Below are 60,948 nucleotides of genomic sequence, written 5' to 3' on the forward strand. Positions count from 1 at the left end.
TAGTCCTCCATGACCTTCTCCTACGGGAGAGAGAGGGGATAGATCTTTCCTTTGGGCACTGGTTCACTGGGCAGCAGATCGATGGCACAGTCCCATGGCCGATGGGGAGGCAGCTTGGAAGCCCTTTGGGGACAGAAGACGTCGCTGAAGGGGGCGTAGCAGGAGGGAACATCCATCGAACGTCTCTCTACTGGACTCTCGATGGACGTGGTGTAGATTGGGAGATCTTGGGGACGAGGAGAGGGACGTACCGGTGGAGATGGGAAGCAGTCCAGGAAGCAGCTGTCGCCCCACTTCAGGACCTCTCCTGTCTTCTAGGAGATGACTGGGTTATGCTGCTCTAACCATGGGCGCCCTAAGATGATGTCAGCGGTGGATTCCTCCAGAACCAGCAGATGTAGACACTCCATATGGAGGATTCCCACTTGAACTCCGATTGGGCCCACGGAGCGACTAACCTGTCTCCGACTGAGGGGTTGTGTCTGGGAGAGGGTGGAGCCTGGCGTGCTTCTGACATTAACAGTATCAATTCACAATAGCACACAACAAACTGCATAAATATATTCTACACCTTAACCGATCGTCATTGTGAATTGTTTTTTTCTTATATAGCTGTCCCGTTTGCTATCTTCCCTCAATGCACAAGCAGTGTTTAAGATAATGACAAATGTTTCAGCTGAGAGAGATCACTGAACTTGCATTGCTCTATAATTTGTTTATAAAACAGGATACTGCTGTCTGAGAGCAGCTATTAATGCTCAGAGTTCTTGAAGGTAACTTGTAAGAAATCAATCAAATGGTAAGGTGAGCATGCTAGTAAAATATCTGAACCCCCTAATGTAACCAACAGGGTACTATAGTTCATAAGAGCAATATAGTAATGGCAGACAGTAATCAAAGGTTACAATCAGGGGATAAAGATAATATGCACTTTCATTAGGCTCAGATGTTTCCAATAAAGTCTAAATCATTTTGGACTATTTTTCATTTATCCAAACTCTGAATGCCCAAGGGGCCCCTAGCTGTTTTTCATGTTGTACAATTTGAAATTAATGTTTGATGATAATGATAATTATTATTTTGAAATTTGTTAATTTGTTTATTTAAAATTCATTTTCCCAGACTGTTCTAAACTCTTTTCTTTTTGAGGCTGGCAGAGAGTCAAAATCACAGTGGGCTTGGGAATCTAGATAACAGTAATTTTGTTTATTCAATTTGAGGGAAGTAAACATTAGCTTTTCTATTTCTTATTTATTTGAACCATTTGCCAAGTGTTATTTTATTAAACGTGATATCAGATGCTGGAGAAAAAAAAACATAGGCCTGTTAGCAGAGGCGTAGGTATGATTTTGCTCTAGACAAACGGGTGGACCAGGCAAATATAAAATTAAAACCACAAATAGCAATTTTATTTGCATGAATGTAGAAAGCAGAGTCTGATGCACCATCTAAAAAATAAAATGGCCCATTTATTCTCTCATCTGTGTATATTTGTATCGATTTGATACTCTTTATCAAATCAAGGCTCTGATTGACTTAATTGATTGAGCTCATTCTGGGGGTCCCATTCATTGAGAACTCGCAATGCTCTAATTCGTTTATAAAGCAGAGCCAAGGAGTGTGTAACTTATGAAAGAAATCGATGAAATATTGTAGCAAGGTGGGCATGCTTTGTAAAATATCTCAGCCTGTAATGTAAACCAAGTACGATATTTCTTTATTCTGAGGGCTCATATGTTTTCAATTATTTGGCAGTCAATTACTTTTTATTGTTTTTCTAAGTATTAATCAGTGTAAATAATTCCCTTTGTTAATGTTTCATATTGCCCATATCCTACAAAATAAATTAGATCTATGAGGTCTTGTGTGCTATCAGTTTCTTTCAAGACAAGAAAAGATATCAGTGGTTAGCAGTGTCCTTTTTAGATTAATTATATCCTAATCTTCTTTGCTTGTCTCTCTCTTTGAGAGAATGTTGCAGAGAATGATTTTAAATTTGGCTTTGGTGGAGGCTTATCACTTGGATAAGATTGAGGTGTAAGTAGATAAACACAGACCTACCTAACTTCAATTCCATGTCATTTGTGGTGTCATAATTGAACAAATTTAAAGGCTGTTTACATACTTTCCCACTTTAGATTTGTAGTAATATTTACAACATTGTGTGGTGGGATGGTTGGGCTTGCTATATGTGCCTGCTGTTAGTATTTTGGGGTAAGATTTGCTTAGGGGGGAAACTATAAAACTGAAGGCTTTTAATACAGTCAAGGGTGGGACGGCCTAGAAGAGGTCACTTGGGTATAAATCTGTTTAGCTGCGGATGCTCGGAGAGAAAGGTTCTTTAAGGTTAAACAGCGGGGTGGGGTCTCATTCTTAATTTGATTTGTTCTCTCTAAACTCTTGGAGGAGATTCTTTTATTTAAGCTCAATTGTAGCCTTTAGTTAAATCAGTTTAAAACTCCCAAAAATGTTTGTCAAAATAGCCTGCTTGAAATCAATTTCACCTTCTAAAATTGGTCCAGTGTCAGTTCATGTCTTGGTTTATACAGCACAAATGTAATGTTTACAATCACTTTAAATCTCAAATTCAGGTGAAAATAATGTTAACATTGGAACTACATACGCACTGGCATATGGTCAATTTAGATAAACAACCTAAAACTGAAAGAATCTGGAAATTCCTTACTTTCTTCACCTCCAGACCACAACACAGATCTGCCAAAGTCTTGTCAGTTGAGCAAAAAGTGGTGAGATCATTTGAAATAAGTTGGAGCAGGACAGCAGGTGCAGTGGTTTTGGTGGGCAGATGCCTATTTTTTTCATATAAAAGAAAACAGAAAAAGGCACCCAGTTCATATTTGAAACAAGCTTTCACAAGATGTAATTTAAAGCACTTGTGTATAGCCTACATATGAATAATGCTGTCACTGTAGACCAGGGGTCGGCAACCTTTTTGTCATGAAGTGCAATTAAGTTAATTAAGTTTTACTTTGAGGAATGATTACCTCAAAATGTAGATCTGTATGCAGGTATGAATGAAATATACCTCTCTCGCTTTTGCTCACATACCAGCGATTACTGCTGTAGACATTATATGCTTGTATAAATAAAATCAGTCATATATAAACAGTTGTTCCACTGATCTTATCAACAGTTTTATTTGAATGTAAAATTATATCATGTAGGAATTGTGAAAATATTTAAGATCCAGTATTGTTCTGTGTTTGATGTTGTTATTGTATTATCTTCGGACTGGTTTATGTTTGTTTTGTGAATTAATAATATTTTAAAAATATACAAATGTATAAATTAAATTTTAGGAATGATAAATTTGACTTTTTAGACAAAAATTTGGCTGTATGTATGATTTTACAAAACAATTCATAAACTGAAATGGAATGGTAGATTATATATATATATCATTTGTATTTTTTTAATTTTATTTCTGTGTTTAGCACTGGACTGAAACCTGCCTAAAGCTTTTCTTAAATAATGCTGTTAAAATTAGAAGTATGAAAAGAGTATAGCAATTCATATGTTTGAAAGTGACATATTTACACAAAGAGCTAAAATGAGTAGTTGTTACGTAAACTTTTCCAGAAATAGACACTGTCTAAAACATGGCCTAAAACTTGGTTAAGACTCAATTGTGTTCTCTAACAGTGTGCTAATCTAGTCCTTTTGTCATGGTCTTGGACTCAACATTATTCTAATGTTAGTTTCCTTTAGTTCATGTTTTCCTGCTCTATTTAGTTTCGGTTTCTGATCATGTCCCTGTTAGTTTCTATGGTTTCTTATAATCATCAGCTGTGTCTTAGTTCATTGTTATCTTCTGCATATATACTCCCTGTTCAGTTCAGTCCTTTTGTAATATGTTTATCTCCTGCGTTCATTATTAGTCAATTTTGAAGATATTCTTATTTCGTGCCTGTTCTACGACACCAAACTGTTACACCTTTACTGTTTGAACTGAATTTTAATTTTGGCTGCATTAGCTGAGATTTTTTGAGTCAGTCTTATTCTTCAATAAGAAAATGTAATGTATCTTGTGTGATGAGGCATGAGTTAATTAATGTTGTTTGCATTTGCTTTTTGGGTGATCTTGAGTAAGCCACACCATTCTCTCCAAGTGTAGTCAAGTGACTTATTTGAATGTATGTCTGGAACAAATAAACTTTTGTGCCAAGAAACTGTGTGTAAATACTGATGAGGCCCATGGAGTTCATTGACTGAGACCTCCCTGATCGTCTGTGTCAGCATCCCTGCACTTAATTAATGGCTGTACATATCCTGCTCCTCTCTTTTATTTCATCCCAAAATGGGGGATTCCCTGATGGTTTATGGCTTTTAACTTTCATAAACAAAACTCTGAAATGAAAAATGAAATTCATCCTTATTCTAACAAGACTTATTGAAATTAGACTTTTACCCCTTTACGTTTATTAAACCAGATGTATTAGGTCATTTGTTTAGAGTCAGTGCAGTTGAGGCATAAAATCTCTTCTTTTTTTTGGATCATGGATTTGTTACTGGAACTTGTTTCTTTAACCCCCTTTTAGAAGAATATCTACCATTAAACAGCATGAGCAAATAAATGTAAGCTGATGTGTCTTGTATAACCCTGAATGGGTTTATTTTGCAAATACGACTGTACATTGTCCAACTTATTACCCACTAATTGAATAAATTAAATACATGGATATGAAACATTAATTTGAACTGAAATTATTTTGCAAGTTTACCTCTATTTTCTTAGATCTTCCTCTAAGAAAAAAAATCCACTACATGGTTATAGAGAAATTAACAGCCAGCCAAATGTGCTATAAAAACAACTCTCTAAGAATGCTCAATACAATGATTCAAACTTGCAGAAGACACTGAAATAATATTACATATATTCACTCTACTTTTGTTTGTAAGAGAGCGCAAATGTGCGAGATATGAAAGTAGCACCGGTTTTCCAAATGAGCCGACTTATTTACAGTGGCCAACTGCAAATATAAGACAATTGCTGAATTTGCTGACTGACCAATCAGAATTGAGCATTTCTAAAGAGTTGTCGGATGACTGTTACTTTCTCAATAAACATGTAAGTGCTTATCCTCTATTTTCTTTTAATTATTTTTCTGTAGGGTTTGTACCTTTCATTTAATATGTCATTCTTTATAGTCTGTGTTTTAGCATCTAATTATGTTAAATTTCTGGAGCTTTTGGACCTTTATCAGTCAACATCCAATCAGTGTAAAAATCATTAACTTTATTAGTGTAGCCCCCAGGTCCAGGTTTATTAAGTCTAGCTGGTTGTTGTTTGTTCACCATAAAAGTGCATGACTCAGATGCTCAAAATGAAAACTGCATGTTTGTGTTTCGAGTTCAGATTTCCATCTGAGAGAAATTGAGAAAGCAGGAATCCCCTAACTGTGTCAGGTTGTAATGAACCTCACTCCTGCAGAGAGCTCTACTTGTAGGGATTTATAGCACATATGACTTCATCCACCCAAACCCCCTCTTTATTTTGTGGTACGCTTCTCTTATGATGTCCTGCATTGCGAGCCATCAAGCCAGTCTTCAAGGTCTGGCAGGCAAATTGACATGGCCAGAACCCAACTGCTCTCAAACCGCAAGCTAAAGAAAGCCAAGCTATGAGGTGAAACCTCAAGCACAAATGAACGTTTGGATGACAGTATAGTACAAGTCCACATTTCTTTCAGAGTCAGTAAACAAATGGAAGTACTTCAAACAGCAGTACGTTATGGATATGTATTGGATGATTTCAGCATATTTTTGTTATGATCTTAAGTCAGATCTCTCTGCATTCAGTGAGATTAAACAAAGTGATTTTTATTATAAGGACTTACTGCCTTCTCAAATTACTTCCGTCTCCATCTGATAACATAAAAGTATTTCTCTCTCGTTGTTAAAAATCACTTCATACATTTTGAAAGCTCTCACACCCTTTGGAGATGTTTCAGCAACATTTTAAAGGACCAATAAACATGATACAAGACATTTGGCTGATTCTGAGAAGTCAATTTGCATAGTGCTTTTCACAATACGTTTTGTTTCAAAGCAGTTCCAAGGTTCTCTTCTACCTCAAGGAAGGAAAACCAAAGCATGGAAAAATAATGAGAAGTCAAACTTTCATGTGAAGTGGAGTTAGGAAGGAACTTTTTTGGCGTCACAGTCTTTTTTCATTTGTATTTTATTGATGTGGCCTTAAGACTGTTTCACAACAGATGCAAGGGCAGCACATTTATTTTGACAGCCATATTAAATATTTACACTGCAAGCATTAGTGGCACAGTGCTGTGTAATACTGACTATATTTGCCATTCATATGTGTCTTAACACATTTTTTGGCTTGATACAGTTCCACGTGCAGTTTCAGGAACACAGAGCCCTTTCTAATCAGTAAATCTGACTAAATCCTGAGAATATGCAATTTATAGCTACAGTTTAGTGTTTGCTTCAGTGTAGATTCATTGTCATTTAAACAATGTAACTGTACATTGTAACGACACACTAACACAGAAGATGGAGAAGAACCCGTCTTTTTATTGCAAAACAAGGTGATAAAGGTGAGTAGTGTGCGGTAAGTATGCAGGCAAGTTTAACAAGTCTTTTAAACAGTCCTTCGAGGAACACAGGAAAGTATTCACAGGCAAATCTTTGTGAAAACAGGTCAACAAAACTTAATCCACAGGAAATGGGCCTATAACTTAAGTGTAGATGAACAAACTCAGGGTTAGAGGATTAGTTTCAAGTTGACAAAACCAAACCAATTCAATAGGCTTTGTTGATACCATGACGCTTGATAATCATCAACTTTTTCTGTCAACTCAGGCTCAGTTCATGGAGCGAGTGCACATGAAAGTGTGACATCAGTAGAGAACAGCCATTTGCATGCCTTGAAAAAAAGAGAAACTATTGGGGGGAGCAATTGGGGGTTTGGTGCCTTGCTCAAGGGTCTCACCTCAGAAGAAATCAGTGCAAGTAAAATTTGAGATATACTCACGGAACACTATAGATATTCACAATCAAGAAAGTTCATTATTTGCATGCGTTTTAAAGCCTTGCCGGCTCATTCGCATGCATGGTTTTAACATGCGCTTTTCCAAGCGCGCGCACTAAACGCCTGTCAAACACGTGATTACTGAACTAAGTAGTCGTCTTACTGCGCTAAATACACACGTTAACATAAACACAGTCGGTTAAGTCTAAAGTGAAAGTAAAATCGGTGTGTGTGTCTGTATATTAGATGCACGGAGGTCTTAAATTGACAGCAGTGCAGCAGTGAACACGCTGTCCTTAAAGGGACAGTTCACCTTTAAAATTATGTCATTATTTACTCACTCTAATATTGTTCCAAACCTGTATTCATTTCTCGATGACAGAATTTTCATTTTTGAGTGAACAATCCCTTCAATGTTAATACAACAACAAAAGACAAAGAGAAAATCACTCATTGCTCTTGACTGAAAAACTAATACAGTATAGCTTTAATAAGAATCAATGTTTAATTTATAGTGAAGTCTATGTAGTGTTTTATTTTTACATTTATTCATTCAATTTCATACTTAAATGCTGCTGTACAGCTCTGAGCTGCCAGTGTAAATCTTTATATAGGCCTATATTTATTTTATATTTTACAATGCACTAAGAATGTGTACAAGGTTTTTTTTTTTTTAAGTAAAGTTTTAAGTTTAAGTAAGGGTTTTCAATTCTTTTAAGTAAAATAAAGAAAGAGTATTGAAATAAAAAAAATTCTTTTTCCTCCTTAACCTCTTGCTGTTCCTGTCGCCTAAGAATAGAATAACAAAAAAACGAACCGAAAACCGTGGTTAAAAACCGAGGTTTGTATTGAACCGTGGACTAACTGTATTGTTGCATCCCTAGTTTATATAAATGACAATATAGGTAGGTATACAGAGAGCTCACATGTAGTCATATTTAAAGCCTTATACCGATTGCAAATCTTATTTATATTACACATTATCTGTATATATTTATGTTCATTTAAAATTGTTTAATTTTGTTAAAAATGTTAAAAATTGCTCATGTGTAATGGAATAGGGGTGTGTATATGTATGTATGTATGTATGTATGTATGCATGTATGTATGCATGTATGCATGTATAAAATAATTATAAATAATCATTGCTAAAAGCCAGACAATTTTGTTTATTTTTTTACCACGTGCTAACCTTTAATTTGGAGTAAGATAAACTGGGGTAGTTACTTTATTGCGTCAGAGATGTCACTTTGCTCACAGCTGATTGGTCCAATATAGGTTTGAGATCTTTACCCAGAACATAACCTGCCACAGAGCAGATTAGCCGTGGAGTGCAAGTGATGAACACCGCTAAAAGCCAAACCACTTTCATGGTGCCTAAAACACAGGATTAGTAAAAAAAAAACTGAAACATATACCTGGCTATCCACCTAAAAAGGTCTTCAAAATTAAAAAAACAAAGCACAGGTAAGCGATTCGGTTAAGTATCCAAAACCGTTTAAAGAGTTACTTATCTCAAACACAGGGAAGACAGTCCATAGACCAGTAACAAAACACTCAGGTAAGTCTTTTCCAACAAACAACAGCAAAAAGGTGAGTCCAAGTAACAAACAACAAGGTTAGACAATGAGTGCGTTTACATTACATGCAGGTTCTTAAGCTGCTTATGCTTAATAAGCCGACAATGCAAGTGGTCATGTAAACACGGTAACCCGTTTTCTTTTAACGGAGAAAGGTCATAAACCGTTTAAGCATAAACCGGTCAACACAGGTAGTTTTTTGCCTCTTACCCCGATTTTGTACAGCATGTAAACGCATTAACCGGCTTTCTGTGGGCTTATTGAAGTGTGCATGTGTTTTATGTGACAGGAACACCTTATTGCAGATTTAAGGGCATCCAGACAGGAACACCTTATTGCAGATTTAAGGGCATCCAGACAGAGCGAGTGTTTTGCAGGAAAGAAAGAAGGAAATATCACAAACGCATAATCTTTCATGACCCAGAAAATGTTTTCTCATCTTATGCAGCAGAAGTAGAAGTGGTTCAGTCAAAACGCTGCACCTGTAACTGCATGAGAGGTGTGATGGCTACGGCCACACAGGGTAACATCACCTCAGTTCTAAACATTTGATTACCATTTTATTATTTCACCTCTTTAGTTTATTGTACTGATTATTATTTACAGTCATCTAAACTAGGATATCTAAATAACGAACACAATACAGTCTTTTGATTTTGTTTATTTGGTATTACATTTTACATTGATTTACAGGGAGTGCACTAATTACATGTTTCTTTGTGTTGAGTTACCTGGACTGTTGGGGGGGGGGTCCCTTCCTAGTTGGGCGAAAGGAGTGGCTAAGGGCTGAGGAGACCTATATCCGGGAGCCAGCTCATTAGGCCATACCATGTCTCACCATGTGCCAGGGGGGATTTTGTCCTTAGTTAGTTCTTGAGTTCTCAAGTGTTAGTTTGTTTACCCCTTCAATGTTATTTGGTTTTGTCAAGCCATTAAATAAGCTCCCTTCTGTTTTTGTGGAGAGGTCAGTTTTGTTTAGTTAACCTTGTGTTATGAGTTTATTTATTTGAGTTCATATTCAGTTACTTTTGTTGACCTTTTTTGTTAAGGCCTAGTTATTAATTTTGGTCCTTATGTAACTTCTTCATATTTTTGGGTAATAAAACCCCACTTTTGAAAAACTGTTTCCTGTGTCCTCCTGCCTCACTGCCTTGGTCCCTAACAGAGGATAACATATGAGCTGGAAGTTCCCGCTGACATGTTGCAAGCTTTTTTTAACATTACAAATGACATAACATATGGAATCCTCAGAGTCAGATACGCAAATGATCATGTTTTGACATCACTACAGGCAAATAACCAGATTTATTAATAAAGTCATGTAAACGCAGTTCCCTTTCGAGAGTACTCTCGTATTGCGTTTTGCTTAACGCTATGGGAATTTCCTTTCCTCGAGATTTTGAAGCAAATTTTTATCCTAAAAATAACATGTAAAACGTAGTGCAGCGGCACTGCAGGAACCTATGCCGAGACCGCTGGGCGGGACGGACCAATCAGGTCCCTCTAATATTCCCGCCACAAGGGGCCGCAGAATTTGCATAGCCAAGGGTATGAAAGACCCTGTCTCGCCAGGTTTGTCAGATTATTTCTGCCAGAAAGACTCGGGAGATTAAATACTGTGACAATAATCCATTTATTAACAACCCAGCAAGCAATAAAGTATATTGGCAAAGGCCCCGTCCGTAGCTAGCAATCTGAGGGTCCGGACTCTGCATATCCTGCCTGAAGACGAAGGCAGAGGCGCAGTCGACCCCCCCGTGAGGTATGGAAGGGACCATCCTGGTGGTGGGGTGGATGTAGGGAAGGATTTAACTTGGAGGTGGTGGGGAGGATGGCGGTGAATTGGAGCGTCAGCATCTGCGAACTCAAACATGCGTAAGTACCGATCTTTTATACCCAGGTATTTAGCATGTGATTGGATAGATAAAATTAAAGTGACATGACAATTAAGTCTTCCCGGCAGAACTTATGCTAAAGCTTCCATTTCTGCCAGAAAGACTCGGGAGATTAAATACTGTGACAATAATCCATTTATTAACAACCCAGCAAGCAATAAAGTATATTGGCATAGGCCCCGTCCGTAGCTAGCAATCTGAGGGTCCGGACTCTGCATATCCTGCCTGAAGACGAAGGCAGAGGCGCAGCCGACCCCCAAAAATAAGTGGAAGAATGCTTCCACCTGGACGGAGCCCATCCTATCCCCCAAAAATGGTAAATAAAATAGACCCACCGGTCTTGTATCCTGAAGTTCCTACAAAGGAGAAAAACAAGAGTTAACATGTTAAGCGTGAACATGGGACACCGCCTGCTGATGGTTTTTTTTTTTTTTTTTTTTTAAGAAACACGTATAAACCACAGAGACAAGGCCGCAGGGCCGCGCGGTCTGCTAGACCACAGAAACAAGGCCGCGCGGTCTGTTAGATCACAGAGACAAGGCCGCAGGGCCACAAAGACAAGGCCGCAGGGCCAGACCACAGGGCTAGACCACAGAAACAAGGCCGCGCGGTCTGTTAGACCACAGAGACAAGGCCGCCGGGCCACACGGTCTGGTAGACCACAGAGACAAGGCCGCAGGGCCGCGCGGTCTGCTAGACCACAGAGACAAGGCCGCAGGGCCGCGCGGTCTGTTAGACCACAGAGACAAGGCCGCAGGGCCACAAGGACAAGGCCGCAGGGCCACAGAGACAAGGCCGCCGGGCCACACGGTCTGCTAGACCACGAGACAAGGCCGCAGGGCCACAGAGACAAGGCCGCCGGGCCACACGGCCTGATAGACCACAGAGACAAGGCCGCAGGGCCACACGGTCTGCTAGACCACAGAGACAAGGCCGCAGGGCCACACGGTCTGCTAGACCACAGAGACAAGGCCGCAGGGCCACACGGTCTGCTAGACCACAGAGACAAGGCCGCAGGGCCACACGGTCTGCTAGACCACAGAGACAAGGCCGCAGGGCCACACGAAAAAAGGCAAATAAAATAGACCCACCGGTCTTGTGTCCTGGAGTTCCTACAAAGAAGAATAAGAGTTAACATGTTAAGCGTGAACATGGAACGCCGCCTGCTGATGGCTAAAAAGGTCAATTCATGATAAAACAGAACTTGAAGTTATAATTTGTAGAGGAGTACTACACATGAGCAATTCATATCTGTTGCTGCATAAATGTAACAGGTTTTTACATATATTTTTTATTTTTATTTATTTAAACATGTATAAACCACAGAGACAAGGCCGCAGGGCCACACAGTCTGCTAGACCACAGAGACAAGGCCGCAGGGCCATACGCCATCTTTGATATAGTAGAAAGACCATGCTATCATAACGTACCGAGCCGAATTGGCCGGAACACCACCACCAGTAGTTGCATAAGGATTTACCAGAACCATTACTGGAGAGCTTGCTGAGCTTCAAGGATGATTTTAGAATCTGTCTTATATAAGACTTGAATGCAGAAGAACATCATCTTCCCGGTAGCTTAAATGCTGGCCTAGAATTTCCGCTGTCGTAGCTGTAGAAAGTCTGATATGAAGAGAAGGAGGTAAACTGCAGCTTTTAAGTCAGTATAAAAGTGGGTCTGAACCAGGCCTTAGAGAGAGGTGCTCCATTAGATAAAAATAGGGGGGAGTGGTCAGAAGTCTTAGGATGAACGTGAAGATTTTTAACCTTAGAAGTGAAGGGACAGTAATTATTCTTCATCTTAGAAATTGTTCATGTGATACCAGAACCTTTAAAGTCATTCTAGAATGCTTAAGTAAAAGAGTAAAGAAATTGGGTGAGAAGTGACGATCAGAACAGGAAAGACCGAGAGTAGAATCAAACTGATTCGTTTCTAAAGTGAATTTCCCTGGACACATGAAGCCGAAAGGCTTATAAAACATGGCTTCTATCGGAATATCGGTGTAAATGGAAGATCAACCTTAAAAGCTTTGAACGTACCTGATGTTTGTTAAGACAAGTAGGTAATCTTAGTTTTACCTTTGGAATTATGGGAGAGTTTAATGAACATGCCTGATGGTTTAAGCATTGCTGAAGAAACCATCTTGACCATCATGGAATCCTGCATTCAAATGCTTCTTGATAGGAGAGACCTTAGTAGAGGATGCCAACTCTGCGCGTTGAGCTATGTTCGTAGCAACACCAATCTGAAAGAATGGCCCATGCACAGGCGAGTTAGAGATCACACATCTTTCCATCTGCAGTTAGGAGGATTCTAAACCCCTGGGCGTAGCTCCCGCTCACATCTTGATAGAACACCATCTAACCGTCAACCTGCTGAGAGAACCCCCAAAAGAAAATAAACCAGAACAGCATGACAAATACATAACATGCGCATGTGATTGAGAACACCGGACGATGCCCTTGCAAAAGGAAAAATTATGTTTTATATGTTTAAGCTTTACTAGCTAATAAAACCATAACTAGCTATATAGGAACCGACACCGCTACCGAACCTATGAAAGAGATCGAAGCGAAATCTTCATTTGATACCTAAGCCAGGATAATACTGTGTGATTTTAGCCACGTTTGGCAGTATGAGACAATATCGCAATCCTAAAAATTCCTAGAATAAAATCTGATGTCTTTAATAATTAGTTTGACATGTTCCCCAACGCCATGATAATTTAGTGAATTAGTTGATGTAAAACTCCAGACACTTCTTCGTGCGTCTGATTAACATACAGCCTGCTGTAAATGCACTGAGATCCCCCAGGGTGGCATCAGGATCGCAGTCTGAAAAGCAACATATCACAATGTCTATAAGCGCACCGTGTGTGCCAGCTTTAGTGAAGAGAAAAACTTACTGCGAGAGAACTCGCTGTTTGCGGCGCAGCCAGAAATCAATACGCATATGCAGACTGTGCAACAGTCAATGCTATATTTACTCCCCTGTATATTGTTTTAGTCACGATAGAATTCAGTGCGAGTGTAACTGATCACAGGCATGTCTTTTCTGTAGCTCAAACAGTAGAGCATGGCACCAGCAACGCAGAGCCGCGGGCCCGATTCCCAGGAAAAGCAAGACCCGAAAACGCCAAATGTGCACCCTGAATGCAACTCAAGGTGCCCGGACAAAAGCGTCCGCCAAATGCATAAATGTAATGTCTGTTACACAAAACAGAAAACACACAATCAGGATTGAATGGTTCAGAGCTTGTTCACCGCTAATTCTGCCTTCCAGTGCATACGTTTGACCAACGAATAGTAGAACATCCAATAGATCATGATTCGGTGTAGTCAGATTGACCACAGCAGTTTCCACTGAGTTTATCTGAACTGAAGCATTTGGCAGTTTCATGCGTTTATAAAGGAGTGCACTCTGCTCACTATATTCATAAAAGATTTGAATAATTGTATTCCCGTGCTGCCATTTAGATGCAGTGCGATGCAATCTTATGTTAACAGGTCGGATTGAGTAAGGAATTAAATAAGTACTGCTATCGAATATCAAGTCAACCTTGTTTTGTAAGCAAACCTTACCCAACATATGATGCTGAGAGTACAAGCGAGATACACATTTGTTTTATTCATGAATGTAGCCATGGCGTCCTAGCACGGAAGACCAAGGGAGACATAACACCAAATTTTAAGTTTCTAGAAATATAAGGGTGATTCTTCAATTGGGGGCTATTTTGCCATCTTACATTTTGATGAATGAAATTTGGTTGAATTTTGTTAAAATTATGTCAAGACAATGTTTACATGCTTTGATGTAAAGATATAATAATGGCCACGACTGAGCTTAAATGTAATTTGAGTATTTGATATCTATTTGCCAACTGGCACTGCAAAACGTCATTACCATCACAACATCAAAAAGTATCATAATGCAAAGAATGTATCAAGGAGATAATTTAAACTCATTTATCTTGCAAACATTGTTAACCTTCAACAATACATATAAAAAACAAAATGTTTCCATTCAGCGAATTACATATATTTTCTTGTTCTCACCATCAAAATGTGTTTTTCTGTGTTCATCAAAGCACACTTTTGTTTAATTTCTGGAAAATTAATTTTAGATGTTTTTTCTTTGAATAGGTGGATGAGTATTTCATTAGGCTTTCCATGTAGCACCTGAAGATTGAACATAAAACAGCACCTTTATATGAGCACAGAACGCTACAGATCTTCCTCATAGGGAAGGAAGCCATATCGAATCACGAAAGGAAGCCAGTCCAACGCTTGGTGCCCCGTATGTTTGAGCAAAATATGTACTCTGCTGGATGACAGCCAACACTTCAAGCTTGAAACTTTGTTGTGACAGTTAAATTGCATATGTGACGAACTCACAACACTTGGAAGATGAATCTAACGCCATTGAATCAGACCGGATCAAAGCACTGATGTCGGTGCTGTACCTAAATATGCTTATTTGCTCAGCATAGTTTTTAAATTCAATTTTAGTGATCTGATAACACTGAACCCAATCGCGATTTCAGCTTAACTTCAGTTCAACATGAAGCCCCGATTAAATGGGTGCATGTTGCTTTAAAACCCGTGTTAATTTTCCTTGCATTCGTAGGGAGAATGATAGAGTCAAAATATGCTGTGCATATCTGTTCTGTTTCAGTTTTATAACAAAATACTATCTATAGCGGTAACCGGCGTCATGCGAATCATTTACGAGCACTATGGGCACAAACGAGTCACAACGAGAGATCACGTTGCACGAGCAGACCGGCAAACACCTGTGCGCGTCTCACACGATGCATGTGTGTGCTCTATGCAGACATACTTGCGACAAAGTTGAAAAAGAGTAATATACTACACCCAATCGGCATCGGAATGCATAACCATATGCATATCACTGTGATAAATGCTGATGTAGTGATGTCGTCAGAATGGTGATGAAAACCACAGCCGTGTCTTTGATAACTTGCCCAGATAGTCCTCATGAAGCGATTGATCTGAGTCTGACGTGAGACTTGCTCTTGTTAGTGAAGCACTCGCGTCTGTTACTGCGGTAACTCATTGAACAGAATGAAAGGCTGACATGGACTTAGAACGCCACTGTAAACACATTATTAGTTATCGTAGGACCAGCGATCGACCACTACGGAACGCCCGGATCGTCAAGTGAATTGGAGCGTCAGCATCTGCGAACTCAAACATGCGTAAGTACCGATCTTTTATACCCAGGTATTTAGCATGTGATTGGATAGATAAAATTAAAGTGACATGACAATTAAGTCTTCCCGGCAGAACTTATGCTAAAGCTTCCATTTCTTCTTCAGCGATTCACCTCGCTGAGCTCTGGATTGAAGCCCGCCGTCGAAACGCTACCAGCGGAACTCCCTGCAGCCCTGAGGACGGCGGATTCCCGCCTGGTCTCCACCTTCAGCCGCCTGCTGTTCCAGCTGCACCATCCGGCGTTAAAATATCTTTTATACTGTGTCTATGTGTGTGTGTGTGTGTGTGTGTGTGTTGCCGATGCAACGGCACTTCTAAGAGCTTACTAGCTCTCCCCTCTCTTCTCTCGCTTCCGTCGCGCTGATAAGCGTCGCTGACAGAGAATGCTATACTCCCGCCACGCTAATGGCGCTGTGGACATACGGAGCTCTCCTCTTCTCTCGCTTCCGTCGCGCTAATGGCGCCGCGGACAGAGAATGTTATACCCCCGCCGCGCTAATGGCACCGCGGACACACGGAGCTCTCCTCTTCTCTCGCTTCCGCCGCGCTGATAAGCACCGCGGACAGAAGACGAGTGAACTCAATCCTAAACTCTCCTCACTCTGCCTCCTTTCTACTCTTCTTCTTCTCTCGCTCCTGCCGCTCTGATAATGGCCGCGGACAGAGAATGCTAGAGTAGACAAGCGAACTCAGGCTGCTGGATATATCGAGAACGTGCTTACGTCACAGCCGTTCTCGCTGCAGCGCTGCGCTTGCTGCCAAGGGAGTTATGGCCTTATGGCAGCGCGCGCTCTCTCCACAGCGCACGTTCGCTGACTAGAGCGTGTCCTACGTCATAACACGCGCTCTCCATCTAGAGCATAACGGTGTCTTAAAATGGCGGCCAAGCCTGCGCCCTTTTTTCACTATATCACTTCTCCCAGTCCCCTCTATTCAGGCGACTGGAGTGGTTCAACACTGTAGGTAATGTGTCCACTACATAGTGTGCACTCCTGCATAAGCACTGTTAATTCAGCGCCACAAAATCACTCAATAAATCTGATATTCTCCCATTTCCCTTGGTTCAGGTGACTGGAGATGTAAATATTGCAATTAACTAGCCTGTGGTCAAACATGCTCGGTTGCACACTAACGCTGTTATGCGTTTACCTCTGTGAACTCGTTAGCCGGCGTACGCAGTGAGTACTGTAATGTAAGTGGCGCCCACTACACAGTGCGCACCTACACACATTATTTACAATGAATCAGAGCTTTTTCTAGTGGCCAGGCAGACCCGCGCCTGCAGAGCACGCGCTATCCATGACTGCCAGAGTGTGCACGTGGACTAATCTTGCAAGAATGCGTCCACTTTACAGTAACACTATCCTACACAGTGTTACGAGTTCATCTGTAGGCAGTGTGCCAACATCAAAGTTGTACCCCTACACTTAAGCACTTCCCTATGTTCCCCAGCTCCCTGCACCCAGGCGGCTGGAAACATTATTCCCACAGTTGACGAGCCTGTAAACAAACGCGCTCGCCTGTACACAAGCGCCATTTCCCCGGCGACCCAAATAAAGCATTCGCCCGCTATTCTGCGTTCCCCGGCCCCCTGCATTAGGCAGCTGGAAACATCATTCCCACAGTCTACGAAGCCGTGAGCAAACGTGCTCTCCTGTACACAAACACAATCTCCTTGGTAAGCGCCACTTCCACGGCGACCCAAATGAAGCGTGCGCCGCCATTCAGTGCACGCCGCCTCTCACAGTGCCACTAGCACAATGCAACCGGGCTAACAGGTCCCTGTTACTCAGTGACCCGCCCCACAAATTAATTCAACCCCTGGCTTCGCTGGCTGAGGCCTGGCAGGCTATTTCCAGCATTTCGACATGGGTGTTGAACATAATAAAACAAGGTTACTCGCTACAGTTCGCTCGCAGACCACCGTGCTTTCGCACCATGGTAGAGACAACGGTGAGAAGCGACATGAGTCACGTGCTTCGAAACGAAATATCAAAACTGTTAATAAAGGGAGCGGTGGAAACCGTGCACCCCTCACAGAGCGAGTCAGGCTTTTAAAGTCGTTACTTCCTTGTACCAAAAAAGGACGGTGGTCTCAGGCCATTCTAGATCTCAGACATCTGAACAAGGCCCTTATGAAGCGCCCGTTCAAAATGTTGAAAATGAAACAAATCCTCGCGCACATTCGCCCGGGAGATTGGTTCTTCACTGTAGATCTAGAGGATGCCTATTTCCACATCCAAATAGCCCATCACAGGCCATTCTTGAGATTCGCCTTCGAGGGGAAAGTTTACCAATACAGGGTGCTACCCTTTGGTCTATCTCTGGCTCCCCGCACGTTTACGAAGTGCATAGAAGCGGCGTTAACCCCGCTGAGGCTTCGGGGAATGAGAATTCTCGACTATCTCGATGACTGGCTCATAATAGCTCAGTCAGAGATACAGTTATTAAACCACAGATTAACCATTTGAAATGCTTGGGCCTCAGAATCAATGTGGCAAAGAGCTCATTGTCTCCCACACAGAACGTTTCGTTTCTGGGAACAGTGTTAGACTCACTACAGATGAACGCGCGACTGACGTCACAGCGTGCGCTCTCTGTTCGAAACTGAGCGGTTTCCCTCAGGTCCGGTGTATACACTCCTCTCAAACACCGTCAGAGGATGATGGGTCTCCTGGCCTCGGTGGCGCCAGTCCTCAGACTAGGTCTGTTACACATGCGCCCTCTCCAGCGCTGGCTGAATTGCCAGGTTCCAGCTCACGCAATAGCTGCGTATTGGCTCTGGTTCCTTGGAAAAATCCCGTCTGGTATCAGACGGGCGTGAGTTTGTGGGTGCGTGGTTACAAAGCAGACCTTGTCACGATGGATAGTGGATGCTATCTCGCTGGCTTATGAGTCTAAAGATCTCAGCTGCCCAATAGGCATCAAAGCCCATTCTACCAGAGGCATGGCCTCGTCATGGGTTTGGTCTACTGGCATTTCACTGGATGATATCTGTGCGGCGGCAGGCTGGGCCTCCCCGTCCACTTTTATCAGATTTTATAATTTGGATGTCCCTGCCTTACAGGCTGGGCTTCTCGCCGTATAATACAAATTAACTCCTTATGACCCGGTCTGGGTTAAGTATTTGTATAAGTCATAAGCACATTCCTTATATGACTCGACTTGTCTGGTCGTTCAATATTCCTATTGTCCCGACTCTGTCTGGTCTATATATACACTCACCTAAAGGATTATTAGGAACACATACTAATACTGTGTTTGACCCCCTTTCGCCTTCAGAACTGCCTTAATTCTACGTGGCATTGATTCAACAAGGTGCTGAAAGCATTTAGAAATGTTGGCCCATATTGATAGGATAGCATCTTGCATTTGATGGAGATTTGTGGGATGCACATCCAGGGCACGATGCTCTATTGGGTTGAGATCTGGTGACTGTGGGTGTCATTTTAGTACAGTGAACTCATTGTCATGTTCAAGAAACCAATTTGGAATGATTGGAGCTTTGTGACGGTGCATTATCCTGCTAGAAGTAGCCATCAGAGGATGGGGACATGGTGGTCATAAAGGGATGGACATGGTCAGAAACACTGCTCAGGTATTAAGGGGCCTAAAGTGTGCCAAGAAAACATCCCCCACACCATTACACCACCACCACCAGCCTGCACAGTGGTAACAAGGCATGATGGATCCATGTTCTCATTCTGTTTACGCCAAATTCTGACTCTACCATCTGAATGTCTCAACAGAAATCCAGACTCATTAGACCAGGCAACATTTTTCCAGTCTTCAACTGTCCAATTTTGGTGAGCTCGTGCAAATTGTAGCCTCTTTTTCCTATTTGTAGTGGAGATGAGTGGTACCCGGTGGGGTCTTCTGCTGTTGTAGCCCATCCGCCTCAAGGTTGTGTGTGTTGTGGCTTCACAAATGCTTTGCTGCATACCTCGGTTGTAACGAGTGTTTATTTCAGTCAAAGTTGCTTTTCTATCAGCTTGAATCAGTCGGCCCATTCTCCTCTGACCTCTAGCATCAACAAGGCATTTTCTCCCAAAATGCCGCATACTGGATGTTTTTCCCTTTTCACACCATTCTTTGTAAACCCTAGAAATGGTTGTGCGTGAAAATCCCAGTAACTGAGCATATTGTGAAATACTCAGACCGGCCCGTCTGGCACCAACAACCATGCCACGCTCAAAATTGCTTAAATCACCTTTCTTTCCCATTCTGACATTCAGTTTGGAGTTCAGGAGATTGTCTTGACCAGGACCACACCCCTAAATGCATTGAAGCAACTGCCATGTGATTGGTGGATTAGATAATTGCATTAATGAGAAATTGAACAGGTGTTCCTAATAATCCTTTAGGTGAGTGTATATATTATATATACATATATCTTGTGTGATATTCTCATTGAAATAGCCCGACTCAGGTCTGGCTCATATTGGGGACTTCTATGAATATCATATTTACGGGCCCACTTAGGTCGGCCTGGGTATGGTGTCTCCAGGCTGTCAGAGCCATTAAGCGAGCACGTTGTTTTGCATTGGTCCCCCATAGCGTTTAGCAAAACGCAATACGAGAGTACTCTCGAAAGGGAACGCTTCGGTTACTTACGTAACCTTGGTTCCCTGAGAAGAGGGAACGAGTATTGCGTTTGCTTCGCTTGCTCAGGGAGTCGCTTCAGTCGATTAACCTGACAAACCTGGTGAGACAGGGTCTTTTATACCCTTGGCTATGCAAATTCTGCTGCCCCTTGTGGCGGGAATATTCGAGGGACCTGATCCGTCCCGCCCAGCGGTCTAGCCATAGGTTCCTGCAGTTGCAGCGGCACAGCCAATCAGCACGCAGCTGCTTCCTGCTGAGAGCTGTGCAGCTGCACTGCATTTTACATGGTATTTTTAGGATAAAAATTTGCTTCAAAATCTCGAGGAAAGGAAATTCCCATAGCGTTTAGCAAAACGCAATACTCGTTCCCTCTTCTCAGGAAGCCGAGGTTACGTTAGAAACCGGCGCGTTTACTTGCGTTGTCAGGTTACTTGTGTGCATGTAAACGGGGAAAACTGGTTATTTCAATAAGCTGATATTTGTGAGTTATCAGCTTACTGGTGTGCATGTAAACGAGTGCAAGTGAACAGTTTAAATGCAAATCCAAACGAAAAGGTGATTAGTTGCAGGTGTGTGTGATCAGAGTGAGAGCGAGTAAGTGAGTGCGCAGACCGATCTGTGTATGACATCAAAGTACCACGAGAACGATTAAAAAGCATACTGGGTCATCGGCTCTCTAATCGCTCTTGCTGTCCTCAGATGTAATACAGATAATAATAAATAATAATAATTGGTCTGCACAGCGCTGCTTCAAGACAAACACACCTTGTGAGTGCAAGCGGGGTAGAGTCCAGAATGGGCATGTGGCATACATATGCCATAAAATATTTATTTTTTTGGTCAAATGACCAGTATGGGGTCATTGTGTCACTGGGGGACTCATATTTTGAAGTGTTATCTTGTTTCTTCTGCCCAATCTTCCTGTTTCTTGTGTATCCTTTTTCCGATTGTAATTATTAGCACCTGTGTCTTGTTTAACCTGATTAGCATGTTATATATAGCCATGTGTTTGTTCCAATCCTTTGTCCAATATAAACTTGTTAGATGGTTTCCATATTGAGGTCTGTTTTTGGGTCTTCCCTTTTTCCCCCCTTGATGTCTGGATATATTTGTAATTTTGTCACTTTTAATAAAGAGCTGCAATTGAGTTCAGAAACTTTTCTCTGTAATCCATCTGTTTGTTATATGACTAAAGTTGATTGACAATGAAGGGATGATAGTGATGAAATGCACTACTACACCACATACCAAAACACTCTTTCTGACATTCCACTTTGTAACATGATGCAAGAGATTTTTTACTTCTCTCAACTTTTGACCAAAGTATCTCACACAACTAAAACATCCGCATTATAGTACCAAAGTATGACATCATCATTCATCACTTCATAGTGACCGAAATTACCCGGAACTATTTGTACCAGGAACTTTTTTTACAGGAACACCCCCCCCCCCCCCCCCCAGACCTGCTACTGTCTTCTTTCCACTGCGGTCTAAAGAACCGTGAAGATTAGGCAAATTAGTCCAGAGACGTGGGACTGCGCGGGACTGTTCCACCCAGTCACCGACGGACAGTAGCCTAATAATTTTTGTGCGATACTGTCTGCAACAATAACAAGTATGGAGGAGATGCAAGCAGCGCTGCTTTTGCTAGTAATGTATTGGTTTACTAAAGAGGTAATTAACAAAACGGCGGAAAAGATAGGAGCACTGATACTAAAGCGTATTCTGAAAGCTCGTAAAGCTAGATTTAAAATAAGGCAACATATGTTATTATCAGCTATTACAGATATTGACCGTGCGATTGCTGAGACAACGCGCGCCATCGGACAGAAAGAGCAAGACTGATATTTACTGAACGCAGAACGAACCTCGCAAAATACTTTTAAGAATGCAGATTGAAATAAAATGCTGCGTGAACTCAACCAATCAGCATGTTCAGCGCCCAAGTCCCACCCTCGATAGTTCCTGAACTTTGAAAAAGTACTACCTCGCGAGCAGGGCCGTTTGGAGCTTCATTTAGACCCTGGTTCCTGAGGTTGAAACCGAGTACCACCCCAAAGTTCCTAGTTCCTGGGGAAAGTTCCTGTGGTGGAAACAGCAGTTCTGCAACATCATGAGATGAATTGTCCATCTTAATGCGCTCAAAATTTTGCTACCAAATTAAACAGAGCTTATACAGAGATTGATGACTATAAAGGTTTTTTTAAGCTGGAATACACTACATGACTTTTTGAGTCTGAACAAATTTTAAAACAATATTGTCATCATAGACAACATTTACCTCAGAATGTTGTTTGCTAACTATCTCAAGACGAAGTTAACAGTAGAGTACTTACGTGGTTCGTTTATCTCTGATTCAATTGTAAAAGCTTTTCTCTTTAATTGTCTTTTCGGTTGTGGTAACTGTTGTCATCCACATTGCAAAGACAGTCATGTTCGTGCCGCAGCTGATTTTTTTCTTCATGGCGGACCTCCACTTTGTATTCTTGTACATTCCCTTTCGAGCTTTGTGACTTTGTGCCCTTGGTTTCTATTACACTAAATTTCTATTCTATTACACTCCTTGGTTACACTAAATTTTCAAAAAAAAAATATCAACTAAATTACTGATCTGCCTGCATTGTCACTATATGGCGATTGAAATGAGCTGGATGACATCACCGTTTTCTCCAGAGCGGCTGTATGGCTGAATCAAATTCTGTTGCATTATTTTCCTGTTTAACACTGTGAAGCTGCTTTGAAACAATCGTCATTGTAAAAAGCGCTGTATAATTAAAGATGACTTGACTTGAGTATTAGCTGATCGGTGTATTATGACTGTATTATGTACTGTATTCAGTAGCGACGCATCATACACTACGATATGTTTTAAAATCGGCTCAAATATCAAACATGTTTTGATATCCTCTGACTAGATGGAATCATAGTCTGCAGTTAAAAATCTGGGTCTGTGCCCATCATACACTACACAATTTGCTGCGAAATCTGTCAACTGCCCAGGCTCGCGCAGACATTCCACAACCATTGTCGACTTGTCCAGACTGCAAAACCAGGGACAAATCAAAGCAAAAGTCATGTATAGTGTATGTAGCAACTGAGACAATTCAGACACAATTATTTGTCCAATTTAACAAGTAATCCGTAGAGCTCACTCTGAAAGTCCTTCCCCCGAAAAGGCCCATGAGAGCAAGGAAGTACTCTCTGGTTACAGGACACCTAGAAACTGATAAGGTTTACGACTCAAAGGAATGTGCAGAGAGCTGAAACTGTCTTTCTGAAAAAGACAAATAAACCATCTTAAATCCATATAAGCTATATATATAACCACTTGAGAAATATATAAACATATATCCATCTCATGACTTGTTTTTATAGGGTTTGCACTGTAAAAAATGTATTATCTTCCCAACTCAAAATTTTCTAGTGACTGGTCACATCTAAAATTTTCAATTGGCCAAATTGAATTTCTGTTAATTGAATTTTATCCATTGTGGCAACAGTCTGTTAACATGGGCTCAATTAGAAATAATATGTTGAGCCAATGGAAAAATGTAATTTACCAACACTGTAAAAAATGTCAGGCCTCTCCAATTTAAAATTTTCTAATTTTTAAATTTTTTTTAATTTTCTATCTAAATTTTTCAATTTGGCCAACTAAAAAATTTAAATGTGATCAGTCACTAGAAAATTTTGAATTGGAGAAATGTTTTACAGTGAAACTGTGTTGTTGGTCCAATTAAATATTTTAAATTGTAGTAACAATTGTTTATTTCTCACTGTCCCAAAAGACAAAAATGACTAAAAACATAAATATATTAAGCAAAATACAGAAACAGACAACAGGGTTGACATTTTATCACATTACTTTATTAACAAGTAAATTCCAACACAGGATATTTGGGTGAAAATACCTTATTTTCAATCAGGAAAAACACTGCAGGCTAAAAACCTGCAAATAAAAATAAAAACTAACTTTAATGACAAAGCTCCCCTGCATCACATCTGGCAAGAGACAGAACAGAAGTTTCTTCATTATATAATGAGGATGAGACGAATTAATGGAAATAAGAAAATCACGAGCTTGACGTGTTTGATATTAAAAGGCAATAACTTAAGCCCTGAAAGAGGCCGACGCCAAACGCACCGTGTTCAACAGTCGCATGCCGCACATATCACACAAATTACTTAATTTCCTTATTACCTATTGTTTTAGACATATAAGACATGAGGAAAATAAAACTATTGGCTACAGGCTACCATTAGAATTATGTGGTAAACGAGAACACACTCATGAAACCAATGAATGCATGAACTCGTGATTCTACAAAATGTCTTTTAAACTTCATACCCGGTCATAGAGCAAAACTCTGGAGAATAATTTCAGTGCTAAATACTCACCAACGTCTTTGTGAGATGAAAATCTCTCTATTCTCTTGGGAATGTCTGTTTCAGTCTTCAGCAACTGCTGGTTCGGCTCCGCTTGCGCTGCCGCTCCCGCGCTCCGCAATTGAAATCTCCACACGAACGGTTTTCTTCAAGTGCATTTTGCGCATGCGTATACCGTTTTTTGGAAGTAGGACTTGTTCAGCCAACATGGATTTTTCACTTCAACTTCATAGATTGACTGAGCATAATTAAATATGTTCGGTTTATATACAATTTTAATTTTGAGTGAAGACCTTAAGCTATGATTAGTACAATGCATCTTTTTGCATGGCGATAATTATTTGGAAGTCATTTATTGGGCCAATATGTAATGATCAATTTGCACAATTTTTCCCCCCAATTTTTTTTTACAGTGTATGTATTAATTATATCTATGTTGGATTTATGTTTCTGAATTGCATACTATGGTTAACGAAAATCATGGGTATGGCATGTTTGGTGTCTACGAAGTTGTAATCTAAAGATCTGAATGATCGTGTATAGGATATGTCGATACCTGTGCAACATATTAGTTTTACAAGAACCTTTAACAGTTCCTTCAGCAGCAACCAATTGACAAAGGATCTGCTTGAGACAAAGGATCGTAAAACAATCCCTCCGAAAGCCTGAATACGATTGGCTCTGTGACTGAAGAGGCGGTGACCTCTTGCAGACCTTTTTAAGGAGCGAGGCAATCTCTCCTCTCTCTCTTCTTCTGCTTCACGGACACCACACGCTGTGTCTGTGGGCTCTCACCCAGCAGGGTGCCCACATGGCAGGCCTCAACACACACCGAGCCAAAGGCCTCACAAGGCCATGGAGCAGAAGGCCCAAACTCTGCATGCCATGTGCAACTTCCTCCACGGATTCGAAGCAACCACGCAAGCTCATCATTTCTTCTTCATCCAATACAGAAGAACTTGATCGCCATGTCAAAGCCATTGGACGGAACCAACAAACTTTCTCCTGCGATTTCACCTCGGACGGTCTTCTACAGCTCAGGCTAAATGCAAGTAAAGTACGAAACAGAAATCGCTGTGTAGTTAGTAAAACTGTAAACTCTTTGTTCAGACAAAGAAGTTTATTAATGATGGTTCTTCACAAAGGTTCTAGACTTTCTGCATAACTCCATCAATCTGTTCTGACCCTTTTCCCTCCAACCACTTTAACCTTTCCTCTTATCATGTATGTATCGTGTTATGTATGTATTATGTCCCTAGGTTTAATGTTAGTTTTAGTCTTGTTCCGTGATTTAGTTATTAAAGTTTGTGCACAATATATGTTTGGTCCTGACTTCCTGCCTGCAAACAAATTGTCCCTTAAATGATCGATCTTGCTAATGCGTTCTAAGCGCTTAGGTAAATTCAAAGAAATAATTATTTTTCTGTGGCCATGCAAAATATCCTTTTCTAAGAATTAAATTAATAATCAATACTGAACGTCCTTAGGACGAACTGATTGAATGATTGTAATGTAAATGTAGCTACATCAAGTTAATCTAGTTAACTGATTCAAATATTAATGATTAATCATAATGAATAAGCATAATGAGTTATGAATAATCATTAATATTTCCCCTCAGAGCTAATTCGCTACACGTATCCCAGACTTTAGTTGACAGGTATGTTCTGTTCTTGCTTTAAGAAGGACGATGATAAGACTCTACTGGGCTGATAATAGCTATTATTCAGTCAAGTTTTATTGTTGTTTCTCTCCTACAGAAAGAAAGAAGGAACAAAGTTTAGTTTGTACCGTGAATTTGGTGCAAACATTTAGCAAGCAGCTGTAGTGGCTGCACATGACAGTGAAAAAGACTCCTACAGTTCAATACTCTCATAGAGCAGTATGACTCACCATATGGAAGCTGGCTGAGAACACATTTGGCATTTAGCTTGTTGTAATGGCAAAATTTGATTTTGGAGCTTTATAAACAAAATGTTTTTGGACACATTAACAGAATACTTTTTTTTACTGTTTTCCTCAAAAAAAGAAAGTATCTGCTTTGCTGATCTTCTCAGGCCATCACAACCTTTAAAAATTAGCTGAGGAACACAATACTTCCATAAACAAAAAACAAGAGCACTGCCTATAAATTACACTCCCCATAGCACCTCCTTTCTCTCTTTTCTCTGCTCAAACTTCTTCATGGTTTACTGCTCAATGGAAACTTGGTATTGTGGTACTACTAATACTATTAGTAAATTGCTGGTTTTAAATTCTTCTAATTTTTACGTCAATTTCGATAAAAGCATCTGTTAAATGATTAAATTGTTAATTTCATCAGACAGTTTTGTTGAGGTGTTTGTGGTGGTTCTAGCTCAGAAATTCCTGAGTACATTTGTCCTTTTCAAATAATTTTGGTTGTGGTTTTTATCATGGCCGTTACTAGGAAAACATCAGTTCTTCCATTTGAAAAATTAATTTCTTTTGAGGGAATATTGACAAACTTATAATAATAAAAACATTACACATCATATCCTCCATCCTTCCCCAAAAGTTGTAAAGAACTGCAAAACATGTTATGAGCATAGATGAGCAAAGCATTCAAAGAGCTTTTGATACCAGCATACTTCTTTAACACTGTAAAAAATGTATAATCTTCCCAACTCAAAATTTTCTAGTGACTGGTCACATCTAAAATTTTCAATTAGCCAAATTGAATTTCTGTGAATTGAATTTTATCCATTGTGGCAACAGCCTGTTAACATGGGCTCAATTAGAAATAATATGTTGAGCCAATGGAAAAATGTAATTTACCAACACTGTAAAAAATGTCAGACCTCTCCAATTAAAAATTTTCTAGTGACCGATCACATCTAAATTTTTTAGTTGGCCAAATTGAAAAATTTAGATGTGATCAGTCACTGGAAATTTTTGAATTGGAGAAATGTTTTACAGCGAAACTGTGTGGTTGGTCCAATTAAATATTTTAAATTGTAGTAACAATTGTTTATTTCTCACTGTCCCAAAAGACAAAAATGACTAAAAACATAAATTTATTAAGCAAAATACAGAAACAGACAACAGGGTTGACATTTTATCACATTACTTTATTAACAAGTAAATTCCAACACAGGATATTTGGGTGAAAATACCTTATTTTCAATAAGGAAAAACTCTGAATACATTCAAGAAGTATTCTGCATAACAGGATGTCTTGTTGTGGTGAAGAAAACACGGCACGGCAAGCTAAAAACCTGCAAATAAAAATAAAAACTAACATTAATGACAAAGCTCCCCTGCATCACATCTGGCAAGAGACAGAACAGAAGTTTCTTCATTATATAATGAGGATGAGACGAATGAATGGACATCAGAAAATCACGAGCTTGACGTGTTTGATATTAAAAGGCAATAACTCAAGCCCTGAAAGAGGCCGACGCCAAACGCACTGTTCAACAGTCGCATGCCGCACATATCACACAAATGACTTAATTTCCTTATTACCTATTGTTTTAGACATATCCATCCATCCATCCATCTTCTTCCGCTTATCCGGGGCCGGGTCGCGGGGGCAGCAGTCTAAGCAGAGATGCCCAGACTTCCCTCTCCCTAGACACTTCCTCTAGCTCTTCCGGGGGGACACCGAGGCGTTCCAAGGCCAGCCGGGAGACATAGTCCCTCCAGCGTGTCCTTGGTCTTCCCCGGGGCCTCCTCCCGGTTGGACATGCCCGAAACACCTTCCCGGGAAGGCGTTCAGGAGGCATCCGGAACAGATGCCCGAGCCACCTCAGCTGTCCCCTCTCGATGTGGAGGAGCAGCGGCTCTACTCCGAGTTCCTCCCGAGTGACTGAGCTTCTCACCCTATCTCTAAGGGAGCGCCCAGCCACCCTGCGGAGAAAGCTCATTTCGGCCGCCTGTATCCGGGATCTTGTCCTTTCGGTCATGACCCAAAGCTCATGACCATAGGTGAGAGTAGGAACGTAGATTGACCGGTAAATCGAGAGCTTCGCCTTACGGCTTAGCTCTTTCTTCACCACGACAGACCGGTACATCGACCGCATTACTGCAGAAGCTGCACCGATCCGTCTGTCAATCTCCCGTTCCATCCTCCCCTCACTCGTGAACAAGACCCCTAGATACTTGAACTCCTCCACTTGAGGCAGGAACTCTCCACCAACCTGAAGTGGGCAAGCCACCCTTTTCCGACTGAGGACCATGGCCTCGGATTTGGAGGTGCTGATCCCCATCCCAGCCGCTTCACACTCGGCTGCAAACCGTCCCAGTGCATGCTGAAGGTCCTGGTTAGAAGGGGCCAACACGACAACGTCATCCGCAAAGAGCAGAGACGAAACCGTGTGGTCCCCAAACCTGACACCCTCCGGCCCTTGGCTGCGCCTAGAAATTCTGTCCGTAAAAATTATGAACAGAACCGGCGACAAAGGGCAGCCCTGCCGGAGTCCAAAATGCACCGGGAACAAGTCTGACTTACTGCCGGCAATGCGGACCAAACTCCTGCTTCGGTCATACAGGGACCGGACAGCCCTCAGCAAAGGACCCCGGACCCCATATTCCCCCAGCACCCTCCACAGGACGCCGCGAGGGACACAGTCGAATGCCTTCTCCAAATCCACAAAACAAATGTGGACTGGTTGGGCAAACTCCCATGAACCCTCCAGCACCCTGTAGAGGGTATAGAGCTGGTCCAGTGTTCCACGACCAGAACGAAAACCACACTGTTCCTCCTGAATCCGAGGTTCAACTATCGGCCGAATTCTCCTCTCCAGTACCCTGGCAAAGACTTTCCCGGGGAGGCTGAGAAGTGTGATTCCCCTATAGTTGGAACACACCCTCCGGTCCCCCTTTTTAAAAAGAGGAACCACCACCCCGGTCTGCCATCCCAGAGGCACTGTCCCCGACCGCCACGCGATGCTGCAGAGGCGTGTCAGCCAAGACAGCCCCACAACATCCAGAGACTTGAGGTACTCAGGGCGGATCTCATCCACCCCCGGTGCCTTGCCACCGAGGAGTTTCTTGACCACCTCGGTGACTTCAGCTTGGGTGATGGACGAGTCCTCCTCTGAGCCCCCAGCCTCTGCTTCCTCAATGGAAGACGTGACGGCGGGATTGAGGAGATCCTCGAAGTATTCCTTCCACCGTCCGACAACATCCCCAGTTGAGGTCAACAGCCGCCCATCGCCACTGTAAACAGCGTTGGTAGGGCACTGCTTCCCCCTCCTGAGGCGCCGGACGGTTTGCCAGAATCTCTTCGAGGCCAGCCGATAGTCCTTTTCCATGGCCTCACCGAACTCCTCCCAGGCCCGAGTTTTTGCCTCCACAACCACCCGGGCTGCAGTCCGTTTAGCCTGCCGGTACCTGTCAGCTGCCTCAGGAGTCCCACAAGCCAGCCAGGCCCGATAGGACTCCTTCTTCAGCTTGACGGCATCCCTTACTTCCGGTGTCCACCACCGGGTTCGGGGATTGCCGCCTCGACAGGCACCGGAGACCTTGCGTCCACAGCTCCGAGCAGCCGCTTTGACAATGGAGGTGGAGAACATGGTCCACTCGGACTCAATATCTCCAGCCTCCCTCGGGATCCGGTCGAAGCTCTGCCGGAGGCAGGAGTTGAAGATCTCTCTGACAGGAGACTCGGCCAAACGTTCCCAGCAGACCCTCACAGTACGTTTGGGTCTACCGAGTCTATCCAGCTTCCTCCCCCGCCATCGGATCCAACTCACCACCAGGTGGTGATCAGTTGACAGCTCCGCCCCTCTCTTCACCCGAGTGTCCAAGACATACGGCCGCAGGTCAGATGAAACGACCACGAAGTCGATCATTGACCTACGACCTAGGGTGTCCTGGTGCCATGTGCACTCAATTTCCTTGTTAATTTCCTTATTACCTATTGTTTTAGACATATAAGACATGAGGAAAATAAAACTATTGGCTACAGGCTACCATTAGATAATTATGTGGTAAACGAGAACACACTCATGAAAACAATGAATGCATGAACTCGTGATTCTACAAAATGTCTTTTAAACTTCATACCCGGTCATAAAGCAAAACTCTGGAGAATAATTTCAGTGCTAAATACTCACCAAAGTCTTTGTGAGATGAATATCTATATTCTCTCGGGAATGTGTCTCGGTCTTCAGCACCTGCAGGTTCGGCTCCGCTCGCGCTGCCGCTCCCGCGTCTCCGCGTTTGAAATCTCCACACAAACTGTTTTTTTCAAGCGCATTTTGCGCATGCGTATACCGTTTTTCGGACGGAGGACTTGTTCAGCCAACATGGATTTTTCACTTCGACTTCATAGATTGACTGAGCACAATTAAATATGTTCGGTGAATATACAATTTTAATTTTTAGTGAAGACCTTAAGCTATGATTAGTACAATGCATCTTTGTGCATAATTATAATTGATAATTTGATAATTATTTGGAAGTCATTTATTGGGCCAATATGTAATGATCAATTTACACAATTTTCCCCCCCAATTTTTTTTTACAGTGAAGGCTCAAGAGAGGACTTGTGTTTCATATCAGGATTCAAAAAAGGTAAAAGTAGGAAAGACTTGGAGCAAGGAAGAAGAGGGTAAATCATCTTTCATTGTTGTTCAATCTTGTTTTATAGTCCATGCTGGTCTTTATGTAGGTCAGTTGAAATCAGAATGTTTTGGCCACTGACAGAACAATGCTTTCTGCTTGATGTAATAGCACTAGTCTGTCTCTCTACCCACAATGCATAGCCCTGATACCGCTTTCCAAGTTATATACTCATCCGATCGAGGTCAGACTGCCTTAAAAGGCCAGAAATGGCGAGCATGCAGCTGTTACATTCAACAGCTTGAAATATTACCTCTTTTTTCCATCTTTCTCTCCTTTCATTGTCTCAGGAGTTTAAAAATATAATTTTTTTTTAATTCCTGCGTGTAGACATTTATATTGTCAAACTAAGGTAGTAGTTGGGTCAAACAAGACTTTTAAGACAATTATTAAAGGTACAAAATGTAAGATTTTTGCATTAAAATATCCAAAATCCACTAGCTCAGTGTTACTGTATGTATTTTGTTCAATTGTGTACTGGGATGTGCATTATCCCAAATGTTTCCAACAATGTTTAAATCCAGAGAAATGTGCAATTTTAACCAGTGTAACGTCCCTCTCGGTGTGGCATTTTCTGACACTAACAAGTCTGTTGAACAAGGCAGTGTAATTAAATACAGGATGTGTTATACATAAATTGTAATTCAGCCTTTTTGCAAATGTTGTGGGTATTTTCAAATGTACTTTTAGTTTGATTGTTTTGAACACGTAAAACTGTGCTGCTTTACCCCACCATTCATTTGACAAATAAAGTATGTATGAGACATGTATGAGTAGTAATTTAGCATTAAACATTGTTACTTGAGGCAAATTCATTAAAATGAAATAAAATCATATGATCAAATGTAGCAGTTATAAAACTTAATTTCATTACCTCATCCATGTACATGATTTGTGAGTCCCATCAGATTGATTTCCATTGGCTGCGGAGGTGAAGACAACAACATCCATCATTCCACCCTCCTTCACAGCGACATCAAGCTACATCTTTGTTACTGTTTTGAATATGCAACCTCTAGCTGTGAAAATTACATACTGTGCCTTTAATAATGAAAATAATGAAAAATGACACAGACTGCACCAAAAAATATTTCTAAATGTTTTATTTGGAATAAATACCTTGAAGCATGATGAGAAAAAATATGTATAACAAGACATAATAGGTATTTACATGATTTGTTTGTGCACAGCCAGATGGATGTATACATGGTATACAAGCCCATGCAGGACATTGAAATCTTTTGCTCTACGAATGCGCAAAAGAAAAATATGCATTAAAGTAATACAGAAACCATCTTTTAGATGGACGATATGGTCACTCTGAAGAACCTTGATCACAAACATAACGTGTTTAGCGTATTACAGGGATTTTCACTTATTGTGTACAAAGAACGACTTGCCACTGAAGCACAGGGCACAACACTGTACAACCTTGTGCCAACAGCCACCAGTTCTTAAAATTCATTATAATAGTAATAATAACTTAGTTAAAATGGCAACTGTACCAGACAGGGCATGATTATAGCAGCTGCACCTCTGGCTCAGTGGTAGGTAGAGGAGAAGAGAAGAGAGGAGGGGAGATAAACAGCATTACAACAAACAAAAAAAGGGTTCTGGTTGAAAGCTGGACGAGGAGAGAATGTGTTTGGCAGTACAGAACATGGCTGACAGCAGGAAATATGCTGGCCAGAAAAAAAATGTAGGTCTGCTGAACTAAATAACAGTGACTTCAAGGAGATGAATGTACATACAAAAAGGTCAGATGGCTAACATGCTAACACATGTGTACTGATAAAACACAGGCCTTGTGTACATAAGCCTTTTTTCATTGCTGTTTTTGTTTTAGGGGGCTAATACATCGGTGAAGACTTAAACATTTCCATGATCTGTACTTTGTCAAAATGAACCCTCTGAGTTACTGCACGTCATCTTGTAGCAGTAAAGGTGGATCACTGTATAGCACGAAAAGCCATGTGGAAAGTAGTTAAAAGATTTCCAGTTACATTACAACACGGATGACTTCATTTATTTGCATGACGTAAAAGCATTGGGATAACCGGCTTCCTTGCTCTATTTGTGAAAAAATGCTAATATTTAGGCCTGTTTGTTGATACAAAGGATGTGCTGATAGAAATGTAGCCCGTGCTTCCTCTCAGTCCTTAAGCAATGTGAAAAAGTGAAAAACTAGTGAACCAGTATCCCCATGCTCCCAGGAAAAAAGGGTAGATCAAATGGTAGATTGCAGCCAGTTCCATGCAGTGCAAGGGCATTTCTGAGCACGTTTATTATATACCCTGTGGAATGTTTCTGTTAGCCCAGATAGACTATATCAGTGCTTGGTTTGACCTCCACTGTAGGCATTCATTAATGGCCATTTCAAACATCAATTGGCTCACAGAAATAGAGATGTTTACACTGATGTCTGTAGAAAAAAAAATCCATTCCGTTAAAAGCAATGTATTTGAGCAATTTAGGCTTAATAATTACACTGTTGTATTGGCCTCGCATGGCAATGCCCAATGTCATCTCATTAGTAATCACATGGTTTTCCTATGTAAGTGTGGTATTATCACATTCGTTTTCATATGTTTGCATAGACATGTACATTACTGACATATTAACAGCATCTCAAATGTAAGCATTTTACATATCAATGGTTTAAGGCCTACAAATGTTTAAAAATAATTTTAGGTTTATGGAATATTGAACTGATGTAATACGTTGATTGTACTGCATTTAATCAATGACATTAATACATTCAATGTCATCACATGTTATTGCTTTTACCTGATTTGAAATTATTTATCTGCCTATTTTTATTTATTTTATAATTTATAATTTGCATTGTTGAGAAGTGGTTAGCTTCAGGATAGAGGTGGGATTGGGGTATAATAGTGAAATGTAACTATACAAATATATTTATAATATAAAAAATAATAAAGAATTCATAAAGATTTAAATACTTTTATATTTTAGATGCTGTCAATACGTCTTTGTGGCATTTATTCAAACATACAAAATTATGTGTAGATATTACGTATGAATACCTATGAATTTGAATGACATCAGGCTATATGCCATTCATGATTATGAATTTGGTCTCATCTGGATGATTTACAGGTGATGGATTATTTAAGAATTATGTTACAATTGGAGGTACAGTACTATTTGCATTTGTGTTCAAGCCTGTTTATCTCATGACCTCAGTCTTTTGTCATTTTTTTCGTTGTCCTTTTTTGTCCCTTTGTCAGGCAGATGAAAAGATAGAAACTATGATCCAGAACATAGTCTTTTTTCTTTGTTCTTTTCTCTGTTGAATATGTAATTCTACAAAAACAGAAGGTCCATGTAGAGCAATAATAAAGGGAGATACAGATTATTTACAAGGGGCTAATGAACAGAAGTCCAGCTCCTGTGGCTTCTTCTTGTCTGCACACTTCTCCCTGGGAAGTAACTTTCCCGTATTTGTAACACAGTGAAGCAGGCGCCGTTTGAAGCCCTTCCCACAGGTCTTGGAGCAGGGGGACCAGTTGCCCACCTCCCACATGGGGCAAGGGTCTTCACATGCCTGAATGGCACTTGGCTTTTGGTTAGGGTCACAGTCCACCCCAGGCCCACCATCTCCCCCAAGACATTGCACCATCCTCCTCTGCAGTCCATTACCGCAAGTGACTGAGCAAACATCCCACCCTGCCGTCACCCACTTCCCTGGTTTTGATGCGATATCTTTGATGTAAATAGGTGAGATTTTGTCTTTGAGAAGATCTGCCTCCTTTCCACCTTTACTGATTCCGTCCTCTTCCCTAAGAACACTGTTTTCAGCACGTGCCTTTACTTCTTTCTTTTGCACCTTGTTATCTTTGCTCTCCCGTGGCAAGTAGAAAGAATAGCGGATGCGTGGAGGTGTCATCTGGCCCACAGACAGAACTTCAATTATCAGAGCTTCACCCAGAGGCTTCACAGACTGTAGAGTCTCTGAGGAACCAACTGTTCCACTGTAGCGGAGCAGACTCCCTTTCACCAGAATATCCTTCTCCATGGCTGAAACCACATAGTTTCCATTCAGCAGGTACTTGCCCTGGCTGTTCTTGACAGCAAGATAGTTGTCATCACTCATGATGCCCTTATAGCCACGCTGCCTGATGTCAACGTTGGAGGCTCCCACAGGAAGCATGACCACAAAATTGTAACCATGCCTGAGAAGAGAAAGGTCAGAAAAAGTATTAGAATGTTTTTGGCATAATCTTCTCTTTCATAGTACTGTATATCAATTGACCAGTCTGCATCAAAAAGAAATAATGAGAATGTGAGTTTGAAGCTGTATTGAATGTGACCACATTTCTAAAAAATAATATTAATAATGGCAAGAAACTGCCTTGTATCATTCAAAATCAGAATCAAATCAGGAAATCTGTAATCTCCAGGCCTACCAAAAGTATGAATGTAATACGCAATGCATGAATCATTTTAAAAGGATAATGAATTGAGAAATCAAGTTTTCATTGATCTTTTGACATATAAGAGGGCATTGTACTATAAAAATATCCTGTACGGTTAAGAACTCAAAACTTATTGTAACACAGTATACACATTAATAAATGTTTCATATTGTTGGCAAATGTTTCAACTATGTAACAAAATATTTTTCAACATCGGAAGTTTTCAAAACAATTCACATGTGTAATGATAGGAACTTTGAAAATTATTTTAATATGCAAAACTGTGACCCAATCATAGCACATTTAATTCCAAGTCTTGAATGCAGCATGCCCATCAAAATGGAAGTGTTCGAAAGAGAGAGTCAAAAACTGGGTAGAAAATAGCTTTACTTTTAAATTAGGATGCTTTTTGATGTAAACATTGTTGATAACATTATAAGAAGACCTCCGAGAACATTATAAATTAAAACAAAAATGCAGTTCATGACCCCTTTGAGATTATTTGTCTGACCCAACTTCACTTACATGGGCTTGGTAAAAAGGCCTGAGACCTTCTTGCAGTTCTTGTTATCCCCTCCACAGACACCACACTTGTCAAACTTCTTGTTAGATCCCAGTTTTCCATCACAGCCAGCCTTGATGCATTTGCCTTGGACACAGACTGATGAGGAGTCAGGAGAACATGGTGTACCATCAACAACCTATAAAAACAGAGGGGAATTATTTAAATGCCAACAATCTTGTGGACCCAAATACTGTACATTTAGTACATAACTTAATGTTTCCAAGGGCTCAGTTTCAGAACAGCTTTGCAAAACAGGCTAATGCAAAAAAATTTATGTTTTATGTTTTTCTTTTGCCGTTTTTGCCTTTATTGCGATAGGATATGATAGCATATAGTAGACAGTAAGTGAACTGGGAGAGAGAGGGACAGGATCGGGACTCAAACTTGGGTCATTCGAAGCGCAATCACGCTACATATCAGAGTGCTGCCCACAAGGCTATCGGCTCCAACAAAAGGCTGATTTCTAAGTATTACAATATGTGCGGGGGTCCAGCCGAAAGTGAAAGAAATTAGTCCAGTATGTCTACTATTAAGTTATTTCTGGCACTATTCTGTTGACCATTTGTTTTGGATGAGTCACACCTTCAAATTAGCAAAGGGGCTTACTGAATTAATGTACTGTCTAGTTTTTGGTATTTAAATATTTTATTTATTTTTTGCCTTTGCCTTGCCTTTGATTTGTTTTCAGTCTCCTTAAGAATTCAAGCTCTTGAATTCAAGTCTCATAAACATACCTCTAGCCATTACGTAACTGTTGCATCTGTACAGTTTCACTCCACACAACACTCTCACAAAAGATAGGCCCTTTCACCTTTGTTATCTTTCTTCTCTCTGACCACTCAACTCGGCAGTGACATCTGACATAAGTGTAAAGCAGCCATGAAACAGCAGGTAAGCACACCACATACTTGTGTGTATAGTAATATATGGTTTTAATTTAATGATTCTTTTCCTTTCAATAAATTCTTAGATGAATGTCTTGTAACTCATAACTGTTCTGAAATTGCATTGCATGTACCAAACTATTACAAATGTATTTTATGGTGTTATGGTGTCTTAGGTTCACTTTATATCATAATCTCCTGTACTCACTGACAGGATATATACTGTATGAGACCCTATAAAGTAATGTGTTTTCTGCACCCTCCATAAAGCACTCAAGCTCCATAATCTCCAGTGAGAGAAGCTCTTTTTTATGAGACACAAACTAGGTCATATATTATATTACTTAGGGTATATTTAATATTTATATTTGATGATTTCGAACCCAACTTCATGTTAAAGTATATTGTTTTATAAATAATTTCTAAATGTAGTAGATGGTTAATAACCTTTTTATTGCTCACCTTTGGTGCAAGAACGTAGAAGTATCCTGTTCCATTTGCCCTGCAGATCAGCTTGCACATATCTTTGGCCGAAACACCAGAATATTTGGGCACCCATACCACAGAAGGGGTGAGCCGGTTAGTGTTCAGACTAAACCCATTGTAAGCTTCACACTGCTCCTCACGATAGCTCTTGCCTGAAAAATGGGGCAGATGAAAGAGAAGCACATTCTTGAAATTGTTATTGTATTCCATATGCAATGCATACAAAAAAAACTAAAATTAATCCAAATTATTCTTGTTTACTATTTATCCATTGATGCTGATTTTTTTTTTGATAGAAAACATTTTGAAATGGCTTTTAAACCTGTGTCGGTGCATGGGGAAAGGTTGCAGGACCGATATTTGACCCTTACTCCCTGACAGTATTTGCCTCCGTTGACCGGCAAAGGGTTGTCACACTCTCTCTTAGACAGCTGCACACCACCTCCACAAGTTCTGGAGCAGGTACCAAATGGCCCCCATTTACCCCATCTGCCATCCACCTAACAGAGAGGAACAGGAAGAGGGGGTTGAGTCACAGCTCACTTGACATTTGAACATTGAACATCCCTTGACAACAGACAATTTTACTTCTAAACCCCAAATGACTCTGCCACAAAGAAGCAAGTACTCTATAAGCAACAGGGCAAATAAACAAAGTAAAGGGTCAAGTGGAGTACGATTAACAAGCTGACATCAATATTTCAAAGCTCTGTTCTCTCACATGAAATCTTTCACAATGCAGTGAGAGTTCAATTTGTTCATTTTGTTCATTCAAAAAAACTGTAAATCCCCATTTCTAAAATTCTAAATTCTGCACGTGTGCATAACCAAAACAGCAGTGACAGTATATATAACTTCTAGTGGTGGGCATAGATACATTTTTTTAATCTAGATTAATCTCACTGTAATCTTGGAATTAATCTAGATTAATCTAGATTAAAATGGCTCATTTGAGTTCTGCCGAAGGCATTCAGAATATGTGTACTCATAAGTGATCATTTGTCTTTTTGTAGTTTGAATAATAAAAAACTTCTGTCCCTTTAAGACCTGACGCACGCATGGATCCCACTGTTCCTGTGAGCTGGTTACGACTGTATTTACGCTAAAACTCACCAAGATGGGCATTGAGACATTTTTGAGTGTATTTGACCATTAATAAGATGGAAAAAGGAGCTCATTTGTGCACTTGTATGTCAGAGGCGGCTTTATTACCGTATGTGTATGTGCGCTTCAGATGCGAACGCAAAATCTGCGCGAATTAGTAGAATTAACATTATGTGCAACCCCGCGCGAAATTCAGACCGGTCCCACCAATACTAACACGCTGTCATGATCCAGCAGAACACGCGTTTGCCATGTTCAGAGGGTTAACCGGACTGAATGAGAGGAGGCGGGTGCGTGTCAACTCGCTGTCGGTCGGAGAGGAGAACACAGCTGATATCGATACTGTAAAAAATGAGTATTGTATTGCATTGTATTGTTTCAGATATTTCAGTATCGATACATAGTGAAATATCGATATTTTTGACAACACTAGTAGGCATACACACAGGTTCGAAGACTCGTTCTCTCGCCCCCTACAGTGTAATTCGACTAGGCATACATCCGCGCTAAAATATCAAGGTGAAAGTCATCATAGCTTGTGTAGTATAGACACAGCTCCCAACCCAACTTTGAGAATAGATTAACGGCGATTTTTTTTTTATCGCCGATAAGAGTCTCACGTTAACACAGCACGTTAACGCCGATAACGGCCCACCACTAATAATTTCACAACATTTATATCCATCGAGGGGTGCATACATTTTTGGTCAAGATCTTGTATTGACAATGCAAGAGTCAAGCACTCTATAAGGTCTACACTCTAAAAAATGCTGGGTTAAAAACAACCCAAGTTGGGTTGAAAATGGACTAACCGAGCAATTGGGTTGTTTTAACCCAGCAACACAATCCATTAATTAGTGTTAGAAGAACTATTGACAAATATGTAACATGCTAGAAACATAATAATTACTGCAATAATGATCCAATCATAGACTCTTAAGCATTTGCCTATTTAAATCCAAACAGCGACTTTTTGGGGGCCGGGCAGTGTGAGTGTGTGTGTGTGCTATATGTATAGTATCTTAGATGTTTGAAGGTACCATAGTTTTGGTGATATCCTGTTTCTCCATGCATGTGCCCCGCATGCAGAGCTGTCCGTCCCCACAGCTAGTTCCATCCGCCCATGGAAAGTGTCTTGTCTGGCACACCAGTTGCCCACGGGTCTTTCCTGTGCACCATAAGCGCTGACATGGTGCTTGCATGAATGGGCACGGCTTTGAGCTGGCACCGAAGGCAAGCTCACACTGCCGTTCTAAACCATACGATGCACCAGGAAGCACGTCTGGAAGAGCTAATGGTTTCTGAGGTTGATCGAGCAGACAATCACCTGCAAAGATGTCAAATAATAACAAAGTTACATATCGTCACCTTCCTAAAATAATTGCCTACGTCATTTTTCCAGGTTTCTCAGAAAACACAAAAAACTGAATCAATAATTGAATATATGATATTTATTGATAATGTCACTAAAAAAGTTCATGTCAGAAGATGACTATTGAAATACTAATAACAATGCATGCCAATTATGTAACGTAACAGGAATAAATGACTTAGGCGGATTTTTGAACATGCCTTTGTGACTTAGGCAATTTTAAATGTTCAACTCTGTCAACAATAAAACACTAACAAACAAACTAAACATCATTCTGAGGAAGCATGTGCATCTCATCAATTCCACCTCCAGCTCTTCTTTGTTGGGTTCTTGCCTGATGCCTATTAATGTGGCAAATTATCAAAGTAGTGATGACACTTAACAGGCATGATGTGTTTCATTGACTGGAGGTCCTGGAACTTTCTCTCCTTGATTGGCAGAGCACATGGAAACATTCTTATCCATAGTATTGGCTCTTTTGGCAACTGCACCCTCTGTGACAGTTTTCCCCACACAGTCCCCCGAAAAGGAAAGCTTGAAATGGTAACGAATTATTCACTAGAGTATTTATTTGGAATATTTTTACTCAAAATGAAAATTGTGTCATCATTTACTCACCCTCAAATTGTTTCAAACCTGTATGAATGTCTTTCTTCTGCTGAACACAAAGAAAGATATTTTGAAGAATGTCCGTAACCAGACAGTTGATGGTACCCAATGACTTCCATAGTATTTTTTTTCCTACTATGGAAGTCAATGGGACCCATCAACTGTCTGGTTACTGACATTCTTCAAAATATCTTTCTTTGTGTTCAAAGCTTGAGGGTGAGTAAATGACACAATTTTCATTTTAAGGTGAACTATTCCTTTAAGAATAAATTGAAATGTGGGTACATTTACTTTAAAGCTACACTGTGTGATATTTTCTCCCATCTAGCGGTGAAAAGGTATATGACCATCCAGTGAATATTAGTTTCTGTTCCTCTCAATTCCGATTTTGTTTTAACTCCTACGGTGGCCGATTTAGTCCAAGATTAACATGGCTTCCAGTTCGACCTCGTCCACATTCGACACGGTGCCATCGAGTGTTAAAACGCGAAAGGCTAAGCTTGAATTTACGGGTATGTCCCTCTTTGGCTAATGCACTTTCAAGATGGAGGGGCAACATGGTGACCCGCATTCTAACCCCTTACCCGTATGTATTTTCAATGGCATATTATAAACTTACGAGAATACTTTATTACTTGAAAGAAGTAAATATACATGTAGTAAAGTTCGTTCAGGTAGGAAGAAGGAGGCGGGAACCGGCGAACAATACAACATACTTTAATCAAAAAGAATACAAACAAAGTGAAAGTAAAAGCGGCAGCCCCTCACGGACGACTGCCGCACACACATAACAAAACATAAATAAAACCCAAATTAAAATCCAGGCCTGGTCCTCTCTCATCCTTCATTTGAGTCGCTCGTCCTTTTATGTCTCCGTGCTCCCTCATGAGAGGACTCGAGACCGGTGTGCCTCGCAGGTGACGTTCATTCTCAATCACGCACACCGATCTCGCTCGCTCCTCCCATGTCTCTCGCTCGTCCACCTCGCCACATACCCCCAACACCCCTCGTAGGCCGGGGACTACCCCGCGTCTACGCCTACTCCCCCCCCCGGGGATATGGGCTGGCGAGCCGAGAGAACCGGAGACGGAGACCCCCAGAGCGACCGGACGAGAGAGTGAAGAGAGGAAAAAAAAATAAAAAATGAGTCCGGTTCCCTGACACACTGCCGCTCGATCCTCAGCCCGCCGAGAGGCTCTTCCTCGCGGTGCCATGCGATGGCACTGGACGCTCGGTGGACGGCTCGATCCTCCACCGCCCCCTGGCGGCCGGCGGTGGCTCCTCCTGTCGAGGGCAGCCGGCAGCGAGTCCCGCACGCTCCCTGCTCCTCCCCAACATGGCGGATGGACGCAGGCTCCGGCCCACGGCGAGCGCCGGCAACTCCTCCGCTCCCTCTAGGACGGCAGCCACCCCACCTCGACCCAGGGGCACGGCAGCGAGCTCTCCGTCCCACCGGATCTTCATTCGCTCCAGCACCACCGCCTCGGGCAGCTCCTCGCGGTCTTCACCCATCCGCGCTGCCCAACCTCCTCAGCACCGCGATCCCCCTCAGCAGCGAGGGCTCTTCGACAGCATGTCTCTCCTTCTTCCCGGGTTTCGGCACCAATGTAGTAAAGTTCGTTCAGGTAGGAAGAAGGAGGCGGGAACCGGCGAACAATACAACATACTTTAATCAAAAAGAATACAAACAAAGTGAAAGTAAAAGCGGCAGCCCCTCACGGACGACTGCCGCACACACATAACAAAACATAAATAAAACCCAAATTAAAATCCAGGCCTGGTCCTCTCTCATCCTTCATTTGAGTCGCTCGTCCTTTTATGTCTCCGTCCTCCCTCATGAGAGGACTCGAGACCGGTGTGCCTCGCAGGTGACGTTCATTCTCAATCACGCACACCGATCTCGCTCGCTCCTCCCATGTCTCTCGCTCGTCCACCTCGCCACATACCCCCAACACCCCTCGTAGGCCGGGGACTACCCCGCGTCTACGCCTACTCCCCCCCCCGGGGATATGGGCTGGCGAGCCGAGAGAACCGGAGACGGAGACCCCCAGAGTGACCGGACGAGAGAGTGAAGAGAGGAAAAAAAAATAAAAAATGAGTCCGGTTCCCTGACACACTGCCGCTCGATCCTCAGCCCGCCGAGAGGCTCTTCCTCGCGGTGCCATGCGATGGCACTGGACGCTCGGTGGACGGCTCGATCCTCCTCCGCCCCCTGGCGGCCGGCGGTGGCTCCTCCTGTCGAGGGCAGCCGGCAGCGAGTCCCGCACGCTCCCTGCTCCTCCCCAACATGGCGGATGGACGCAGGCTCCGGCCCACGGCGAGCGCCGGCAACTCCTCCGCTCCCTCTAGGACGGCAGCCACCCCACCTCGACCCAGGGGCACGGCAGCGAGCTCTCCGTCCCACCGGATCTTCATTCGCTCCAGCACCACCGCCTCGGGCAGCTCCTCGCGGTCTTCACCCATCCGCGCTGCCCAACCTCCTCAGCACCGCGATCCCCCTCAGCAGCGAGGGCTCTTCGACAGCATGTCTCTCCTTCTTCCCGGGTTTCGGCACCAATGTAGTAAAGTTTGTTCGTGTGGGAAGAAGGAGGCGGGAACCGGCGAACAATACAACATACTTTAATCAAAAAGAATACAAACAAAGTGAAAGTAAAAGCGGCAGCCCCTCACGGACGACTGCCGCACACACATAACAAAACATAAATAAAACCCAAATTAAAATCCAGGCCTGGTCCTCTCTCGTCCTTCATTTGAGTCGCTCGTCCTTTTATGTCTCCGTCCTCCCTCATGAGAGGACTCGAGACCGGTGTGCCTCGCAGGTGACGTTCGTTCTCAATCACGCACACCGATCTCGCTCGCTCCTCCCATGTCTCTCGCTCGTCCACCTCACCACAATACATTAATGAGCACATATATTTTTGAAAGAACTAAGCGTTTTTAGCTAAGAATAAACTAAAAAAGTTACACAGTGTAGCTTTAAGTACATTTCTAATGAAAAAACTGTACTTTTACGTTGGGCAACATTCCTCTCGCTACTTTATTTTAACACAATAAGTTGTTAAATGCATAGTTTATTCCAATCGTGCTGTATCTTTATTGTCTGGGCATGAGCGATGCTCAATTCACAAATTAATCACTCTTTTGAGTCGATTCTGTTCAAATACTTTTTTTCTGGGCACAAGCAATGCTCAATTGACAAATGAATCACTCTTTTATGTCGATTCTGTTCAAATTCAAATAAGTTGGCAGAACTGTCTAAAGGCGGGCATACTGTGCGATGTCTGTGCGATTTCAGCTCGCAAATCAGTTTGAATGATTTGTTTGGTTTCCTGCGCGCACTGAATCTGAAGCGGTTTCACACTCTGTCTCGTAACAGGAAGATTTAAGAACTTCAAGCGTCGGGTGAAGGGGCGGTGGACCTACAGTACAGTCAAGTGAAAGCAAATCTGCAAATTAATTATTTTGTTTGCCAGCGATGAAGATCTTTATTAGTTGAACATCTTCGTATGCTGTCTGTGAATTAATTATTCCACAGGACGATACATTCGATTTAATTTCATTCATGTAATACATTTTACAACCAAACAGATTAGGCCTACATCATTTCTCGGTGTTCGGTAGCCTATTCAAATCTTTCTTAATTAGATCATGTAATGTGGAAAAAATTTGACAAAAAGATGAAATATTGTTTTAAAAGAGTTAACTGAAAGCTAATGCTAGCTTTATTTACTTAGCTATTTTTCTTGACTAACATGCTGACTAAAAAGACTCTGCCATATTTACAGTCTAGCCTATATTATAGTAAACCTCATCAGTTACCAATAGGGGGTGAGCCCTGAATCATGGAAATAACTTCAGAGGTTGAGTAGCTTTTTGGTCTTCTTGATGCACCTGCCATCTTGAAAAGCTTGTAAAATTGCCTAAGTCAAATTACATTTTGCTTAGGCAAAATAAAACGGCCTAAGTCACACACTTGACATAGGCCATTATACTACAGGGGTAGAATTGTATGATCTGTTCAACTGAGGATGTGGAGGATTTTACCAGAGGTGGCCAGCATCATGAGGAGATGACTTAAGCAAAAAAATTATTTTTGTCAAAAAATGACTTAGGCAATTATTTTAGGAAGGTGACGATATATTCAGTTGTATGAAATTGAATTTACAGCACTTTAGAGACTTATGTTTGCACTAATTTTACCTGTATTTTTGTAAATTATTTTATTAAAATATTTATTTTTAACAGTACGGAACTAAAGTTTGAATAGATGACTAGAATGTGGGCATGATATATTTGCTTTAGATTTTTATGTTTATCTGAGATGTAGTGTATATACACACATCTTTGTCTACAGAGGGCAAATACCAACCCTGAGAGGGGCTCTGAATCCTACAGTGACCCACTGTAAACCTTCACAGAAACACTCCAGTCAAACAGTTACGTCAGTTGCCACACTGTTTAAACAAAAATTTAGATCACAGAATTTTTGCAAGCTGTAACTTAAGCTGACCTTGGGATGTCTATTTCTTTGAAGACAGCTTTTTATAAAGCACCAACACTGAGGTGTTAAACCCAGGCTCACTCATCACTCTATTTAGCCCTGAGCTCACTCATGTACTCTATTCTAGAAAGGATGTATTTCTTCTTTGTAAAAGTATTCATTTCTCTCTTTTTTTATCTTACTGGGTACATACAGTAGCTGCTCCAACCCTCATGCTAAACATGTAGCTTAATTAGAAACTAATGCAATCACTAAATAAAACATCTTTAGTGAATATTATTTTGTTGTCTATAGCTTAAATTAGACAATTATTTTTTTTAACTGAACACTACATTTTGATATAAACATATAAACATATATTGGTAAAGGCAAATTTAAACATTCAGTTTGTGATCCTGTGTCAAATAATAGTGTTATATTTCAATAGTGTTGTAATTTCTCCAATTTCCCTTGGCTTTATCTTTGTACGGTCACCCTGTAAAGGCCAAATCCACAGTATTAGGCATTATGCAAAAGTGCAAACACAGTTGCATTTACAATTCACATAACAAGCAAACCATATTCAGACCACCTCAGTTTGCTTCAAAATTAATGTGCACCACTCTCCGACCCCTGAAACATAGCAGGTTAAGTCTAGGCCTACAGGAAACGCACAGTATCACTTTCTTTGACTTACCATGTCCACTGTCCAGATAGTCAGTGATAATGGCAGCACTGCATGGAGACCAAGGACTGGTGCGGTTGATTCGGATCAGAGTGGGAGACATCATGTGATTGTCCTGCAGCTTGCCAAACACCTCCTCGCATGCCTTAACATTATCATGTGGCATATTGAATACATGTCCTGAAGCGGATAAGGAATAAAGGGAAGAACGATAGAGTGAGAAAACACAGAAGAGAGAAAAAAAGAGACAAAAACAAAATGCGATGTGTGCCAGCACTCCATGTTGATGTAAATGAACTATTGCTATAAATTATACAAATGTACGTTTAGATATTTGACTTTTAAGTCACCAATCATTTTCATACAATTTTCCTGTCAGCAATCAGACCACAGCTATGCTGAGTCACTTCTACAATACCTCCAACAGCTCCCCACATTTCCTCCCTGGCCTTGAGAGGAAACTTTTGCAAAACCGCCTATAAGGCTTCCTACAGGGAAACAAGCCTCTTCAATAGAGCTTATCTTTCTTCAGCTACTCCACCGAGCTAATCTGATCTGAATGAACATCATCTCTGAGACAGTGTTGTGGAGATCCTCCAAAAGATTTTGGATGCTGAAATTACTGGTTCTAGCCCCACATACAGTATTGACAAGGGCTGGCATTGGAAAGCATACAGTTAAGGGATTTCAGCACCTCCAAATAAAATAAATTAAGATGCAGTAGGCTTGTTTGGAGCATTATGTTTGTGCTGGGAGTGATAATCTGAATACTAGTTAAGGAAAAACTGTTGTGAGTATACTGTTGTGAGTCAGTGATATTGCGCACAATGTATTAAATCAATACTTTAGCTGGGGAACTCTGTCTGTGTGAACTGAAGCAAACCAGCAGCTGGTCAGACTTACGACACTGGGCGCAAGTCTCAAGGCCCTTAACTGGGCAAAGCAGATTGAGCTTCTCTTGGTCCGCCAAAACGAAAGGAGGAGGATAAAAAGCCTGCAATATCGAACTGCAGGCCTTAACCTCAAAGTGCCACAAAAGAAATAGACCAGCAGAATAACTTTCCTAAAGAAACTCTTGCACTGAATCCACTGGGCAGTTAACTGAGTCAAACTAGCATTCTCTGCACCATAAAGTGAAGACCATGGTTCAAGAGTCGGTCCCCCTTGGAGACCAAACTCAAAGCTTCTACATCTCTGGCCAGGGGTGGTAGATTTTGCCCCTGGTCTGCGGCTGAAGATCCCTCCTGACGGAAATCTTCCAAGGAGAGCTGTCCAGTAGAGACATCAGGTCCAAAAACCACACTCGGGCCGGCCACAACAGGGCTACTAGAAGTAGACTGACCCCGTCCCGGCGAACTCTCTAGAATTCCTGGGAGTCAAAGAGGAGCTGGATGCGTCAGGGAGACCCAGAGTGGACAGTATGATGTTTCTTGAGAAGCAAAAAGATCCGCTTTCACCCAGCCGAACACAGGAGACAGCCATGCCTGCATGATAACCGAGTCCAAAACTACTCCTACAAAAGTTGACCTGCTGACAGGAGCCAGCTACAGCCATGCATTTCATAAAGGTGCAAGGGGGTAATGCTAAGCTGAAAGGAAGTACCCAATACTGGTAAGCTTCCCCCCCGAACGTGAAACTTAGGAACTTCCTGTATTGAGGAAGAATGGAAATATGAAAGTACACATTTTTTTAATATCGTGACAAACCAGTCCTCAGATATGATTTGAGTTACGATAAGAGGAATCTTCAACATTTTGAACCTGTATCTCCTCAGAGTATGGTTTGACTGACAAATCTATGATGAAACACAAACCCCCATCCTTCTCTGGAACTATGAAGTATTGGCTGTAGAACCCGGAATCCCTTTCCGGGTTCTACAGGAAGAAGAATACATTCTATGGCCTCCTTCGTCCAAGAGAGACTGAACTTCCTGTTCCAGCACCTGAGCCTGCTTGGGGCACACTACCATGGATCTTGGTGGGCTTGTACCAAACTGGATTCTGTAGGATCTGGAAGCTGATGGCTGGGTTTGCTCTCTGGCAGCAGCCCATAGGGTCAGGGGCCGGCAAGGGATACATCTCTGTATCTCTGATACAGCAGGTCAGCCTGGTATGCCTGCAGGATGGCCATTGTGTATAGGCATGCACCAGTCTGTCCTGCTGCCATGTAAGCCTTGCCCACAAGAAATGATGTTGTTCTACATGGTTTTGTGGGCATGTGCAACCTCAGGGGAGAGATAGTATGCCAGCGTCTCTTCAACCCTAGGTATCGCCCCATAGCCATGCTCCCTCATCCCCACAAATGTAAAAGTGTAGTTAGAGATTGTGGGGCTGGATATACGTGAGGAGAATGGCTTTTTCCTGGACCTCGACATCTCAGTGTGAAGGTCAGGAAAAATGGCAGGCCCAACGTGGAGGTTGAGCTTTATGCAGGAAGCACTCATTCAGCTTGCTCTTACAACTCTTGCTCTTGCTCTTCTCTTACGATGTTTAACTTGGTTACCGCACAGTAACAACCTTCACCAGCTCCTCGTAAGCAGGGCATAGAGGTGGCAAATCCTCTAAATCCTCTGCCTCGATGGTCATGACATCCAACTCCTTGAAGATGCAGAAGCTAATGCTGTATTGTTCTGAGTATCCTTTATAGCTTCCACGGTACACCGTCACACGTCACGGATTGAAGTTGCGCCAATCACAAGTGCTTCAGATGTAGCCACGCTAAGGCATCCCCCATTGTGTCAACATGAGACGCCGCATGTAGTTCCAGCAAATGGTGGTTACAACATCTGCCAGCAGGGGCAAATTGCTAATGAGGAGAGCCAGGGATTCTGGGTAATGTAGTTTTTTTAAAGAACATTTAGCTATTAAATACTTTTTTATATTATTGAAGTAAGTCACACTGGCTTGTGGCTTCTACGGAAGCATACATCACTGTTTAACAAACTTGAAGTTTATGGTACTGTAGGTCTCTCTTGAAAGGTTTATATGTTGTCGTTAAAAATCAATTTCTCAATGGAGAAAATGAATGAGATTTTAAATTCCACAACCCTACTGTTGCGCTTTATACATCTGTTTACACTTACCAAGCTCATGGGCAGTAGTGAAGGCAGATGGCAACCCATCATCTTCAATCACAGAACAACTTCTCTTGGGATCACACATGGTGCCAACATCTGCCATACCCAGTGTGTCACATGTTGAGGCTCCGCACAGGTCCTAGATAAGCAAAACATAAACAAATTGTGGTCATTATCCATATCTGAATTTTTAACACAATCTAAATGCTAATTTGATTCGTAAGTACAAGTCAATTTGAGTACAAATTACATTTTCGTATATATTTAACCCATACAAGGGTAAGTGTTTATTACCTTTTTTTTATTTTTATTAATTTAGCCTTAAGTAAATATCTAAAAATAAATGTTACCTGAATCAAATTCTTATTTAGCTAATATACAAATTGGTGATGCTGCTAGGCAGTCACCCAATGGCATATGGTTTCAATCATTAGTGCATGAATCCTGTTGTAAAGTTATAATATTATTGAGAATAAAAAGATCATAATGAAAGGGAAAGTGTGTGAAAAATAGGAACTAGTTAGCTAGAAGCATGTGCTTTTGATTGACGTGGAAATATTTCAGATACTCTAAATATCTCACATTTTTATTGTTGTAAAATACAGTATCTCAGTCCAAAGGAATTTCCGACTGACCTATATTGTGTTTCCACAGTTTAATATGAATTTTCTCAAAATATCTGTTGAGCCCTACTGACTCAACATCATAATAGCAGGTTTTCTGGTCAACCTTATCCCATGGTGCAACACCCTATACCAACTCCCAAAAAAGGACTAACTTTGACTGCGGTCGTACCCTTTGCAAAAAGTAGAGTGTCTTTATGGCCACAACACGCTTAAAGGGAATATAGCTTTAATGTTTATTCAACTCCTTTAATACCTAACTTTTGCCCAGATAGCTTTGATCACAAATTAAATTGCATTGTCTAAGTTGAAGTCCCAAATCAGTGTGACATGTTAGGCTACAGCTCATATTTATACATAAACATAAAATTGTTAGTCATTTAGTAAAAGTTCAAGACTACCTTTCTTATGGTCTCTTTTTCCTTTCTTTTTTTTTCTTCTCATTTTTTATTTGACCTAGTTCTCACATCCTCTCTACATTTCTTGATGTGTGAGAATCCAGCTGCTAACTCCCAATGATCATCATGGGGCCAATCATAAACAAAGTCCCCTGAATCTTTTTATCCCACACTCTAACAGGCCAACCTGGTCTCACAGAATTCCGTGAAACGAACACGGGCCCCTTAACTCAAAATCCGTGGCAGTTTCACGAAATTGCCAAAAATTCTGTGATGTGTCCACGGAAGTGATTCCTATATAAGTCAATGACAGTAAAAAGTAGACATGATTTTATGAATATTTATAGGCTACTTTTATATTTTGGAGCAACTAACTAACTAACTCAACAATATAAAACACATAGCAGGCAAATACAAGTACAGTCACAGGTATTTATTGCAAAAACTGACCCAAAACAGTATAAAAGTATTAACTCATGTTGCATTTCAAGTCTTCTGAAGTCACACGATGTCTTCATGTAAAGAACGGAGTTGATCTTAATGTTTTAATCGCTAAAATGATGATCCCGCCGCTCCGTGAACACACTCATTCATATCTCATTCAAATAATACACACGACTCTTTAGCATGACGCAATCTGTCACGAGACACACGAGAGCCAATGGCATTTTTCAATCAAAGCCGACGTAATGACGCAATTGGTCACGAGACATACGACAGCCAATGCTGTCAAAGCTGACGTAACGTTTCTTCCGGCGGTAAAATTTGAAATGTGTTTATGATCTTTGGTGGATGGACTCGATGATGCTGATCGCTTTTTGGGATTTTCTTCACACAAATCAATCGTTTGGCCTCGAAACTTGGAATATTTTTACTTTTTGAATAAATTGTGCCTGCAGTCGTATCTGCCTGTTATATCCTGTTTTTTATAATACACAAATGGGTAGGTTTAGGAAAGGGATTGGGTTACGTGTTCAAAACATGTCTGAATACTGTAAATAAAAAGAATTAAAATAATTGTAAATAAAATTATGCTGGCTGATTAAATCGAGAATCACACTCCATGTCATAATGGCAAAATCATAGTTTCATGACGATAACCATACCCAACGCGTCTGTATACTGTCATTGACCTACATAGGCATCACTTCCGTGGACCCATCACGGAATTTTCGGCGATTCCGTGAAACTGCCACGGATTTTGAGTTAAGGGGCCTGTGTTCATTTCACGGAATTCCGGCTGCTTTCACGACCAGTTATAAAAACCTTTCTGCACGTCTATTACTTCAACCTGCTGATACCCACACTTAGAGACAGATAACAACTCAGAGACCTGATTCTACACTGTTGAAAATACAGCAAAGTTGCCAAAAAAAATGCAGCCTATTATTAAATGAAGGCAACATGGCCTCTTCCCACAAATACATGTAACAGGAAAGGTGTAACCTCTCTTTCTAAATCATTCCATTCTCGACTACCTCAACACCAGCTGCTCTATGCACAAGGGTTTTTAACTTTACATTAGTGCTTAAATTAGCCAGTCTGCTCTAGTTACAAATATACACAAACTATCTGAAAGCAGACGGTTTGCTGATTGGACTACTAAAGAGCATGAAAAATTATAGTTGTTCGCAATTATGGTGTTTAGGTTATTACTTTGGTCATATGTAGTCCACAAAGTAGACTGCTAAACACAATCTATTACAAACAAACATTAAGGGAAAATTTCCTGTTCAGCCCAAACTCCATCTTACACATAATGACTAGCAATTCAGCTGTGAGAATTGGTGTTTTATGTTAATTTATTATTATTATATACAGGTTTTCTAAACTTAAATTACATGAGTAAAATAACACATTTATGAAATAAGTTTTGTTCAGTGGGAATATATGAAACATCTGATTAGAAATGAGAAATACTTTAGACCAGATCCCTGTTCTGACAAACTTGTACTTGTGTGGCCTAGATTTAGAATCTGTTGGACTGCTGGTTGAAATATGAAGAAAAGAGCAAATGAGGTGAAAGGTTTTATTCTTTATATGCAATATTTATCAGAAACCATTTAAGATATTATCTGATCAGTTTCGTGTTACACCATAAAAACCCAAGTTATACCCCTACCCCCAGTTCAGACTCCAAGTGCCCGATGACACGCTTTGGTAATAAAATAAGGTATGGGGCTTTTCACTGGATTTTAGCCATCTGCCTGTACCAGGTGAAGGAAACAAAATCAGACGTTTTCAGGTCCTGGTTAAGCTAATGGTCCAATGCTCTCACAATGTTAGATAAGCAATGAGAGCAGAGACTTCCAAGTCATTTCAAGTAACTTATCTATCCAGTGTTTTTTATCAGTCCTCTATGTTTGGCAAGAAATCTCTTTATCCTCTGCAAAACAGGGGGGAGGAAACTTGCCCATACTCTCCACAAGCAGTGCTGACCCAATTGGCATCCAACATTGCAAACATACGACTTTCATTATGCCTTTATAAAATCCAAACTGTTCCATATGTGCATTTCTCTCTCACACTAACTCTTGCCTTCCTTCGCACTTTCTATCTATTTCATTGTTGTACTTTCTTTGATAAACTATCTAACTCTACCCCTACAGGGTGGTAGTGGTTATATGGTTAGAAACTTAAGTAGATGAACACTTCCAGCAGAGTGTTTGTGCAAACAAGCGCATAATTAAATACAGTCCAAATAAAATCTAATTGTAATGCTTCAAAATGACAAAATTTAGATCATTTTTTGGTTACACTTTATTTTAGGGTGACATAGTTACATTGTACTTACTCAAATAAGTACTGAGTAATATTAATTAGTTATGGTTAGGGTTTGGTTTAGGGTTAGTTACTTATTGCATAATAAATACTTATTACATAAATGCATAATTTACTGTTCTTATTATTATAGTAAGCCTTACGTCACTTTAAAATAAAGTGTTACCGATTTTTCTAATGATTGCAACAGTGTATTTCCCAATCATTATTGGAGGCATTTAGTTTTCACCATCTTGTTGTTTCATTCTGTTCCAATCCTTTACTGCACAACAAGCTCAATAAAAGAGTTTCTCTTGAATTGTACCATGTGACAAACTTGAGAACCACACAAACTGCAAAAAAAAGCTTGCATGGCAGTCAACAAGCTCCAAGCTAGTGATCATTTTCAAACCAAATATGTTGTTATATAAAAATAGGAGATGGGCCTTTGTAGCCCAAGGCTGTTGGTCACTTTTAGTTTGCCAACCAAGGAACATAGCTGAGAAGCCAGATGTAGGATAGTGCAAATCTTTAATGCTGGTAACTTTAGCAATAGTTTATGGAAGCCTTAAAAGGCCATGCATTATTTTTTTTCATTTCTTGTTTTCTAGTGATCTCAACATAAGTTGTTTTCTCATGATCTCGACTTAATTTTCTTGTGATATCGACATAAGTTTTCTTGTTTTCTCAATATAACAAAATTAAATTATAACTGCAATAGTTGCAAGTTGGTTTGATATTAGACATTCAAAATCTTCCACCGTAAATCGATGCATACAGCAATCTGCCAAAAGTTATTTTAGTCTATAAAGTTTTAAATATGGATATTTTTCTCACACAAACACATCACTTCGCTTCAGAAGGCCTTTATTAACCCCCCGGAGCCGTGTGGAGCAATTATGTGATTAATAGATGCACTTTTATGGACTTCATAAACGAGGCAATAATTCACTGCCATGCTTGGATTAGCCAGGACTTTTTTAATATAACTCCAATTGTATTCATCTGAAAGAAGAATGTCATATACAACTATGACTTGAGGGTGAGTAAATCATGGGCTAATTTCAATTTTTGGGTGAACTAACCCTTCAAGTCTGGTCCCAGACTAAACTGCATTTTTGAGCTGCTTTAACTGAAAGCAACTTGTGGAAATATTTGAAAAATATATTAGCGCACAGTGTTGTGGAAACTCCCCTTCATACTACCTTTTTAAAAAAAGTTCCAAAGTTGTTTAAAAAGTATAGTGCATTGGCTATCAGCACAAATGCTTCACTTTCCATTAGTGCCACACATTGTGGACAAATGCCTTTGATGGAGGCTACATTTAGCAAATGCAAATAGACTTCAGATGCTCCTTTCTGTCTCCATGATGAACTGCTGAGTCAAACTTTTCAACTGCTTTGCTTTAACCAATTACCCAAATTACATAACAAAAGGATCCGGTAACACTTTAGATTACAGCCCGGAAAGTACTGTGTAAGTAAAAAAGAATTTACAGCGTAACTTTCGGTAATTATAGTTTAATTATAAAGTATTTATGTGTAGGCATAAGGGAACAATATGTAATATTTGGGGAATAAAGGGGTAACTACAGGGAAAATTAACAAATTATTTATAATGTAAGTATTTTTTAATTAAGGGGAAATTATTTGTGTAGTTACTGGGTAAGTGGTGCTTTTTATTCCATGTAGTTACAGGGTAAGTATGAATCTAAGGGCAGTAAATTAAAGTGGTGCTTGTTCCCCTCTTGTTTCATGTACAGGGTAAGTACAATAAAAAAAACGTACACAATCTGATATCAGTCGGAAACATTTATTTGAAAAACAACTTTCAAAACAGATTTACGACACTTCTTATTCATTTATTCATTTGTTACAATAAACTTTTCATTTCAACTTCCTGAGAGAAAAAAAGCGTGTTTTGTCTCTTTTTTGTTTCTCTTGCTTCTTCTTCATTTTCATTATTTCCACAGAAGGAATCCCATGTCTTTTGCTATTCTGTATTAATATTTATTCAAATAAAAAGTACACCCAGAAATATATTCGCTTCCGACCAACTGTAACCAGCGTGTGTAATATGAGTAAAGAGCAACGTGAAGCTTCAAGCTTTCATGACGATTACTGTAATTATTGCTGCATGTGCTGTTTGATGCTTCAACTTTTAGGAACCCAAATGAGTTTTCATTAGCAGAGATTATTTATTTTTCTGTGTTCATCTGAAGAAAGAAATTCGTATATATCTCGGATGGCATGAGGGTAAAAGACGAGTAAATGTTGAGGACATTTCTGGGTGTACTGTATTTTCTTTTTAAAAATAGCTAGAGACATGGGATTTCTGCTTAATCTGTGGCAAGAACGAAAAAGAAGAGGAACAAGATGAGGATGAAGCCATCAAGAGAAACGAATAAGAAGTGTTGTAAATCTGTTTTGAAAGTTGTTTTTCAAATAAAGATTTCCGAGTGATATCAGATTGTGTACGTGTTTTTATTGTACTTACCCTGTAACTACATGAAACAAGAGGGTAAAAAAGGTAACAAACACCACTTTAATTTACAGCCCGCAGATTCATACTTACCCTGTATCTACATGGATAATTACCCCTTAATTAAAAAATTCTTACAGTATAAATAATTTGTTAATTTTCCTGGTAGTTCCCCCTTTATTCCCCAAATATTACATATTGTTCCCTTATACCTACACGTATGTATTTTATAGTTACACTATAATTACATAAAGTTCCGCTGTAAATTCATTTTACTTGCGCACTACTTTCCGGGCTGGAATCTAAAGCGTTACCGACGAATAATTCCTTCAACAAAGTGTGCAGTTTGCATTGTGGATGTACACAAAAAGCAAACATTATGATGCAAAGTATAATTACATCACCTTGTTTAACACTGAAGTAAACATGTTTTCTGGGAAGCTAACAACGGTAATTCATCTGATTCTTTGAAACAAGTTCTTAAACGTGTGATTAATGCTATTGCATTAGCTGACTGTATACTGCTTGCCTCAAGGTCCTATAACTGTAACTGCCTCCTTAACAACACGTGTACACTGTAAACTGTAGTTCATGTGCTGAAGTTGTATGTAAAGCTTTGTAAATCCATCTTATGTCACTAGTGGAATGGTTACATTTCATGTTGCCATAGCATGACTCTCAGTCTCTCTTGCAACAGTGGCCTAGTTACAATTCTTTCTCTGGTTTTTATTAAACATGAACTGTTGCAATTTTGCATGGCTGGCCAACAATGACTCATTTTGAGACTTTTCTTGTGTCTTGCAACTAATGTACTTCTTTAAAAAAACATACTTGCTGCCATAATATTTAATTGGCGATTAAAAATACCTACAATAATCGACTGCTGGTTTTGATGCCACAACATCATTTGACAGAAAATGAGGTCACAGCAGAACAGCGTGGATAGAAAGATTTGTCATTTCATTTCCAGGCTGCGGCTGGGATTGGAGCTTTGCAGCAGGTGGGCCTAGACGCAGCGGGAATGTAGGTTTTCTCTCTCTATCGTCCTCTGCTTTTCTTTCTCTTCACCACCCTCAGCCTCTCCCTCATTAAATACTAGTAATGAGGAACAGACTGAAAGGGGGTGGGAGGAGAAAAAGGGGTAAAGATCGCTCACAGCTGGGATTGTGGTTAGGGGAAGCTCCCCTTGAAACTGGACACTTCCCATTAGTGTATCCCCAAAGTCCTGTATGAAACTCCCTTTACCTCTTTTGTATACATTGACCTTGTTGAAATTAACAGCTTAAAGAAATAGTTCGGTCCCCATTTACTCATCCTTGTGTTGTTACAAACCCATTTTATTTATTTATTTCTTCCATTGAACACACAAGAAAAAAATAAATATAGTAAAATAATGTACTGGTAACACTTTTCCATTAATGTAAATGCACTTTAAAACTTCAAAAAGAGTGCAAAAGAACCATAAAGTAAAATTCGACTCGAAAGTACGATTCATAAAAAAAAAAGACTCATGAACTCTTTCAGAGCAGAAAACTGAACAAGCTATACGTGAATAGCTTCAGAAGACTTGTAGGAAATATTGTGCATGTGTCATATGAACTACTTTTATGATCCTTTTAGTTCGTTTTAAAGCTTGAAAGCTCCAGTTCCCATTCTTTTTAACGGAATGGAAAATAGCAACTAGCACACTTAAAAAAATGTCTGGGTTTGCTAATCTCCCTATTTTAGCTCTTTAATACGATGGATTGACAATGCATTAACTATGCTGTATCTCCATTTAAATATCTGGGGAATCTACATTTTTATGTCTGCAGTATGTCTATATGGTCAACACATACCTGCTATAGTGTTCATCTATCATACATTCCTTTATTCATCAGTCTATCAATCAATATTTGTCATTTCATTCATATTTATTTCTGTATTATATATGCAGACTTACATAATCACAACCTACTCAGGTTGGAAACTTTTTATGTAGGTTAGCAGATGTACAAGTCTAACCCCTCTCCAAATCATCTTGACTCATCCAAGACCACGGAGAAACCCGACAATCTCTCTCTGTCCACAGGGAGTAATGAACATAATGAGTGGAAGAATGTAGGGAGTAACTGACTGTGCTCTCTTGCTAAAATGCTTCATAAGTTCCCTTTAGAGAAGAAACAATAAAACATTTACTCCCCGCAGAATGATTCACTACAGCTGTCATCCAGACTAGGCAGACATAACTGGTATGGATGTCCAGCTCAGGTCATGTGTAACTGCAGCAGATTACCAGAGGATACAATGGTTGCACTCATCTGTCATGTTTGGAGCTGTTTTCACACATACAAGTGTTCCTAAAAAACAGCTGACAGCCTAAAATGAGATCATGTGGGTTAGTAAGGGTGAGTCTGTGCAAAGTAGGAATTAATGTGTGAGTAAAAGCATAACCTGACAGACTGGGGACTGAATGCTAAACTTTGTGTAGCCATTCCCTAATATTGCCCTGGTCAATCTCATTGAAAACAGTTGATAGCAACTGAAATGAATGGAAACAATGCTCTATGTGTGAGAATATTTGTTTATTTTGCAGTGGGGTTAAATAAGGGCAGGAAGATGTGAAGTTGAAGGAAGTTGATGTTACATACACTAACAAGCAGAATTTCATAAAGGTTTGGTAACCAATAAAGAGTCAAAACATGCAAAAATAAGTCTTTATTAATCAATAATTTGCACGTCATTATAATTTATGTGAAAGAATAAAGGTTGTTGTTGTTTTATTTGCCACTAGTGTTAATTTCAGCTGGAAGATGCAGTGAATTGTATGCACAGGTAGGTACGGTTTTGGAATTTTGCGACAATAGGTAGAGGTAGTTTTTCCATTGAGCCTATTTTGAAAATTGACCAAAAAAATAAATTATAAAAGGATAATTTAATTGGTCCATATGACTAGCGCACTATTTTCCAAATCTTCTGGGGCTGTAATAGTTTTGTATGAGAAACAAACTGAAATTTAAAGAATTGTTCACTGAAATTATTGCTGAAAATCACAAAAGAATATCATATGGCTTCAGAACACTTGAAATATTGTGCATGTATTGAGGTCACCTTTATGGTGCCTTTTGTCATTTTGGAGTTTGACAGCACCCTTTCCCATTCATTTTAATGGTATGAAAAATTGTGGCCATGATATTCTTTACCTTTTGAGTCACATGAAAGAAAAAGAGCCATAGGGGTTTGGAACGACATTAACTTTTATCTTTGTGTCCGGTGAACTATCCCTATACCTCCAAACGGTCATACTCTTTCTCATTTCTCCCAAAAGAATCGTCTCAGACCTGCCAAGAGTTTATATGACTTTTAGATCTGACATAATGCAAATGCTAATTTGACCTGCCATCTGAAAGGTTTTTTTTTTTCATTTAGGCCTTGTACACCCAGTCTCAAATCAGTTATCATTGCTAATCCTGCTCTAAATAAAATCTGCTATCAATTCAAAATTATGCACTCTGTTAATTATTCTGCATATGTGAATTGTATCTCTGTTGATTCAGAACACACATTCCCACTCGCAGTGCCAATACAGGGCAGTAGCCCCAAGGCAGGCCTGGCCCATGACCTTAACAACACTTATAAACATGATGGGAAGCCCATGGCAACTGCAGGTTAACTAGAGAGGCCGCACTTGTTGCAGCCTGCCCATTACTCTGAGACACAAAACATATTTCAAAGTTTAAAAAAGCTTTGTATACCAATAGCCTATGTGTTCAAATATTAATAATAACTCATTCAAGCATGTGTTTTTTACAAACACATTAAAAACACCATATTTATACTTATGCAGTGCACCTTTGGACTTGAAAGCTGTGATTACAATGTCATCATAAATCATGTCTAAATTGGTTTGATTATTGGGTAAGTAAATTGCAGCCGCCTGTGTGGTGTTCAGTTTTATTTCATGTTGCAAGCCATCTTGATATAATTACCACAAGATACATTAGCCGGATCATTCTATTCGCTGATTCTCATACTGCCCCCTATTGACTAAACGCGCATTACACCTTACCTGCTTTGTGAATAGGATTGCCGTATCCCAATACTCCTCATGCTTGTCATTGTTTTTGTTCAGCTTCTTCTGCCAGGTGCAGAAATTACGCAGGGTCATCGCCGCGTTCCCGGAAACCTTGGGTCCTTTCTCTTCCTCGTAAATCACCATAAACTTGACAACCACGATGTTGATTGAGTTGAGAATGGTGGGGTGTTTGTAAAGCTTAGCCGCCACGGACATTAAGGTCAGCACGTAATGCTTGAGGTCATCACCGTGGAATTTGGCCATAGATTCATCGGCCACCACTAATGTCTCTACATAACGCGGAATGGAGACGAATCTTTTCGAGCGGTTTTTCAGAACTGACATAGTGATGTTACTCATGTGTTCCTTCATGTGCTTAAACTTCGCCAAAGACTGTGCACCGTTGTGGGTCACATCGCTGTCCACGCCGCACCTTGACGTTGAGTTTCCACCCATATTGGCGTTAGATCTGCGTCTGATGACATGCGCATCCCCATTTTCACGGTCGGTGTCGTTAAAAGCCGGCTTGATGAAATATTCCCAGCCACCGTAACCGAATGCGCCCTGCAGTCCATTACACAAGCTGAGCGCTGCATAGGAATATGGATCAGAATTCACCTCACCGGCATAAAAACACCGGCTTAGATCTTCACTGTGCGCGGAATTTTCAGCAGCCGAGTCGGCGCGTGTCGAGAAACCTGGAGCAATGAAGCTGGAGTCCGACTGCAATTCGAGTACAAAATCTTGTTCAAATGCTCTTATTTTGAATACAACTTTTTGAGCCAACGTGTTGTCTTCAGCACCAACTAAACTGTTCGTGACATGATTCAGTCTGACGGGCACGCAAAACTGACTCTGCATTGAATTCACAATGTCAGCATAGAACACGTTAACAAGAAGAACTGACCTTAGCAACAAAAACATGTTTGTGCGCGAGAAGACTGATTGATAAATCGCAAATTGGTAATGAGTGAGATGTGGATGCAACAATATTCCAGGATGCGGTTGCACTAAAATGTTGCCGTTGCGCATCCACAAAGTGTGAAATCAGCCGGACTGTGATCCATCCCTTTCTTGTATCTGTATACTGAAGCGGCTCTGCTCATCTGTCGTCTTTATGTGCGCGCGTCATGTGTAAACATCTAGCGCTTGTAATCAGAAGATTTTGGGGAGGTGCTCGAGTGCGCTCATTGGACATGCCTCTCGGTTTAAGCCAGCAACTACTTGTGACTCTGTGAGCTTTCGCATCATCAGCCTGCAGCGCTCCAAGAGCAGGGTTTCCCTCCCACTTCATTTAGCATCCAAACAGTCTCACGTATATGAAGTGCGCAAGGGGAGGACAGCACATGGATTGTATAGACTATCTATACTGCACTGCAAAGTTCTAAATACAACTACAAAAAATAAAGAGAAAAAAAAATGTTTTGTCTGCATGTATGTATAACTCTCTTCTCTTTTCTGAAACCTTCAAATACCAGTGAGTGATATAATCATTAATGAGAGGTTATAATGGTACCTAACAATGTATATTGTTTTCCATATTTTTTCCAATGATTCGATGAAAAGCATCAATCAATGGACAAAGGACACATATCCTTAGGATGCATATTACCTACCTTACAGCTGCAT

At 40.7% G+C, this 60,948-nt stretch overlaps 1 protein-coding gene across 1 annotated transcript; it reads right to left on the minus strand.

Moving 5' to 3' along the window:
- Positions 1-34,298: 34,298 nt before the first annotated feature.
- Positions 34,299-60,444, minus strand: adamts15a (ADAM metallopeptidase with thrombospondin type 1 motif, 15a). The gene is made up of 8 exons (XM_079816163.1): positions 59,314-60,444; positions 49,010-49,142; positions 45,940-46,107; positions 39,822-40,108; positions 38,000-38,177; positions 37,654-37,829; positions 36,268-36,443; positions 34,299-35,499 (listed from the first exon to the last, which is right to left on the minus strand). The coding sequence occupies exons 1-8, from the start codon at positions 60,349-60,351 to the stop codon at positions 34,680-34,682; spliced, it is 2,976 nt and encodes a 991-aa protein (XP_079672289.1). The 5' UTR covers positions 60,352-60,444; the 3' UTR covers positions 34,299-34,679.
- Positions 60,445-60,948: the final 504 nt, after the last annotated feature.

The sequence above is a fragment of the Gobio gobio genome (genome assembly GCF_949357685.1).
Source record: "Gobio gobio genome assembly, chromosome: 4".
In the NCBI taxonomy this organism is placed as follows: domain Eukaryota; kingdom Metazoa; phylum Chordata; class Actinopteri; order Cypriniformes; family Gobionidae; genus Gobio; species Gobio gobio.

What these genes read in the sequence shown, in the direction of transcription:
- adamts15a (XM_079816163.1), bottom strand. Translation starts at nt 60,351, where the DNA reads ATGCGCAACGGCAACATTTTAGTGCAACCGCATCCTGGAATATTGTTG. An exon ending in AGGATATCACCAAAACTATG is followed by an intron (nt 38,178 to 39,821) that starts GTACCTTCAAAC and finishes CCTCTCTGTTAG; the next exon opens with GTGGATGGCAGATGGGGTAA. An exon ending in TTCCCCATGCACCGACACAG is followed by an intron (nt 37,830 to 37,999) that starts GTTTAAAAGCCA and finishes CCCATTTTTCAG; the next exon opens with GCAAGAGCTATCGTGAGGAG.